Source organism: Lutra lutra, chromosome 7 (assembly GCF_902655055.1).
Source record: "Lutra lutra chromosome 7, mLutLut1.2, whole genome shotgun sequence".
NCBI lineage: Eukaryota > Metazoa > Chordata > Mammalia > Carnivora > Mustelidae > Lutra > Lutra lutra.
This window is the reverse complement of record NC_062284.1, coordinates 29,834,533-29,895,480: the sequence shown is the minus strand read 5'-3', so window position 1 is coordinate 29,895,480 and position 60,948 is coordinate 29,834,533. Positions and strand designations below refer to the sequence as shown.

General features: G+C 50.6%; 3 protein-coding genes across 12 annotated transcripts; 1 reads left to right on the top strand and 2 right to left on the bottom strand.

The window, feature by feature from the left end:
• Positions 1 to 210: 210 nt before the first annotated feature.
• SNUPN (snurportin 1) lies at positions 211 to 41,919 on the bottom strand. 9 transcript variants are annotated; one of them, XM_047738273.1, is made up of 11 exons: positions 24,160 to 24,324; positions 23,724 to 23,794; positions 22,907 to 22,960; positions 20,913 to 21,075; positions 17,709 to 17,856; positions 10,289 to 10,393; positions 9,018 to 9,114; positions 7,296 to 7,393; positions 4,534 to 4,608; positions 2,912 to 2,992; positions 211 to 795 (listed from the first exon to the last, which is right to left on the bottom strand). In XM_047738273.1, the coding sequence occupies exons 4-11, from the start codon at positions 21,068 to 21,070 to the stop codon at positions 475 to 477; spliced, it is 1,083 nt and encodes a 360-aa protein (XP_047594229.1). In that variant the 5' UTR covers positions 21,071 to 21,075; positions 22,907 to 22,960; positions 23,724 to 23,794; positions 24,160 to 24,324; the 3' UTR covers positions 211 to 474. The 9 variants fall into 9 exon arrangements, with proteins under 9 accessions (XP_047594229.1, XP_047594234.1, XP_047594228.1 ...); XM_047738278.1 differs by lacking the exons at positions 23,724 to 23,794; positions 24,160 to 24,324 and adding an exon at positions 24,331 to 24,446; XM_047738272.1 differs by lacking the exon at positions 22,907 to 22,960.
• IMP3 (IMP U3 small nucleolar ribonucleoprotein 3) lies at positions 33,478 to 34,675 on the bottom strand. The gene has a single exon (XM_047738281.1). The coding sequence runs from the start codon at positions 34,569 to 34,571 to the stop codon at positions 34,017 to 34,019; it is 555 nt and encodes a 184-aa protein (XP_047594237.1). The 5' UTR covers positions 34,572 to 34,675; the 3' UTR covers positions 33,478 to 34,016.
• A 308-nt stretch (positions 41,920 to 42,227) lies between the features above and the next one.
• SNX33 (sorting nexin 33) lies at positions 42,228 to 51,551 on the top strand. 2 transcript variants are annotated; one of them, XM_047738269.1, is made up of 2 exons: positions 42,228 to 44,175; positions 49,949 to 51,551. In XM_047738269.1, exons 1-2 carry the CDS (start codon positions 42,708 to 42,710, stop codon positions 50,200 to 50,202), a joined length of 1,722 nt encoding a protein of 573 aa, XP_047594225.1. In that variant the 5' UTR covers positions 42,228 to 42,707; the 3' UTR covers positions 50,203 to 51,551. The 2 variants fall into 2 exon arrangements, with proteins under 2 accessions (XP_047594225.1, XP_047594226.1); XM_047738270.1 differs by lacking the exon at positions 49,949 to 51,551 and adding an exon at positions 44,467 to 49,942.
• The last annotated feature ends 9,397 nt before the right edge of the window (positions 51,552 to 60,948 follow it).

Sequence of the window (60,948 nt, the reverse complement as noted above, 5' to 3'; positions counted from 1 at the left end):
TTCCTGGTAAGACCTTTTAGAAAATGACGTTAGTAACAGCAGCAACTGGAAACTCAGCAGAATGCTTAAGTGCTAAAAACAGTGAAATGGGCCAAGACTTGAACAGTCATGGTTTAGGTACCTGGGGTGGGGCGGGGGAGGGGAGGGAGGGTCAAGGTTGGGGAGGGTCATGACCAGCTAAAGTTTAAGAACCACAAACAACTTCTTTCATAAGAATTACCTATATTTACACTGTGAATATCTGGGATATACTTTTTACAGGAATTACTGCTCAAATCCAAAGACCACCCAATCTGGGAACCTCATTCAGTGGTCTGAGCCAGCATTTCTGATAGGAGATAAGCTATATCCAGCTGGAGTGGCTTTGGAAAGTCCATTCTAAAATGAAATAACCTGATGTTGTCACTATCTTCCTCCCCAGCCTTCTTTTTGGGACGAAGCACCATCCTGTGATTCCACAAGGAGCCACGCTGTTTAGTTCTCCATGAGGCTCTCTGCGGGGTCCAGGCTACGGGAAGGACTCTTCGGCTTGGGGGTGGACAGGTGTTCCAACTCATAGCACCCGTTCTCGGATGCCTTGTGTGCAACATTCTCCTTCATGCCTTCCTGGCTTCTCTTATGCTCAATAATCTGCTGGAGCTGGAGCCCGGCGTATTCCGGCTTGGTGGTCAGCGGGCCGGCTGGCATGGCTATGCCAAGAACATCTGACACCATGTAGGGGCGCAGCCAGCCCACCAGAGGAGTGCTTCCAGGGCTATAGTGGGTCTGCTTGTGGTAGAAGAGGAGTCCATCTACCTACAAAAAGGGGAAGCGAGTGACCAAAATGACTTCTGGGCCCCCCTGTTTCCAGGAGAGCCTAGGCACACAGGGGCAGCTCTAGCGGGCCAACTCCCTTTTCTGGATCACTGCCAGAGGGAGAAGAATCCTTGTTTCTCACCTGTGCACAATTTCTCTAGATGAAGAAATGGCCTAGAAAATTAAATTTTAGAAAATAAAAACATACATAGCACCTTCTTGTTTACAGGCTGCTTGCTACTTTATCCTCCTGCCCACCATTGAGGGTGTTTAAGAAAAGAGGCTAGGGCTAGTTCTGGGGTCCTCCCTAAAAACACAGTATGGGGCGGCTCGGGTGGCAGAGTCGGTTGAGTGCCTGACTCTTGGTTTCAGCTCAGGTGGTAATCTCAGAGTTGTGAGATTGAGCCCCGCATGGGGCTCCACGCTCAGTACGGTGTCAGCTTGAGATTCTCTCTTCCTTTCCCTCCCTTCCCACTTGGGCTCTCAATCTCTCTAAAATAAATAAATCTTAAAAAGAAAATAAAACAGGGGCACCTTCGGCTCAGGTCACAGTCCCAGGGTCCTGGGATGGAGCCTTACTTATATTGGGCTCCCTACTTGGTGGGTAGTCTGCTTCTCCTTCTCCCTCTGCCCCTTCCCTGGCTTGTGCTCTCTTTCTCTCTCTTGCTCACTTTCTTTCTCAAGTATACAAATAAAAATCCTTAAAAAAATTTTTTTTTAAATTTAAAAAATAAGTAAAAATAAATAAAAATAAAAACACAGTATGAAGCTGAAATTCAACTTGAGCCCGGGTCTCCTGTCCCCAGATCCCATGCATTTTTCACCACTCAGGCGTCTCTGTAATGGGGAATGTATTCCACACAGGGAACAAAGCAGGGGAACTGGACAGGCCCCTCCAAGACGCTGGACTGCTGAGCACAGGCGAAACAGGCTGTCAGGAAGCTCTGTTCCCCATGCCGTTGTTGGTTGCCACACCTCCCCCTAAATTGTCTGCGAGCTATGTTCTGGGAAACTCAGTTTTTCTCAACGGGAAGACCTCCTACAGTCCCACATTTTCTTTTCCACGATTCAGTGACTCATCTCTAAAAAGCATTTATTGTCACTGGGGCATACGGATTATAAATAAAGATGGTGTTCTTACCACCTTCTTAATTGACTCCCAGAATTGAAGGCAACTTGGCCTTTGCCATTTCCTCATTTGGGAAGCTGTGATCCTTTTTTTTCTTTTTTTAAGATTTTATTTATTTGTTTGACAGAGAGAGAGATCAGAAGTAGGCAGAGAGGCAGGCAGAGAGAGAGGAGGAAGCACGCTCCCTGCTGAGCAGAGAGCCCGATATGGGGCTCGATCCCAGGATCCTGAGACCATGACCTGAGCCTAAGGCATAGGATTAACCCACTGAAAAAGCAAAACAATATTGGGTTCAAGCAATTTCTTGTGGGTGACTAGGCAGAATTTTAAAGGGTGTGAGGGGCAAAGGAAAGTTTTTGTGCTGAGCCTGGAGACGGTAACTGCAGGTTCTAAGGATGATAAAAGACTGCTCAGGACTGAGGAGATTCTAGGGATGTGAGACCAGTGCTAAACTGGGGAAGTTCTGGACAAACTGGACAGGCTGGTCACCCTGCTGCTCTCAGCCACTGCTCAGTAAGCACCACCACCCCCAGGGACCGACCATCTGTCTTGGGAGGGACGGTAAGAGTTCATGCCCCCTTGGTCTGTCAGTCACAGAAGCCCCCAACTTTACCCACAGCTATGGCAGTCAAACAAGCGACCTGGCTCTCAGGCTCATAGCAGAAAACAGGACCTAGGAGAACAGGACCAAGAAGGACCTAGGAATGGAAGCCTTGCCCCTCCCTGTGCCCCCACCTTTCCATCTGTACAATGAAGGGTGTAGATGAGCTGTCCTCCCAGGGCCCTTCCAGCCCTGGCATTCTGACTTATCTAGTCGGGCAGAGCTGAGGCTCTGAAGGGCAGTGGCACATCTTCCCCAGGAATCAGCTTCCAGCCCTTCTCTGATGCTCTGACACAGCAAAGTCAGAGGATATCCGAAGAGTCTATGTGACCAAGATTCCCTGCGTCCTGCAGTCACATCAGAGCAGTAAGGACAACGGTGGTTACCTCAAAAGGGAAATCCATAGACAGCACCTTACACAGGCTCTCCGGAGTACAAGGGAAATTGTTTAGTCCGACAAATTTAAACTAAAATAAATTAGAGCAAAGAATTAGTATATGTTACAAATAATATTGGTTCCAGCAAGTGAAACTGTATTAAAGAAGAAAAGTTCAGTCTCATCCTTCCCTATCCACCCCCACCCTCTGAATTACTGGGTTGTTAATTCTCAACCTTGCTTCAGCCACAAGAATCACCAAGGGAACTCTTAAAAATCACTCAAGTCCAGGCCCCACCCCAAGATTCTGACTGAATTGGCCTGGGATGAGTCCCAGGCATTTTTTCTTTCTTTCTTTCTTTTTTTTCTTTAAAGCTATCCAGTTGATTCTGACACACAACCAGGATGGAGAACCACTGTCCTGTGCTAGATTTAGGGACCGTATGTTATTCTCGAAGCCATATGACAGTGCTAAGAAGGGCTAGTGCAGCTCCTTTCATATCAGCATGGATTTTTAGCCTGAACAAACAGTGTAACAAAGTGATTAGGACTAAAACTCTAAAGTCAGATTGGCTGGGTTTTACTCCCAACTTTGCATCATTTCATCTGTATATGTCTCTGCCTTCCCATCTATAAAATAGGATAATGAAAGTATCTCCCTCATAGGATCGTTGCACAGGCTCAGTGGGATAATACATGCAGAGTTCTTAGAACATTTCAGACACAGCTGCTCCCATGTTCCCCTTCCTCAATACATGTTCTTCCAGGACCTTCCTGGTAACATCACTGATGCTGAGCTGTCCTGTAATTGGTTATCCAAATGCCTTTAAAAGTGTTGTAAACAATCCAAGCAAATGCCAATCTAAAGGGCTTTGCTAATAAAATGCCCTGAACGTAGCTGTCGCATATTTAATTGCTGAGTGGGTAGCAAAGATACAGGGGCTAGCATCCTGGGCTGTGGGACCTTGGGGAAGGCAGTCCCCTCTCTGAGCTTACATCCTCATCTGTCAAATGAGGCAGCTGACTAGATGAGGTCACTCTCAGCTCAGATACAAGAACAGAAGTTCTCAAAGTGTGGTCCGTGGACTAGCAGCACCAGCAGCACTCCCCAGTGTTAGAAATGCAAATCCTCAGGCTCACCCTGACCTACTGAATCAGAAACTCTGGAGGGGAGGCCTAGGCATCTATGTTTACCCGGCCTCCAGATAGTGGTGACACATGCTACAGTTTGAGAACCACTGTACTAGAGCTCTAAAGAGCATTATTAATAAAAGCAGTTACTAGCATTTTATATCAACCCCTATTTATTGAGTGACTACCATAAGCATCATGTTAGGAGAACATGCACACTTCATATCCCTTGGTTCTTAGAACAACCCTGTAAAGCAGGGTGTTATTAACCCTATTACACAGATGGAGAAACTAAGGCCAAATGAGATTATCAACTTTAGCTAGTAATTGTTAAAGCCAAAACTGGTTCAGATGTGGAAGGCTGGTAAGCCCACATCCCTCCCATTGTGCCATGCTACCTCAACAATAAGATAATTTCATTCATAATGATTATATTTAGATAAGAGAACAATCCAAACCAATCCCCCTAAAGAATCCTACAGTCCTAACACCAGGCCTTACAGGATTGAGCTTGGTTTTCTCTCCCAGTCCTTCTTCTGGTAGCTTTGAATGCATCCAGTAGAATCGGAAATCAGTCTGCCACAGAGAAGGGAAACAGAAAGATGAAATGCTGCTCATTTCAAACTATAACATGAACAAAACTCCCCATTCTAAATAGCCACCTAATTTTTAGAGACCTAAGCCCCTCTATCATTACCCTCTTTGTTCCTTCAAATACTGCCATAAGGTCAGGAATATGTTTATAAAACCTTTGAAGGGGCGCCTGGGTGGCTCAGTGGGTTGGGCCTCTGCCTTCAGCTCAGGCCACGATCTCAGTGTCCTGGGATCGAGTCCCGCATCGGGCTCTCTGCTCAGCAGGGAGCCTGCTTCCCCTTCTCTCTGCCTGCCTCTGCATACTTGTGATTTCTCTCTGTGTCAAATAAGTAAATAAAATTAAAAAAAAAATCTTTGAAGATTTTTTTTCTTAAAACCCAGTAAGTTTTTTTTTTTTAAGGATTTTTATTTTATTTATTTGACAGACAGAGATCACAAGTAGGCGGAGAGGTAGGCAGAGAGAGAGGAGGAAGCAGGCTCCCTGATGAGCAGAGAGCACGATTCGGGGCTTGATCCCAGGACCCTGGGATCATGACCTGAGCCAAAGGCAGAGGCTTTAACCCACTGAGCCACCCATGTGCCCTGCCAGTAAGGTTTTTTAAAAGTAGTCGAGCCAACATATATCACTGAAGGCCTACTGGGTGTCAGGCTCCATGCTAAGGACTTCATGCACATCATTATTAACCCTCAACCACACTCTGAGAGTTGGATTATGATTATCTCCATTCTACAGTTGAGGACTCTGAGGCCTACAGAGATTATATCATTTCCCCACAGAAAATATAAGGTGACCCTGTACTCTAACTCCAAAGCACATTATGTTAATATCTGTTTTATTTTAATTCTGAGGATTAGAAACTACTATGTAGTTGTAACTTCTTATAAACTACTTTATTTTCTGAATTCCTGATATGTATCCTTCTGTAGCTATTAAGTGCCTTTTGTTTCTTGTACATTATTTCGCTTTTAAAAATTAAAAAAAGTCTGAGGTGCCTGGGTGGCTCAGTCATTAAACGTCTGCCTTCAGCTCAGGTCATGATCCCAGCATCCTGGAATCGAGCCCTGCATCAGGTTCCCTGTTTGGCGGGAAGACTGCTTCTCCCACTCCCACTCCCCCTGCTTGTGTTCCCTCTCTTGCTGTGTCTCTCTCTGTTAAATAAATAAAAACTTTAAAAAAAAATTTAAGAAGTCTATTCTATATATTATAGAAATACAGGTAATTTTATCTATTTTTAAGGATTTTATTTGAGAGAGAGAGTGTGTACATGTGGTGTGCACAGAAGGAGGGGGCAGGGCAGAGGGAGAAGCGGGTTCCTTGCTGAGCAGGAAGCCCAACATGAGGCTCGATCCCAGTACCCCAGGATCATGACCTGAGCCTAAGGCAGACCCTTAACCAGCTGAGCCACCCAGGCGCCCCAAAATAAAGGTAACTCTAGTAACCAAATTCACAGGTTGTGAATACATGTTACTAAATATCCTTCAGCAGAATTAAAGGAAAATATGTTTGACGCTGAATTTATGAGGTCTGAGTTTTAGGTGTGTCTCTGCACTAGAGCAAGGTACTTACCATCTGTGGCTCTCAGCTTCCCATGCCTATATGTGAGGAACGACAGCAGCACTCACCTTAGAGTGTTGTTATAAGGGCTTCAGTGAGATAGTGCTCAAACGTGCTTGGCAATGCAAGTCTTAGCTATTATTGTTAGGACAAGGCGTGTTTTCGAATTCTGTGGCACCACCACCTAGCCTTGTACTTTGGGAAACCATGCTCTGGCTCATGGCTATAGAAAGCAGCAGCCTATGGTGACAACCTGTGATTCACACTTGAGCCTGCATGAAGATGGTCCTGAAGCTTGTTAAAATGTGAGCTGACCCCAGAGTCTCAGATTCATAAGGTCTGCCAATTTGCACTTCTAACCACAGTGAGAAGGACTGTGATAAACTAATTGACAGGGAGGACAAAAAAATCACCACTAGAAAACTGAGACAATGATGTGGGAGTGTTGGGAACAGAAATGGAGTGTAAGGGGTTGACCCAGCCTCACTCCAGGGACGCGACTGTCACTCATAGGAATCGCCAATCTCAGAAAAACCTTGGGGGAAGGTGAAACTTGAGGGGACAATATTGGGGGGGGGTTCTCCTCACTTGGAAAATCTCCTTCCAGAACTGGCCCCTCAGAGATTCGAGCTGTTGTATCATACGAAGGAGGCCCTGCTGTTTTCAATGTCAGGATGTGGTTGGTGAGACAGCGGAGCTGGCTGGAGACTCTCCGATGGTGACTTAATTCCACCTTCTCTTCCTTGCGCAGCCTGCACAAGGTGGCATCCCTGTTGCCCACAGTCTTCCCTGCCAACAATCCTCCTCTACTCGGGAGAGAGGGGAGGGGGCGGCTGCAACTTCTATAAAGTCCCAGCCTACCCCTCTGCTCCTTTTCACTCTTTCCTCCCCTCAAGATTGCTGTACTTCCCTTAGTTCCTCCTACTTCTTTTTTTTTTTTTTAAACGAAGCTAATTTAAACACAAAGATACAAGGAACATTAGATAATATTCTTGATATACCACATCCTGTGCACACACAGAAGCTGGTCACGTACCAAACCCACACGCGGAGCCACTTTCCTGGGAGGAGAGGAGAAAAGAGGGGAAGACGCGAGGAGAGGACCCGTTCTTACCTGGCAATCATAAAAAGGGTGTCCCCGCCAGCACATCACATCCAGAACGTAGTAGGTCTGGTTCACCTCACTGTAAATGCAGTCCAGAATGGTGTAGTCTGGGGACACAGAGCAGAAAGTTAGTACTGGGTGCCCATTCCAATCAGACTTCATTAGGGAGAAAGTTCTTCTTTTTTTTTTTTTAAAGATTTTATTTATTTATTTGACAGAGACACAGAGAGAGAGGGAACCCAAGCAGGGCGAGTGGGAGAGGGAGACGCAGGCATCCCGAGGAGCAGGGAGCCCGATGCGGGTCCCGATCCCGGAACTCCAGGATCATGACCTAAGCCAAAGGCAGATGCTCAATGACTGAGCCACCCATGCACCCCAGGGAGAAAGTTCTCCATGGCCCTTTCTTGCTCCTGGTGCCGCTGAAGGGTGATGTGAGCAGGACAGAATGAAAGAGATCAAGGCGACCCTTAAACCAGGTGGGAATTCTAAACTTTTAGATAAACTGGGACATTTACTCATCTTAGGAAAGCTCCAATCCAAAAGCAAGCAATCTTCCATTTAATTTACATGCACTTTTGAGTTCCTATCATAGGTGGTGTGTTCTGTGGGGAATATTAACTCTAAGTAGTCGCTGCCTTTAAGGAACTTACAATCTAGGTAAAGAGATAAGATGAAAAGAACCAAGAGTGGAACTGTACCACACAAACTAAGAGCAACAGGAATTCCAGAAGAGGGAGACTAGAGAAGCAGGAAATTCTTCACAGAAGAGATAACATGGAAGAGATGTAGTTTTCCGGGATCAGAGGATTAAAACAACAGGGCAGAAGGGAGGTAGGAGGGCATTTCAGGCCAGAACACTGACCTGACATGAGGAAAGGCCTCCAGGTGAAATGAACTGGCCAGATGTGGGGAACAAGCAGGCAAGCAAGCTGACCAGAGCTAGGAGTGGGTGTAAGGAGTAGGGGAAAGACACGAGGATGGGTGAGCCAAAAGGCACGTGTGAGGCTCTCTAGAAGCTAACAGGAAAGGCTAGGCTTGGTAACAAGCACATGAAGAACCACCCAGGGAGCCTGAGCCGGCAGGGAAGAGAACAGCGTTTCAGGTCCAGCTCTGCCACTTCGATGAATGGCCGCCCGCAAGTGATTTAACCGCCATGAACTTAGTCTCCTCAGCGGAGCCTGGGTTGGAGAGGCTACGGTTAGAACAATGATAAAGGAGGAAAGGGAATTTGGCAGGAAGCCCCAGAAACAGCTCACTGTACTTTACACTCGGCATTCCAAGGGACCTCCCCCACGCAAAACTGCATGTGTCACCTTGTAATGGGTGTCCACGGGGAAGGTGTGTCAACTTTAATTCAGGGGTTTGTTGCCCAGCAGTCCTCACAGGACTGCATCTGTTCTATAACTGAGGAGGCCTGACCTTGAAGACGGCCTGAATTCAGTGGATACGACTTCCTTGAACTTGAAGGAGATGGCCCAAATCTAGAGCTACAGTTTCAAAGGTATACTTTCAAAGTGAGTCTTTAAAGCAAGTAACCAAGGACCTTCCACTGTCTTTTACTAATTACAAAACTTAATAAATAGGACACCTGGCTGGCTCAGTTGGTAGAACTTGTGACTCTTGAACTTGGGGTCAGGAGTTTGAACCCCTGTTGAGTGTAGAGATTACTTTAAAATATATATTTCTAAACATACAAACAAACTGAATAAATAGATAATTTTATGTAGGTACCTTTTGTTGTTGTTGAGTTTCGCCTGTTGCCCCCTGGCAGAAGGGAAGAAAACCTGTTGACACAGTAACCACTCTTGGTGTAGGCGCTGGTAGAACCCTGTGTGGAAAGTTACCATTCCCATTAGGCGTCAAGGTCTCCTCACCCTCTGCTTCCACAGTCTGCAGGGGTGTCATTGGCCCAAAGACGGCTCTCAACTTAGCCCTCCTGCAGGAAAGTGTTTCAAAACCCATGCCAGACCCAGTGGCTGCAAGAGATAGGGAACTCGAAGCACAGGTGAACTTCTCGGGCCCCCTCCCTCCTCGGGAGCTTTGTACCCTCACTTTGCTGTTGCTCATTAAACCTTGCTTTGCTGCCCACTACTCTGTCTGGTCTACCTCTTCATTCTTCAAAGAGGTGTGACCAAGAACCACAGGCACTGACGGAGAAAAAAGTCCTAAAACATTTATGGGGGCTCGTCTGGGATCTGCACCATTGTTAAGGACAACTAACAGATAAAGGTCATCAAACTCTGAAAAGTGGTTCAGATGGAGGCTCACATGGAGGTCAAACCAGACATTTACAGAGGACCTCTTGATAGATCCGGACAAGAGGAATCCTGACAGCCGCCCCATCCAACACCCTGACCAGCAGGAAGTAGCTTTGAATGGTCGCCACCCTTCTTTTTTTTTTTTTTTTTTAAAGATTTTATTTATTTATTTGACAGACGGAGATCACAAGTAGGCAGAGAAACAGGCAAAGAGAGAGGAGGAAGCAGGCTCCCTGCTGAGCAGAGAGCCCGATGCAGGGCTCGATGCGGGGCTCGATGTGGGGGCTCGATGCGGGGGCTCGATCCCAGGACCCTGGGATCATGACCTGAGCCCAAGGCAGAGGCTTTAACCCACTGAGCCACCCAGGTGCCCCAAGGAAACCACTCTTGAAAGGATCTTACACCACCCTGGAAGGAGCTCTCCACCCTTTCCCATGTTTGGATGACCGGCGCAGGGAGGGTTAATCAGATGAAAACAGCCCGCTAACAAGCCTATAAAAACCCTTGGACTGGGGCGCCTGGGTGGCTCAGTGGGTTAAAACCCTTGGACTTAGAAACCCCAGTGGCAACCCTCTCGGGCCGCCTTCCTCCTTGGGAGCTTTGTGTTCTCACTTTGCTATGCTCAATAAACCTTGCTTTGATGCTCACCAAAAAAAAAAAAAAAAAAAAAAGGAACACAAAGTGCAAAGAATCCCTCCCGCCATAGACCAGGCATGCTGGGATAGGGAAGAGGCAGCGACTCACCCTGGAGGCCACAATCAGGGCTCTTTTTCCAACAGGGCACACGACCACAATCCATTCCTGCCCCAAATCCGAAGGGACGTCAATTAACCACTCAGACAGCATCAACTAGGAACACAAAAAAAGGCATTAAAAATCATCAGGGGGGGCACCTGGGTGGCTCAGTGGGTTAAGCCTCTGCCTTCAGCTTAGGTCATGATCTCAGGGTCCTGGGATTGAGCTCTGCATCGGGCTCTATGCTCAGTGGGGAGCCTGTTTCCCCCTCTCTCTGCCTGCCTCTCTCCCTACATGTGATCTCTGTTTGTCAAATAAATAAATAAAATTTAAAAAAAAATTATCAGTGATGGGGTACCTGGCTGGCTCAGTCAGTAGAGTCTGTGACTCTTGATCTCGGGGTTGTGAATTTGAGCGACATGCTGGGTAGAGAGGTTACTTAGAAAAATTAAACACTAGGGGCGCTTGGGTGGCTCAGTGGGTTAATGCCTCTGCCTTTGGCTCTGGCCATGATCCTGGGGTCCTGGGATCAAGCCCTGCATTGGGCTCTCTGCTCAGCAGGGAGCCTGCTTCCCTTCCTCTCTCTCTGCCTGCGTCTCTGCCTACTTGTGACCTCTGTCTGTCAAATAAATAAATAAAATCTTTTAAAAAATTTAAAAAAAATTAAACACTAAAAGAAGAAAATCAACAGAGGTGTGCTGCTGCAATGTTTGCAATGACAAAGAATTCACACCCTATATGTATAGTGAAAATACACACAAGGCTGACTGTAGACCTCTGCCCCACTTGCTCTTAGTTGACTTGTCTGAGCTGATGGGATAGAGGCCACTCACTGTGAGCTTCAACTTCTCCCCTTATCTTCATTTCCTGCATCTATACCCATTCTTTCTACGTTGCCTCCTATGTCTGGGTGATGGGACCTTCTTCCTCCCCTTACTTTGTCTGTCCACCTGCCGTTCTCATAACTATTCTGTTCCAGAGGCTACACCTCAGAGATGAATGAGGTCCCTGACCTTGAGATGCTCTTAATCTAGATCATCATTTCCGAAACTGGTGACCCCAAATACTGTACAAAGAATGTTGGGAAATCTGCCTTAAGGAAGGGGGAGATGAAGAATGAAATCTTGCTATTTGCAATGACATGGATGGAGCTAGAGTGTATAATGCTAAGTGAAATAAGTCAGAGAAAGACAAATACCATATGATCTCACTCATATGTAGAATTAAAAAAAAAGAGAGAACATATGGGAAGGGGGAAAAGAAGAAAAGGAGAGAGGGAAACAAGCCAGAAGTGACTTTTTTTTTTTTAAGATTTTATTTATTTGACAGAGAGAGAGACAGCCAAAGAGGGAACACAAGCAGGGGGAGTAGAAGAGGGAGAAGCAGGTACCCCGCAGAGCAGGGAGCCAGATGCAGGGTTTAATTCCAGGACCCTGGGATCATGACCTGAGCTGAAGGCAGACACTTAGCAACTGAGCCGCCCAGGTGCCCCATCCATAATTGACTCTTAATGACAGAGAACAAACTGAGGGATGACGGAGGGAGGTGGGTGGGGGATGGGCTAGATGGGTGATGGGTATTAGGGAGGGCACCTGTGATGAGCACTGGGTGCTACATGGAAGTGACGAATCACTGAATTCTACTCCAGAAACCAAAATTGCACTGTGTGCTAACAAAATTTAAATTAAAAAAAAAAGGGGGGATGGTGAGGGTGTTGAAATGAATTTTGCAAAGATTAACTCATGGCTCACAATTCCTCCCATCTCCACAGAAACCAGCCATCACTGAATCGCCCCCACGGAATCTTTCATCTCTCCTTCCCCTTGGCCCACAAATTGCTCACGTCCTAATCTTCAAAAACAAAACAAAAATGAAAACCTTTTGTCACTCTGTGTTTCTGTTAAACTATCCCACTTTGTCCTTCTTAAAACAACTTCATATTTCTAGATGCTGCCCTCCCCCGCACCCTGACATCCTTAGTCCAGACCTGCTACCCCGAAGCCCTGCCAGAGGCCGTCAGTGACCTGCTTGCTGCCAAGTGTCTCTCTTCCCTTCCCTCCCCCTTACCCACCCCCTTCCACTCCTCATGTGACGCTGCCGGTCACCACATCCTCATTCTCCTTGACACATGTTCCCTTGGCCATGTGAGCCAGTGCTATTCTTTTTTTTCCCTCCAAACACTCCTCCACACACTCCCCCAAAACACGCAGAGAATCTTCAGGAGGCTGTTTTAGGTTCCCCTTTTCTTTTCTCTTAGATGTTATCTGCTTGGGGCTGGTTGTATCTACTTCTGCATCCTCACCTGCTACTTCTGAGAGGACACCCCCAATTCTCCTTCTATTTCTCTCTCTCTCTCTCTTTCTTTTCTTAAGTACTCTACACCCAACATGGGGCACAAACTCACGACCCCGAGGTCAAGAGTTGCACGCTCCACCGACTGAGCCAGCCAGGTACCCCAATTCTCCCGCTTTTTCATCTCCTGAATGCTTTCCTTTCCTCCAGACCTGTATTTCCAGCCATCCACATGGTATTTCTTTCTCTGCTTGCTCTCTCTATACCTTAACTCAGAGTCCCCAAAACAGGATTCATGGCCTTCAGTCGCCCAAGTACTTCCCATCCCTGAAACTCCCCACCTTCTCCTTCTGTACCCTGTAGCCCTGTTAATGGTAATACCATTCTTTGTTACCAAATCTCATTTTTAAAAAAGATTTTATTTACTTATTTGTCAGAGAGAGAGAGAGAGAGTGCAAGAGCACGCACAAGCAGGGGGAACCATAGGCAGAGGGAGAAGAAGGCTCCCGGCTGAGCAAGGAGCCAGATGTGGGACTTGATCCCAGGACCATGGGATCATGACCTGAGCCGAAGACAGACGCTTAACTGACTGAGCCACCCAGGCATTCCTCTGTTACTGAATCTTAAACTAAACATAGTCAATGTGTCCTTAAAGAATGGTAGTGATACAACACCAAAAGCACAGGTGACAAAACAAGGGATAGATAAATAAGACTACATCAAAATTTAAAACTTTAGTGTCGCTGCTGATACCATCAAGAAAGTAAAGAGACAACCCACAGAATGGGAGAAAATATTGCAAATTATCTACCTGATAAGAGACTTGTATCTAGAATATATAAAGAACTCTTAACACTTAATAATAAAAGACAACCCAATTAAAAGATGGGCATAGGTAGTTGGGGTGCCTGGGTGGCTCAGTGGGTTAAAGCCTCTGCCTTTGGCTCGGGTCATGATCTCAGGGTCCTGGGATCGAGCCCCACATTGGGCTGTCTGCTCAGCAAGGGGCCTGCTTCCCTTCCTCTCTCTCTGCCTGCCTCTCTGCCTACTTGTGATCTCTCTCTCTGTCAAATAAATAAATAAATAAAATCTTAAAAAAAAAAAGAAAAAGATGCGCATAGAGGGGCGCCTTGAGTGGCTCACTTGGTCATGCGTCTGACTCTTGATTTTGGCTCAGGTTATGATCTCAGGGTCATTAGACTGAGCCCAGTAAGGAGTCTGTTTAAGATTCTCTCTCTCTCCCCCTCTGACCCTCCTCTCTCTTTCTTTCTCTTCCCCTGTCCCCCTCACTTAAGAAAACAAAAAAGGGCATAGACATTTCTCCAAAGAAGATATACGAATGGTTAATAAACACATGAAAATATGCTCAATATCATTAGTCCATAAGGAAATGGAAATCAAAACCATGAGACACACAGGGCACCTGGGTGGCTCAGCTGTTGGGCATCTGCCTTTGGCTCAGGTCATGATCCCAGGGTCCTGGGCTCGAGCCCTGCTTCCGGCTCCCTGCTTCTCCCTCTCCCACTCACCCTGCTTGTGTCCCCTCTCTTGCTGTGTCTTTCTGTGTCAAATAAATAAATAAAATCTTGAAAAAACAAACAAACCATGAGACACCACTTCATACCCTCCAGGATGGCTATACTCAAAGGAATGGGCAACAAGAAGCATTGGCAGAGATGTGGAGATGCTGGAGCCCTGATCCACTGTTGGCGGGGATGTAAAACACTCTAGTTGCTCTGCAAAACAGTCTGGCAGCTCCTCAAAATGTTAAACATAGAATGACCATACGCCCTAGGAATTCCATTCCCAGGTATATACCCAAGAGAAATGAAAACATATCCATGCAAAAACTTGTTCGTGACTATCCACGGCAGCATTATTATTCACAACAGCCAGAAAGTGGGAGCAACTCAAATGCCACCAACTGATGGGTAGACCAGCCAAATGCGGGGGATCCGGACAACAGAACATTATCTGGGAATAAAAAGAAATGAAGTTCTCACACACGTTCCAACACAGATGAACTTGAAAAACCTTATGCTAAATGAAAGAAACCAGACACAAAGAGCACATCTCATATGATTCTATTTATAGGAAATGTCCAGAAGAGGTGAATCCAGAGAGACAGAAAGTAGATGACTGAGTGCTAAGGGCTGGGGGAAAGGATGAATGGGAGTTGACTGCTGATGGTATGAGGGTCCTTTTGGGGTGATGAAATTGTTCTGGAATTAGAGAGTGGCAATGGTTGCACAGTTCTGTGATGACACCAAAATACACTGAATTGTACCCTGTAAATGTGTGAATTGTATGGTATGTTAATTTATCTCGACACGGCTGTCGAAAAAAATGGTAGCTAACATTTATGGGGCATTTATTACGGGCTCTGGGCTAGGTATTTAGGGTATACTATTTGTTCCAATCCTTCTAACAATCCTGTGAAATAGTACTGTAACTATCCCCACTCTACAGATAAGAAACCAAGACTTAGAGCCATTAAGTGACTTGCTCAAGGTCAACAAAGAGCCTAACTTTGAGGTCAGGGGGACGTGACTTTAAAGCTTAAATACTTAACCACGTATCACACTGCCTCTTCTATCCGATCCACTGTTAAACTCTATCCATTCATCCTGGCGACACTTCTCACACTCATGACCTCATTTCCTTCACACCTTCACTGCCCTCAGCACCAGCAGCAGATGGTTTAGCAAAGCTAAGCAACCTACTCCAGCCTCTCTCTTCTAGGCCCTCCTCTACACAGACATGCGTGTCATACAAAGTCCCAACTCTGTCCCTGGCTCAAAAATTCTCAGAGGTTCCCCATAATTTAAAACACAGTCTACACTCCCGCAGATGTTTCTGCTGTATTCCTTCCCACAGCGCTGTGCTGCTCCATCTTCACTGGCCTGCACTGCTCTCTGCACACAGTATACTCCTCCCACCTCGGGGCTCTTGCTCAGCCTCTTCTTGCTGCCTGGAAGGCCCTGGCATGCTCTGCACCTCTGCCTTTCAATGTCTTACCTCCTCTTGGTGTGCCTGGGGGGCTCAGTGGGTTAAGTGGCTGTCTTTGGCTCAGGTTATGATCCCGGGGTCCTGGGATGAGCCCTGCCCCTGTGTCGGGCTTCCCTGCTCAGTGGGGAGTCTGCTTTTCCCTCTGCCTCTCCCCCTGCTCATGTATACACTCTCTCCCTCTCTCAAATAAATAAATAAAATCTTTAAAAAAGAAAAAAGCTAGGGGCGCCTGGGTGGCTCAGTGGGTTGAGCCGCTGCCTTCGGCTCGGGTCGTGGTCTCGGAGTCCTGGGATCGAGCCCCGCATCGGGCTCTCTGCTCAGCAGGGAGCCTGCTTCCTCCTCTCTCTCTGTCTGCCTCTCTGCCTGCTTGTGATCTCTCTGTCAAATAAATAAATGAAATCTTTAAAAAAAAAAAGAAAAAAAAAAAAAAAAGAAAAAAGAAAAAAGCTGGGGCACCTGGGTGGCTCAGTGGGTTAAGCCTCTGCCTTCGTTTGGCTCAGGTCATGGTCTTGGGGTCCTGGGATTGAGCCCCACATTGGGCTCTCTGCTCAGCAGGGAGCCTGCCTCCCCCCTCTCCCTCTGCCTGCCTCTCTGACTCTTTGTCATCTCTCTCTCTGTCAAATAAATAAATAAAATCTTTAAAAAAAAAAAAAAGGAAAAAGCTACCTCCTCTTTCAATAACCTTTTTTTTTTTTTTAAAGATTTTATTTATTTATTTGAAACAGAGAGAGAGATCACAAGTATGCAGAGAGGCAGGCATAGAGAGAGAGAAGAGAAAGCAGGCTCCCCGCTGAGCAGAGAGCCCGATGCGGGCCTCGATCCCAGGACCCTGAGATCATGACCTGAGCCGAAGGCAGAGGCTTAACCCACTGAGCCACCCAGGCGCCCTCAATAACCTTTTCCTGATTTCATAACCTTGCTTCCTTCCTTGCTGTTAGCTAATCTCACTTTCTTACGGCAAAAACCATAATCTCCACTTATTCCAGTACAGGACCCTTGTCCATCTTCCCACACATAGTCTAGCTTAATACAGAGCAGGGCCTTCAACAATGCTTGCTGAACAGAACGGAACTGTACTTTATCATAGAAGATGTTACTGTGCTGTATCGGGGACACAGAAAGAAGATGGGAGCGGGTGTACCCAGAAACCATATTCTTTTTTTTTTTTTTTTAAGATTTTATTTATTTATTCGGCAGGGGTGGTGGAAGAGAACAAGCAGGGGGAGCGGCAGGCATAAGGAGAGGGAGAAGCAGGCTCCCTCCTGGGCAGAGAGCCAGATGCAGGGCTCGATCCCAGGAACCTGGGACCATAAGGTGAGCGGAAGGCAGACACTTAACTGACTGAACCACCCAGGCACCCCCAGAAACCATATCTTAAGGTGGGACAGGATTTTGAGCCGACAAGATATAGGTATAGAGAGAAGAATATAATAGCAAGGTAGAGCCCTGACTCCACATGGACTCATCCCCTGCCTTCTGGAATACCTGGGCACCATGGGGTACTGAACGGTCTCCATGCCTGCTTCCCCTGTGGCTCCACAAACCACACTGGTTTCTTTCTGCAACCAACAGGCCACTTAGTCAAGTTTGTTATTGTCATCTATTGTTTCATGGCCTCAACCTCATGTAGGCCAACTGGCAGGCCTGGCGTGGCTGGCCAGGTGCCCCATATTCAAGGGCAGCTGTCCTCCCCACCTTCCACCATCTGAATGTGAAGATCCAAGACTGACATGTTAGTCTACTGCTCAGGAAAGACCCATAACCTAGGAGGTGGGGTGGGCACAGTGCTAGCCTGGTCAGGCCCGATCTAGAGCTGCCCTACAATGACCACTAAGAAATGTTAAGTGCATGGACTCTGTTAGTGTAGCAATAGCCCAGTGGCTTTCTGCAGTGGCATTGGGTAAATGTTCTCAAACCCAGCACCCCAGCCTCCCTCTGTGACAAGCGCCTTCCCCGACCCCATTACCACATGGCACCGGAGCCATTTCTTCTCTTAGTCCATATACCTGATGCACATAACCAGCCTCTTTGCAGTCCCCTATTCCTTCTTCCTGTCTCCTCCTCTCTTTATGGCAACATTTGCTTCGGTGGGGCTGGACCTGGGCCTCACCTTCCCTGGACTACTCACTTGATTAGCATAGCGTTTTGGTAACTTCTTGCCAGTGTCAATGTCCATCTCTTCATCATCTTTCTTATCTTCCTCTTCCTCACTCTCCATCCCTGTCCAGTCATCTTCAGCCAGTCTTCTGGCATGATTCACGTAATCTAGCCGCTTACTGGAGAAAAGAAGGCACAAGGACAGGCCTTTTATGTCTCCTTGGAAGACCCCATACAATGTGACAATTTTAGTTTAACTCAAGGGTTTTAAGTTCAGGAGCAGCCTGGGGATTCTAGTGGAAGAGATGGTAGAATTTCCTTTGTAATGCTAAACTAGCCCCCTCTGAGTGCACTCAGCCTTCCTCAGAGTATCCTAAAAACAGAGTAACATGTTGAAAGGAATTTTCAAGATTCACTAGCTGGAAAGGCTGACCCTGCTCCTGCACACACCATTCCAGATTCTCATCTCTACTCCCCCCTTAGAGCTGACACTTTCCTGCCTGGCAGGCATCTTATCCAAAGGCTCCCGGTAATTAAAGAGAGGAGTCACTGAGATGTGAGGAGTTTCCAAGGTATACAGCTTTCTTTCTTTCTTTTTTACTTATTTATTTTAAAAAAATATTTTATTTATTTATTTGACAGAAAGAGAGAGTGAGCGAGTACATAAACAGGGGGAGCAGCAGATGGAGAGAAGTAGGCTCTCTGTTGATCAGGGAGTCCAACATGGGGCTTGATCCCAGGTCCCTGGGATCATGACCTGAGCTGAAGGCAGATGCTTAACCAACTGAGCCACCCAGGTGCCCCTCTTTCTTTATTTTTCAAAGATGTATTTATTTATTTGAGAGAGAAAGAGAGAGAGAGAGAGAGAATGTGTGTGCATGTGGGGGGAGCAGAGGGAGAGAGACTCGCAAGCAGACTCCCCACTGAGCATGGAGCCCAACCCTGAGATCTTGACTCATAACCTGAGCCAAAATCAAGAATGGGAGCTTACCGGATTAAGCCACCGAAGTGCCCCTAATTTATATGGCTTTCTAAGGAGCTGCCAGGCCTTCTTTCAGCTCCTTTTTTTTTTTTTTTTTTAAAGATTTTATTTATTTGGGGCACCTGGGTGGCTTAGTGGGTTAAAGCCTCTGCCTTCAGCTCAGGTCATGATCCCAAGGTCCTAGGATCAAGCCCCGCATCGGGCTCTCTGCTCAGCAGGGAGCCTGCTTTCTCCTCTCTCTCTCTGCCTGCTTCTCTGACTACTTGTGATCTCTGTCAAATAAATAAATAAAATCTTAAAAAAAAAAAAAAAAAAAGAGTCTGCCTTTGGCTGAGGTCATGATCCCAGGGTCCTGGGATTGAGCCCCACATTGGTCTCTCTGCTCAGCAGGGAGCCTGGTTCTCCCTCTCCCTCTCTCAAATAAAAAAAAATTTTAAAAATATTTGAGAGAGAGAGAGAAGGAACGAGACGGGGAGGGGCTGAGGGAGCCGCAGACTCCCAGTGGAGCAGGGAGCCTGATGTGGGACTTGATCCAAGGCCCCTGGGATCATGACCTGAGCCAAAGGCAGACACTTAACCAACGAAGCCACCCAGGTGTGCCCTTCCTCCAGTTCTTATCTGACTTTCATAACAGGCCTCTTAGTTTATGATTTAATATTTTTTTATTAAAGATTTTATTTATTTAGGGGTGCCTAAAAAGACAGAGAGTGCACAATAGGGGGAGGGGCAGAAGGAGAGGGACAAGCAGACTTTCTGCCGAGCAGGATGGTACTGATACAGAATCTCTGAAAAAAAAAACGCCGTTAAATAAAATGTGCAGAACTGTGTATTGTATGCTGCCTCTGTTTTAAAAAAATGGCATATACACGTACAACCACACACTTGCTCATATCTGCACAGAATATCTTTGGAAAGATACAAAAGAAACTAATAATATGGGAGAGGAACTGAATGGCCAGAGGACAGAATTGGGAGGGAGACTTTTATTTTCTTAATTTTTTTTTGTTGAGTACAGTTGACGCATAAGGTTACATTAGTTTCCAGTGTACATACAATGATGCAACTTCTCTCTGTTATCTCTGGTGCTCACCACAAGTGTAGCTACCATCTATCACCATACATTATTAAATATCATTGACTGTATTCCCTACACTGTGCCTTTTATTTCCAAGACTCATTCATTCTGTAACTGGAGGCCTGCCTCTCCCACCGCCTTTGCCCATTGTGCCCATCCTTCTACCCCCTCCCCTCTGGCAGCCACAGATTTGTTCTCTGTGTTTACAGTCTGATTCTACTTTTTGTTTGTTTATTTAATTGTTTTATTTTTCAGAGTCCACATATGAGCGAAATCATATTCAGTCTGACTTATTTCACTTAGCATCATACTGGGATGGAGACTTTTCACCATATACTCGTACAAATTTTGAATTTTGAATCGGAATACATACAATCAATGTGTTACCTATTCCAAAATAATTAATTATAATATTTAAACAACAGAGGTGAGGGTGGGGAGTGGGGGAGGTGATCTGAGAATGTAATCTACAAGCAACCCAGAGGCCACAGGGAACCATTTCTGCTAAATACAGCTAATGACGCAGCACTGGGCAGAATGCAGATCATAGAGAAACTGTGCAGCTGTTAATAGTTCCTTCGAATCCTCAATTCCTTATGACCAAGAGGCTCATGTTGTACACAGGAAAAATGGACAGGGCCTGCCTTCAGAGCAGCCCAGCCTCAAACTCTCCTATCCTGCTCTCTTTGCCTGCTTGCTCATCTTGGCACTGAGAATTCAGTGTATGGAAGACATTTCCTCAGATTCCCTGTGGAATTATTTGTACTGAACTCTCAAGGGCTCCACAGAAACATTTGGGCTGAAGGCAGACAGGAAGACCACACCAATGCCAGGATTCAGAGTGCAGAAGCCACACGGGGAATGTGGGGAGTGGAAGTCTGGGCGTGGCTTTCACAAGTCCCTAAATCGCAAAGCTCGGTACTGCTGCCAGGAAAAAAAGAAAAATTTAACCAAATAAGTGAGCTTTTGCTTTCAAATTTCAGTATCTGCCGATGTTTCCATCTTTTCCTAAGCTTTCAGTGTACATGTCTACCTCTGCCAGGATTTTTGCCTCCCAACTTCATGGGCAAGATGTATGTACAAAGGGGCTACTTTGAAAAAACCAGACCTAGAGCTTCCTGGTTGGCTCCCAGCTCCTAACCTGAAGAAAGAGGCCAAAGAGTTAAAGCATCCCTTACGATTTCTGCAGTTCCAACAACCGACGGCGCCGTTCATTCTGCTCTAAGGAACTGTGCTTGGACTTGTACTGGGACAGGCGGGGGTGTGGGGCAGCTGTGCTGTTCAGATCTTGAGACACAGAAAAGCTACTAGCCAGGGCTTGACTCAGCTCTTCCATCTTCCCTACAAAGAAAAACATAAGAAAATGGTTCATTGATTTCATATCACCTCCTGTGTACAGGCAGTTATGATGTAACATGATGGCTGTATTCCTAAACAAAACTCACTTAATCCAAAATCACAACTGTTTCTATGGAGAAAAAGGAAGTTAAAGGGTAAATGAGTTATATAGGAGCAATAGCATTATTTCCTGCAGATACTTCAATAACAATCATCTTGATAGCTCTCAGTGAACATGTATATATCTACAGGGCACCTGGGCTGCTCAGTTTGCTCCAGGATCGAGTCCCTGAGTAAGGCTCCCACCCTTTGGGGAGCCTGCTTCTCCCTCTAACATGCCTCCTTCTTTTTTTAAAGATTTTATTTATTTATTTGAGAGAGAGACAGTGAGAGAGAGCATGAACTAAGAGAAGGTCAGAGGGAGAAGCAGACTCCCCATGGAGCTGGGAGCCTGATGTGGGACTCGATCCCGGAACTCCGGGATCATGACCTAAGCCAAAGGCAGTCGTCCAACCAACTGAGCCACCCAGGCGTCCCAACATGCCTCCTTCTCATGCTGTCTCTCTCTCACTCACTCTCTGTCTCAAATAAATAAAAATCGGGGCGCCTGGGTGGCTCAGTGGGTTAAGCCGCTGCCTTCGGCTCAGGTCATGATCTCAGAGTCCTGGGATCGAGCCCCGAATCGGGCTCTCTGCTCAGCAGGGAGCCTGCTTCCTCCTCTCTCTCTGCCTGCCTCTCTGCCTGCTTGTGATCTCTCTGTCAAATAAATAAATAAAATCTTTAAAAATAAATAAATAAATAAATAAATAAATAAAAATCTTTGAAAAAAGATATATATTTACATATCGAGCACTAAGCAAGCTCACCCTGTGATTGAATCTAGCTTTTGCTTTGTCATTCATTACCAGCAGCCCTGTCACTAATTCCGTCTTACCATCATTACTATCTAGTGATATGATCAAGTGTCTAATTTTTTCCTGAATAGTTCTAAATAGCCATTACTCAAAAACTAATATAAGTTATTTTTAATGCATATATTTTATCTTGTAAAAGATTTTATTTATTTATTTGACAGAGAGAGAGAGAACACAAGTAGGGGGAGCAGCAGGCAGAGGGAGAGGGTGAAGCGGGCTTCCTGCTCAGCAGGGAGCCCCATATGGGGCTCGATCCCAGGACCCTGGGATCATGACCTGAGCTGAAGGCAGACTCTCAACCAAATGAGCCACCCAGATGCCTGCATTTTATTTTTTAAAGTACTATGCCTAATGTGGGGCTTGAATTCACAACCCTAAGATCAAGAATCACATGCTCCACCAACTGGCCGGCCAAGTGACCCCTCTAATATAACTTTCTTTTTTTTTTTTTTTTTTTTTAAAGATTTTATTTATTTATTTGACAGAGAGACATCACAAGTAGACGGAGAGGCAGGCAGAGAGAGAGAGAGAGAGGGAAGCAGGCTTCCCGCTGAGCAGAGAGCCCAATGCGGGACTCGATCCCAGGACCCTGAGATCATGACCTGAGCCGAAGGCAGCGGCTTAACCCACTGAGCCACCCAGGCGCCCCTAATATAACTTTCTGATGCAAATTTTATCCATAATTGTTTGACTCTCTAATAAAAGCCAACTTACAGTAAGAAAATTTAGCCAGCCCTGGGGCCCCTAGAGCAAGATAAGGGGAGCCCAAAACCCAAACCTGGCAGTTATTTTCTCATTTTATAGTTTGTTTTGTTTGTTTGGGGGGGGGGCAAAAGGAGGTTTCAGGGCTACCCATGTAGGGCTCACTTGGAAGAGAGAGGTTGCCTACCAATTAACACCAAGGAGTGTGAAAGGCTGACCTGTGGTACATTTGGGAGATGGAGTAGATTGGAGACAGAGTACCCAGGTGTGCCCTAAAGAATGAGAATGGAGAGAAAAAGACAAATTCACACTTCACTCACTCTCTGTGAATGAAGGTACAGGAGCTTGACTATGGGTTAAAGGTATGCCTCTGAGTGTAAGAAACAGGAATATTCAGGAGAAATCTGGCAAAGCCAGGTGGGTCTAACCCTTCAGGTTAGGTCTAGTATAAACCAGAGGGCACCTCCAGTGCTTAAACTGCACCCCAGGCCAGGTCCCACTGCTCTGAGCACCAAAACCAACAGGTTCATTCCAGAGCCTCCATAGTTAAAAACAATTCTATGGGCCTCTACTTGGCAATGAATTACTTTCCATTGCACATTTGAAGATCAGATTTTTCCCCTAATTTGCAGCATCTTTTTTTTTTAAACTTGAAAGAAACTTTAAAAAGATTTGTGGTTCAAACCCATGACATAAAGTTTACCATCTTAACCATTTTTAAGTTACAGTTCAGTAGTTGTTGTGCAACCGATTTCCAGAACTCTTCTCATCTTGCAAAACTGAACCTCTATACCCATTCAATATAAAAGGAACTTTTTTGTTTTTAAACTTAAGATTGACATATTACAGGTATGGATTTGAGGCGAATCTTAACATATGTGTAATGCAACCAGGGTGGCCATTTGTGGTTGAGGCTGGGTGACTAGAACTTGGATCCATATGGTATGCTATTTTCCGTGTTTTATTGACTTTTATAGAAGTCTAAACACTTCCATAATACAATCTTTTAAAAAATTAATTATGTCTTCGGCTTACCAAAGTGATGCCCACATCTAAAATACACTTACTAGGTCGTATCTCGCTTTATCTCGGTGTGGCCTCCCGTTCTGACAAGAATCACAAAATCATTAAACATGCCTTGGATACTGGGGCGGTCGTCTGTACCTTTATGGCTGTTCTTGGCTGGCTCCTACTCTTTCAACCCATTCCCCGGATGGTCCTGCCTCCAGGAGTTCTGACCTCATCCTGGGCGGTCTCGTCCAGACCCACGCAAGTCCCCTGCCGCCTCCTCCTCCCCTCCCACTCCTCAGTCCGAGATTGAGGCCTCCTCTGAGGCTTTCGCCAGGCTTCAGCCCCCAGGCCTCTACCTGAGCCACTCGGTTGTCCTCCACGCCACAGCCCCGCATTACCTTTCTCTAGGGACGAGGTCCCATAGGCTACGCATGATTCGCCCCTCCCCCACAAAAACTACCTGAGCGGTCCTGGCCCGAAAGTCTGGAACAGAAAAGGAGCAGCGCGCCCAAGACAAGCCCGGGCCTGGCTCTACCTCTCCACGGGACACCTCGGAAGGCCGGGGGTGCTAGCAAGGAACCGAGAAGCAATTCGGCAGCCGGAGGGGCCCAGGCTCGAACCCAGGATTCACCCCTCGGAGGTGACAGTTCCAGGAGCCGCGGCCGCGCTGCCGGGGGCCGACCAATCAGCTGTCCAGAGAGAGCCGGGCCCGCCCCCTGGGCCGCAGCAGCGCCGCCTGGCCCACCAGCCACGCGCCCGGAGTTTCCGGTTCCGCCCACCGCCGTGTATGCTGGTAGTGCAGCCGCAGTCCGCTAGCTCGCGGGCAGTGATTTCCGCCTTCAGTGGCTGGCCTGTTCTCGGTCGGCCGCAGCGGGGGTCCACAGGCTCTAGTGGTGCACTGTCCGGAACCGTTCCTTCGAGGTGGCTTGGCCGGGCCGAGGCTTCACTCCTGAGCTCAAGCTCCTCGGGGCTCCTCCTTTTGTCAGTTGGAGGAACCCCGATTCAAAGCCCTCCGGCCCCGGGTCCTGAAGCTTGCCCCAGATGCACCCAGGCTTTAGGCGTACACCAGCAGTCCGCGCTCTCTCCTGTGCTTGTGCTTTTTTGTACGGGCACTGCCAGTTGCCTGAATGACACCCTCTCTCCGTCGACTCCTCACACCCCCAAGTCTCAGTGAGACATTGCCGCCGCATTCGCTCTGGCTGCACGGGCCACATACCTCCATTCCAGCCCATCTGCTCCGTTTGCGAGTCTTTCTTACTCGGCTGTGGGCTTGGTACCTGGCTTGGGGACCTGGCTTGATTCCTGCTTAGCGGAGACTGCGTGCAGCACAAAACAAGGCACGCAGTAGATCTTGGTAAAGAAATGACTGAATGACTGCAAGGGGTGGAGAGGAAGCTGCCGAGATATAGTTAGGAGAGCTAATCAAATTAGAGTGCAGCTTCCTGGAGGGAGGGGACTGGTGAGATGCAAACTAAAAATATGACAGCCATTTATTGAATGCTGGACACTGCTTCACCTGCATTATCTCCTTTAATCTTCATACAACTCAAGGAAGTAAACTGAAGCTCAGAGAGGTTAAGTACTTGTCCAAAGCCACACAGCTTTCAAGCCAAACATTTGAATTTGTGAATGTTTGACTTATGGAGAAATTGGGTATTAGTATACTACAGAAAATACACAAAGCTGGCACATTTTGAGTCAAAGGAATGCCAAGATGTATACTTGCTGCATATTTTAAATACCTAACACCATCCATTTGGACTGAAAAGAATAGGAGATCCGACTGGCACAGAGGGTAAAGGGTACTTAGGGCCCTGGAAGGTCCAATTTTTTGGACCTTAGAATTTATGTAGCTGAGTTGTCTTTCAGTAGTTGGGCTGAGCAAAGCTGTGCACTAGGTTATTTATTTGGTGTATTCTCAAATAATAGCTCATGTTTGTCTGGCTTATAAGATGGACAAAGAAAAGCCCAGGGCCAGACTTCACTAGGGAACTTTAACATCAGGATGTTAAGTATTCTGTGTCCCGGATCCACCATTCTCTACTCATGACCATGGAGTTTATACCAAGTTGTCGGAACTGCACAGAAAAGAACAGAGGCCCTACACATTAAAGCAAAATAGACTGCGATTGACAAAGAGGTCCCCCAAATTCATGCACTGAGGTCCAGGGAAAAGGCTCATTCATACTCAGCTGAATAACTTCTCATATCACTGAACAAACTAAATGGCACTTGGCCCAGGGACTCATTTGGAGTTAGTCTATGTTCCAGAAGGGCCTGCTCTGCCTGGAACAGTGAGAGGTCCCCCAACTATCACCAAAGGCACCCCCCCTTCACAATACCGGCCACAGACGCATACACCTGTGTTTAATGTCTTTAAGTCAATTTGCTATTTTAAAAAACCTAAATAAGTTTATTTAAGAGAGGAACACCATAGCATTACCTTAAATCACTTCCCACTTTAACAAAGTATCTATAAAATATATACACAGTGAAAATAATATAATGGTATAATCTAGGTAAATACCGGTATGTGCAGGAAACTGTGAAACTGAGGACTTTGTAAGAATCCGAGATCAGCAAGTGTTGGAGAAGTGATAAGGAGTAACACTAACAGAATTTTCCTCTTGTACAATGAGGAAAATTCAAAGATAATGGAAGAGGGAAGTTCCCCTTTCTCCATGGTGATGTTATTTCAGGTGGAATCTGTGCACCCACTAAAATCACCCAGTAAGTGCCCACAAGTGGGAGAATCCCTCCCTAAAAAAGAGGACCTCAAGAGCAGGAAGGTGGCCAGCCATTTCCAAAAGAAGCTCTCAGGAGGACTCCCGAATGTCACTGTGTCATCAGTCAATTAACAGGTATGTGTTTAATATCTACTGTAGGTTAGGTACTGAGCCAAGCACAGGAAATATCAAAATGACCAAGACTGCCCCAGTCTCTACCCTCCAGGACCTTACAGCCCAAGAGAAAACCAAGAGCTACAGGTTATAGCTGGGGGGCAGACCAATGTTAAGGAGCTCAGGTGGCTGGGTTGAGAGGGAGTGGCATGGGGCTGCTGGGCCAGTATTCAGGGAACTCTTCTTAGGAGATGACATTTGAGTCAAGACCCAAATGATGAAAAGGAGCCATTGGTGAAGACAGGGAGACTGAATGCATTTCCAGAGAGGTTTGTGTGAGGGGGTAGACAGGAGGCACAGGAGGAAGGGGAGGCAGCGAGGTCACAGAGGCAGGTGGGATGCCTGTAACTCCTGTAGCCGGGAGTTTGGATTTTACCTGCATTCCAGATGGAGGTTTTTAAAGTTATGAGATAACTTTGAGCTTGAAAGAGCTCACCCTGGCTACTCAGTGGAGAACCGAAATCCTCGTGGTGATCAGGAGGCCAATGAGTAGGGCTTGCACTAAAGTTGTGGCAGGAAGGGCTGCCTTTGAGATATATGCAGAAAAAAAAAACAACTAGAACAACTGAGAAGTCTTACTGTTCTCAAAGAGGGGAGGAGGTAGCAAGAATTATACAGTGTTCAAGTCTAGCCCCATAGCCAAGACCTTCCCCTTGGGGTTACTGGAACTGAAAGAGAATTGAAAAAGGAACAGCTCCCCCCCCCCCCCCCGTGTAATTTGATATGCTTTAAGCCTAGGCCCTGTACCATCTAAGCCATCTTGAGGACCAGTGCTTCTCATCGCCCACTTGGAGACCCTGTAAGAGAGGGATTCTCCAGCCAGTTGTGGCAGGAGGGAGACTCTGACGTGAGAGGGTGGCAATATTATGTACTAATAGGTGTCACATGAGCCAGGATGCAGAAGCCGCAGGCACAGGAGACCCTAAAGCTCAGAGGGGACAAAGCTCTTCTTCCCCATGCTCACAAATGTCCCTAGGGCCCAGCTCTGGGTGAAAGGAAGCATGTCAGAGTGGTTCAGGTCTTTTGCTCTGGAGCTAGATGGCCTGGGTCCAAATCCAGACTCACCTACCAGCTGGCTCTATGGCCCATGTGTTATTTCATTTCACCTACCTATGCCTCAGTTTCCTCCCCCCATAAAATGTGGCTAATAATAGCACCTACCTCGCAAGGTGGTTAGAGTTAAGTGACATAATTCAGGTAAGGTGATTAGGATAGTACCTGGCACGGAGTAAATCCTCAAAAATCTTGTTTTATTAATATGTAACTTCTTGTTATAAGATAACCTTTCCCTTACTGATTTACTTAATCATAAGTATGTCAACTAGTTAGGCGAGCCCAAAATAGTCTCTTCCCTGTAGACAGAAGTGCTCACCCAGGTCATGAACAGTCAGAAAGTGATGGGCCATGATTTTAATCCAGGCCCTAGTGAGTACAAAGTTCCTTATCTTTAGCCCAGGAGACGTTGCCTGCTCTGTATTTCAAGGGGGTCTCATTTTGCTCCTGATTTTCAGCTGGTGAGCTGAATGGGTGACTTGGTTCCATCCCCATGTTGCCCTCCCACCCCCCAGGCTGGGAATAGTCCCAGCCCTGGATAGTGGGGGAAAGATATCTCCTAGAAACTTCCCTGGGGCCAAACGCGGGGGGGGGGGGGGGGGATTCTCAGATTTGTCCTGAAGCTAGCACAGCCTTCACCTTGAGTCAGACTGGGGATTATTGGGCCAGGCAAATCACCTCTAATTTCTTCTCTGCCTCTTTTTAAATGTTAACTGCACTCTTTCATGTTCTCGCCTCCAAATCAAAAACCTTCCAAGCAGAAACTAGGGGCCACCTGGTTCAGCCTCCTCCTATTAGTGAGAGGAAAGGGAGAGAGGTCCAGTGCGGGAGGGTATGTATGCCCCAAATCATACATACATCAGCAGAGCCAGGCCCCTGCTTCTCTTGCTTTCTGCCCAGGCTTGCCTGCAGCCCCTACAGCCTCTGCCCTGCTCAGTTGTTGGGAGATGATCTCACATTGTCGCAGTGCTGGCTTTATGCCATGCATTGGACTAGGCACAAGGCTCGTGCTTCTTAAAATGTGACCAGCACACCTCAGGCCCACTCAGACTTGAGTCAGAAACTTGGAGGGGATGGGCTACCTTGCCATAATAATAATAATAATAATTATTATTTCTTTTTTTTTTTAAAGATTTTATTTATTTATTTGATAGATAGAGATCACAAGCAGGCAGAGAGGCAGGCAGAGAGAGAGAGGAGGAAGCAGGCTCCCTGCTGAGCAGAGAGCCTGATGTGGGGCTCGATCCCAGGACCCTGAGATCATGACCTGGGCCGAAGGCAGAGGCTTTAACCCACTGAGCCACCCAGGCGCCCCTAATAATTATTTCTTAAAGATTTATTTGAGTGTGTGCATGTGCACGCATGTGCACACATGCGTGAGGCTGGGGAGGGGTAGAGGGAGAGAGAGACGGAGAGAATCCCAGACTCCCCACTGAGTGCAGAGCTCCATTCAGGGCTCCATTTCACAACCCTGAGATCATGACCTGAGGCGAGACCAAGAGTCTGACACTCAACTGACAGCACCACCCAGGCGCCCCTACCTATAATTTTTTTTTTTTTAAAGATTCCATTTATTTATTTGACAGACAGATCACAAGTAGGCAGAGAGGCAGGCAGAGAGAAAGGAAGGGAAGCAGGCTCCCCGCTGAGCAGAGAGCCCGATGCGGGGCTCGATCCCAGGACCCTGGGATCATGACCTGAGCCGAAGGCAGCGGCTTTAACCCACTGAGCCACCCAGGCGCCCCCTTACCTATAATTTTTAATGGCTGTATTTCATCATAAGGCTATCCAATAATTTAACCAGTCCACTTGGGACACATTTTTTATTTTTTCCTATTATTCTGTATTAGAAATACTGTGATGAAGATCCCTGTAGTTAATTTTCTGCAAAGACCCATGATTATGCTAAATTCTTGAAAGTGACATTTCTAGATCAGAGGGTATAATGTATTTTTTTAAACATTTAATTTATTTGAGAGAGAGAGGGAGATCATAGAAGGAGAGTGAGAGGGAGAAGTAGACTCCTGCTGAACAGAGAGTCTGACACAGGGCTTGATCCCAGGACCCTGAGATTATGACCCTTATCAGCCGAAGGAAGACGCTTAACCCACTGAGCCACCCAGGTGCCCTGTATTTTTTTTTTTTTTTTAAGAGTTTATTTACTTGAGAGAAAGCATGAGCAGGAGGGGCAGAGGGACAAGAAGACTCTGCTGAGCAGAGAGCCGGATGCAGGCCTCCATCCCTGGATGCTGGGATCATGACCTGAGCCAAAGGCAGACGCTTAATGACTGAGCCATCCAGGTGCCCTGTTTTTAAAGTTCTTGATACACATTGTAAAATTGCTCTGAGAGGGGCGCCTGGGTGGCTCAGTGGGTTAAAGCCTCTGCCTTCGGCTCAGGTCATGATCCCAGAGTCCTGGGATCGAGCCCCGCATCGGGCTCTCTGCTCTGCAGGGAGCCTGCTTCCTCCCCTCTCTTTCTCTGCCTGCTTCTCTGCCTACTTGTGATCTCTCTCTCTCTCTCTATCAAATAAATAAAATCTTTATAAAAAAAAATTGCTCTGAGAGGTAGTATCAATTTTCCCTCCTGCCACATTTTTTTTTAATTTAATTTTGTTTATTTTTATTTATTTGACAGAGAGAGAGATCACAAGTAGGCAGAGGGAGGGGGAAAGCAGACCCCCTACTGAGCAGAGATCCAGATTCGGGGAGGGGTGGGGTGAGGTGGGGGGGTGGGGGGTGGGAGGTAGGGGGTGGTGATGCGGGGGATGTAGGGTTCCACCCCAGGACCCAAAGACCATGACCTGGGCCGAAGGCAGAGGCTTAACCCACTGAGCCACCCAGGTGCCCCATCTCCTGCCACATTTCTTCATCCATTAGGCTTTTTTTTTTTTTTAAGATTTTATTTATTTACTTGACACACACACACACAGAGATCACAAGTAGGCAGAGGCAGGCAGAGAGGAGCAAGCAGGCTCCCTGTCCTGCAGAGAGCCCAATGCGGGTCTCGATCCCAGGATCCTGAGATCATGACCTGAGCTGAAGGCAGAGGCTTTAACCCACTGAGCCACCCAGGCGCCCCATCCATTAGGCTTTTTGGTTGTAACATGTCTAGCTCCCTGACTTTCTTTTGTGGCCTGGGGAAGGAGGGGAAGCAGGAGCTAAGCTTTAAGGTTTTAACACATTCCCGGAGCTCCTCTAAGCACTTTGTAGGAATTAAACCATTTAATCCTCTCCATAATTTTTAATGTCAGTACACCCCCATTTTTTTCACTTTTTAAAAATTGTGGGGACACCTGTCCAGTTCAGTCAGTAGGGCATGCGACTCTTGATCTCAGGGTTGTGAGTTTAAGCCCCATGCTGGGTATAGAGATTACTTAAGTCACTAAATAAAACTTAAAAAAATTTGTGGTGGGGTGCCTGGATGGCTCAGTCGTTAAGCATCTGCCTTTGGCTCCGGCCTTGATCCCAGGGTCTTAGAATCAAGCCCCGCGTCGAGCTCCCTGCTCCATGGAGAGCCTGCTTCTCCCTCTCCCACTCTCCCTGCTGTGTTCCCTTTCTCGCTGTGTCTCAGTCTGTCAAATGAATAAAATCTTTAAAAAAAATTTGTGGTAAAAAAATTAAAAAACGGTGGTGCCATTTCAGCCATTTTTAAGTACACAACTCAGTGGTGTTAATTACATTCACAGCATTGTACAACCATCACCACAATCTATTTTCGAATTTTTTTCATCACCCCAACTGGAAATTCTGTACCTGTTGAGCAGTAGTTCCCCATTCTTTTCCCCTACCCTGTATTACCACATATTTGTAATATAGCAAATGGAGGCACAGAGGAGGCTAAGAAAAATCATCAATGTTACACAGCTAGTTAAGCCTAGAAGCCCCAATTCAGACCAGGTAATCTGGTTCGAGAACTTGCCTTCTGAATCTTGCCTAGGTTTTGTTTTTGTTTTTTAAGTTTTTACGTTTTTTTTAAGTTTTTTTTTTTAACTTATTTGAGAGAGACACAGAGAGAGCGCATGAATTGGGGGGAGAAGGAGAGGGGGGGCAGACTCCCTGCTGAGTAGGGAGCCAGATGTGGGACTCGATCCCAGGACCCTGGGATCATGAACTGAGCTGAAGGTAGATGCTTAACTGACTGAGCTACCCCAGTTTTTAAGTTTTCAGATAACTTTTGCTAAGTTATTCTTTCATATCTTCCTCCCAAAGAAGGACTTTTCTAAAGACTCTTGTATTTTACTCCCAAGACCCTAAACCCAGTTTCCTTTAAGAGAACTTGGAAGTTGTATCAGTTTGGGCTATAGAAGCAGGCTCCAACTACTCCAAAGGGTCAATCTACCTGCCTTGGCCTGTGGGATCTGGGTAGGAGCCAGAGGTGGCTTTTAGAGCATCAGCTTCCCCATGAGATCCCCAATCCTGGGACCCCTGAGGACATTCCTCAAATGGGCAGAGACTGTGCCCAGCCACCTGAGCTAAGTAGGATTCTCTTTCCTTCTACTTCTAAAGCAATGGCCCTGAAAAGAACATGGCCTTTAGAATCACATAAGCCTGGACCTGAACCCCAACCTTGGACAAAGTTCTTGTTTCAATTATTTCCCACACTTTAAAGACAGGGATAAGACCACCTATACCGGGGCGCCTGGGTGGCTCAGTGGGTTAAGCCGCTGCCTTCGGCTCAGGTCATGATCTCAGGGTCCTGGGATCGAGCCCCGCATCGGGCTCTCTGCTCAGCGGGGAGCCTGCTTCCTCCTCTCTCTCTGCCTGCCTCTCTGCCTACTTGTGATTTCTCTCTGTCAGATAAATAAATAAAATCTTAAAAAAAAAAAAAAAAAAAAAGACCACCTATACCTTTGCAGGGTTGTTGGGAAGATCAAAGGACAGCCTAACACAGGTCTCAGTGAGAGTTAAGTCTTTGAGCCCAAAGCCTGCTCCTTGCTCAAAACTTTATATAGCATCTTGTCGGGGACCAATCACATTGGTTGATGCTGCTTCTCTGCTGGCTTGGAAACTCAAATTCGGGGATTCTCTCTATACCCCTACATTATCTCAGGGACTGGCTGTGCCAACACTGACAGTCTCTTAAAGTGAGCATGATGCCAGCTCCGCCACTTATTGGCTATTCAAACTTGGGCAGTTTGACCCATCTCTGCCTCAGTTCCCTTATCTGAAAAGCAGAGGATAACTGGATTCCCCACTTCTTAGTTTAGCACTGCTGGGAGGATTAAACAGATTAATTCACGTGATGCACTTACAACTGTGCCTGACACAGGTAGAGGCATTTGCTATTACCTTCCACAGCATCCCCTTCCCTTGTTTCTCTACCAAATACTGCCTTTCACCTTGGGTAATGGAGAAGGCACATGTAAAAGCCAATCCATTGGTCTTGGCACCCTTCCTTTTCTCCTTGTGTTAAGTTTTGGGTAAAAAGAGGTAGTCTTCCTATTCTCCAATTTCCTACCACGAACATGTTTCCAGGAACCTCCCTGGGCTGCTTCTAACCGCTAGATGGCCAAGCTACAGGGTGATTATTTCCTTAGGCAAGCAAACAGCAAACACTTCACCCTCTAATATGGTACTTCCTGGGGCTGGAATATCAACAGGAAGTCCTGTGGGGAAGAGCTCTGCCAAAACACTCATTCTGAGGAAGGGATTGGTAAACTGACAAATTTGCCCAGCCCTGTACAACATCCTGCAACCTCCACATGCCCCCCTGTGGCAGGCCTCACCCACAGGCAGGTCGCTGCCGACCTTACTCTTTTCTGCTGGGTTCTTGAGCCTGGGAGCCCAGATGTGAACCTAAAAGAGAAAACCAGACAGACAAAAATTTGCACATACAAAGCAGCTGGACCATTTATTGGCATTTGGAAGTCTTCCTTTAGGCAAGGAAGGGCACCCACAATACTACAGTAACACCCATTTTATGAAAACTTGAGACCAAATTCTCCATCGTCTGTACATAGCTTAATCACAAAACCAGAGCAAGTATTCTAATTAAATAGACTGAACCAAACTGTCCTGCTACAAGATAATACAGGGAAAGCTGAGGGGAAGGGATGGAGACCAAAGTTCCTTCACACTACAATGTTTCAGGCACACAATCCAACAACTCCACAGTGCAGCACCAAACTCCTTCCCAGTGACTCTTAAATCAGTCATTTAATTATCAACAGTCCAAGGACTAACAAAAGTTCATGGAAAACGGCCGTACCCTTTGGCTCTGTGCGTGGCCTGCAGCTGAGGGGCTAAGTTCTTAAGAACCAAAGCCTGGCTGACACACTCTCAGGGAGAGCGCCCTCACAGAATCTCAAACTTCAGTTCTCAGCTGTCCCATCTATGAGATACAGCCCTGGCCGGGACGACCCGCTAGGCCTCCAGATCGAAATCATCGCGCTCCTCATTGTACTCCAGCACGTGCCGCCTGATCTTGGACGAGTCAACCCAGGTGACAAAGTCCTCCATGCTGCGCGTGACAAGGAAGGCGGGGTCGGTGACCACGTCGGGGCCCACGCGCACGTGGCCCTGCTCCACGAAGGCCACGGCAGCCTGGAGGTGCTGCGCCATACGCAGCTTCAGGAGCACGGTGGGCAGTCGGCGGCGGCAGAAGGACGAGGCCGTGACGAAGTCGCAGAGCTCGAGTGAGCCGCGAGTGGGCACCAGGCCGAGAGCATACAACTTGTCCAGCAGGGCGGCGGAGGCACGCACGCGAAACGGGTCGCGCTCGGGTAGGTCGCGCAGGCGCCGCGCCAGCTCGCGCACAGCCCGGCTCAGCTGGTTGTAGCGCGTGTAGTCCTCCCGCCGCTGCAGCCGATAACGCCGCAACACGCGCAGCTCGTGCAGGTTGTGGTCAGTGACCTCCCAATTCAGGAAGTCCACCTGCTTCAGCAGCTTCTGCTCGTGGAACTTTAGCTTCCGCACCATGATGGCGGCTCCCGGTGCCGCAAAACGCCAGGCTAAAAACGCGTACGGGTCGCCCGGCGACTTCCGCCTCCGAGAGCGAAGACCGGGCCTGGGGCCCTTGGCCACTGAGAGAAAGGCTCAAGGCCACGCCCTCGATTTCCATTGGTCAGAGTGAGCCACGCCTCACATCTCTGTATCGAATTTCTATTTCTGTGGGCAGAAGGGACCTGGAAGAAGTCGCTAAGAGAGGCCGGAGGTGGGGCGGCGGGCGGGGAGGCGTCGCGAGGAGGTGTTTTTCTTTTCGTTTTTTGTTAAAAAATTTCGCGAGGTCTTAAGTTACCAAAAATGTATCCTCTAGTGCGGTAGTCGTTTCCTCTCGTTCAGACTTACACCTTTTAGGGACTTTTCAGGTGAGTCTGCCCAGAGAAGCTGAGGACAGTGCTGGGGGAAGACGGGTGACCGCCGTGCTTGTTGGATGGAGTTTACCGTGCTAACTCTCGTCGGGTCCCTCCCACCTAGTGGGGATCTTTCCGAAGCCGGCCTTTCGGGGGCTGACCGGTAGTCCACGGGGCTCGCTACCGCCGGGCCCTTCACCAGGCCGGCTAGCGGTTCCTCCCTGTCTGGCGGGGCTGGACGCCAGCGAACCTATAAAATACTGATTCCCCGGCTGCTTCCTTACATGCATAGAATCGAGATCTATACGGGAGCCTCCTGGAAATCTGTATTGTTAGCAGGATTGCCACGTGGTTCCTAAAACAGAGCAAGTCTGAGAAATTTGGACATTAAGTATGAAACCTAACTCCTTAGTTGAACTCATACAAATTAGCCCGACTGGGTGGGTGGACTTCTGGTCACCCAGTACTGAGTTTAAGAAATTTAACGCTGTTATGGCTAGTTACGTCTGTAAGTTATATGGACTCACCACTTTATTTGCCCAGGCCTTTGACGCCACCTAGCTTCTTCGGTGATCATTTTGTCTTATTTTTGTATGGTTTTCATCGTCCTCTTAAGTATATAATACTTGATATGGAAAAAATATATGTAATATATGGAAGTTACAAAATATAATGAATACTTACGAACCAGACAGCCAGTTTAAGAAAATGTCGCTAGGACCATTTCATCTACCTGTTCCAGTCATTCCTCTAGCCAGAGCTAATGGTATCTATTCTTCTGAGTTTTGTGTTTATTTTTTCTTTTTGCTTAAAAAGTAAAAAACAGTTGGGGCGCCTGGGTGGCTCAGTGGGTTGGGCCGCTGCCTTCGGCTCAGGTCATGATCTCAGGGTCCTGGGATCGAGTCCCGCATCGGGCTCTCTGCTCGGTGGGGAGCCTGCTTCCCTCTCTCTCTCTCTGCCTGCCTCTCTGTCTACTTGTGATCTCTCTCTGTCAAATCAATAAATAAAATCTTAAAAAAAAAAAGTAAAAAACAGTTTTATCATTACACATGCATCTCTAAATACATTGAGAACCTTTTTATTCAAAGTGGAGTCAGTGGACCAGCAAAGAGCTTGTTGGAAATACAGTATGTTAGGCCCATTCCTGACCTACAGAACCAGAATCTGCATTTAACAAGGTCCCCAGGTAATTTGTATACACACTGATTTTGCAGATGTGGTTAAATGAAAGATTTTGAGATGGTGAGAATATTCTCAATTATCTGGGTGGGTCCCATGTTATTCAAAGGGTCTTTATAAATGAAAGAGGTGGGCAGAAGAGTCAGGAGATAGGATGATGAAAGCAGAAGTCTGAGTGATGTGATAGTGGGCTTTGAAGATGAAAGGGATCCAAAAGCAGGGGACTGTGAGCAGCCTCTAGAAGCTGGAAAGGCAAGGAAATGATTTTTTCCTTAGAGCTCCAGAAGAAAAATAGCCCTGATGACACTTTAATTTTAGCCCAGTGAGATCCAGTTTGGATTTCTGTGAAAGAATAAAACTGGGTTGCTTTAAGCCACCAAGTTTGTGGTAATTGTAGTAGCTGCAATAGAAAACTAATACAGTTTGCTTTTTTTTTCTAATTGATTTGAAGATGTTCTTTATGTATTATGAATATTAAGCCTTAACCAGTTATATATGGAACAAATATCTTCTCCCACTTTGTACTGCATCCTCACCCTTCATGTTCCTCCAACCTCACCTCCATCCTCAGCCCTTGCTCAGCATGTCTGCAGTAGGACTCTTGGTTAACTTCCTGCTCCCCAGACAATAAACATAGTAAAAACTAAACTATATGTGTTAAGTGACAAGCATTATGAAATAAAACTGGGGTTTTGGGGGTGAGGAAGGGCTATAATTTTAAATAGGGCATGTCAGGGGAGGTCTTATATATATATTTTTTTAAGAGTTTATTTATTTATTTGTTCGAGAGAGAGAGAGAGAGAGCGCATGAGCACAGGCAGACAGAGTGGTAGGCAGAGGCAGAGGGAGAAGCAGGCTCCCCGACGAGCAAGGAGCCCGATGTGGGACTCGATCCCAGGACGCTGGGATCATGACCTGAGCCGAAGGCAGCTGCCTAACCAACTGAGCCACCCAGGCGTCCCCAGGGGAGGTCTTATTGAGAAGGTGATATTTTATAGGGATTTAGCCATATGGATATCTGGGGGAGGAGTATTTCAGAAAGAGGACACAGTCTGCAAATGCTTTAAGACAGGAATGCACCTGGCATGTCAGAAGAGGAGTAACCGCCATTCTCATTGGAGCAGTGGGCTATGAGGGGAAGAAAGAGGGTTCAGATGACAGAGGCTCATAGGCCTTTGAGTAAGTAAGGATTTGGTTTTTACATTTGTGAGATGCTGCATGGTTTAAGCAGAGGATTGACACCTAACTCATGTTTTAAATGGCTCACTCTGATTGCCATGTTGAGAATAGACTGTCAGGAGGCAAGGATGGAAACTGATCATTAGGAAGCTGTTGCAGTGATCTGGGTGAGAAAGACATTGGCTGGAATCAGGAGAGCAGTAGTGAAAATATGATGTAACAGGAGTCCCAGGATGATGAGAAGAGTCCAGGATGGCTCCAGTTTTTGGCCTGAGCAAGTGGAAGAAACTACTCATCACTTGAGATGGAAAGGCTGCCAAATAGAACAGGTCTGGCGTGCAGTGCCCAGTATTTCTTGGGATGTGTTGGGATGGAGGTGTCTATTAGACATCCCGGGGAGATGTCAAGGAGAAAGACATTTGAGTCTGGAGAAAGGCCTAGGCTGGAGATTAAAAAAATTGAAATGTTATTGGCAGAAAGATGATGTATCAAGCTATCATCCTGGGAGGTCATCAAAGGAGAGAATAGGTTAGAAAAGTTAAGAGGAGCACTTTCTGTAGTCACTCTAGGATTAAGAATTATTGGAGAGAGGATGATGAACCAGTGAGGTAGAAGGGAAACCAGGAGAGTATGGTCTCCCTGATGCAAGTGAAAAGTGTACAGAGGGGGAAAGAGTGATCAGCCCAGTGAAATGCTGAGAGGTTGAGCAAGAGGGGAGCTGAGAATAACCATTAGGTCATTGATGACTTTGCCCTTGACAAGAATAGTTTCAGTGGAGTGTGACTGTGAAAGACTGGCTAGAGGGGTTTAAGAAGAGAAAGGAAAGAAATTGCAGGCAGCTAGTATAGATGGCTATTTTGAGAAATTTTGCTCATGTATGCAGAGAAATGGGGCAGTAGCTGGTGGGGGAAGTAGAGTGGAGAATCTATTTTTTAAAGATGTGGGTTGACTCTTTTCCTCAATACCCACAGCTTGTTGGATGCCATTCCAGTCCATTCTACTTGCATAAAGTCCCAGATTTATTTCTCCCTAGCCCGGTACCTTTGCACTATCTCAGGTTCTTGTCCTCTCGTGTGCATTGTTACAGTGTAGTCCCATGTACCCTGGCTGCCACCAGTGGGGTCAGCCTGGAAACCACTGGCTGCAGTTCTCCTTGCTGACTCCTTTGCTAAAGGAAGAGAGTTGGGTGCTTGGATGGGGAATGGATGCTGTTTGCTGAGCATGAGTCAGGGCCCCAGCAGGAAAGAGAACACACTCCAAATAGAACGATGTGAGGAGGGGCAGCTGGCTGCCTTTGGCTCCGTTCATGATCCCAGGGTTGGGCTCCCTGCTCAGCGGAGGGCCTGCTTCTCCCTCTCCCTCTGCTGCTCCCCCAGCTTGAGCTCTTTCCCTCTGTCAAATGAATACATTAAAAAATCTTTTTAAAAAAGAATAATGTGAGGAGAATTAAATAAAAGGACTTTGTCTCAAGGGAATGGGCAGGGTGTAGGGAAACCACAAAGGTTAGTGCAGTTCCCAGGGACTAGCACCCGGGCCAGGGTGGGTGGGGGGAGCGGTGTTATCCCTAGACTTCAAGAGGGTCATTGAAAGGGAGGGAATGGAAGATACCAGTACGGGATGGAAATCTCTATGAGACTCAAGAGAATTTTTCCCAAGAACCTGGACATAAGGGTGGCTCCTGAGAGTTAGAAAAACCCTACCCAGAACAGATGTGGGAGCAAGTCTGAGATTCTTGGTCTGTGAATGTGTGACTGAGGTGTTTGGGAACCAACTCAAAGGCTATCAGGGTGGTGGCTGGACTAGGATCCTGGTTGGGTAAGCAGAAATCCTACTGATTGTATTAACGGAGCTAATAAAGGTAAAACGTTTACAGCATTGTGTGGCACTGATGAAGAAGTTGCTGTTGTTAGGCTCAGCTTGGAGAGAGGCTATGGGAACTGAAGGGAGATCACAAAGAAGGGGTATCCCAAAAGTAGCTGGGGGAAACATACTCCAGCTCTGGTTGTAGCAAGAGTAGGATGACCCGAATCCTTAGAATCAAGGCTTAGATTCAAGAATCTAAGGCTGCCCCTATTGTGGGGGTCAAGATCTCAAGATTTCTTGGCTAAAAGACTTGTCACACCATCTCTTCCTATCACGGGGTTTTCTGGTTCTGAGCTAACCTTCTGGTAACTGGGTTTCCTAAGGAGCAGCTCAGACTGCCATGCTCTGTTGATGCAAAAATTCAGGCCTGCCTGACCAGTTGTATTTCTCTTTGCAGTTTAATACCTGGGCTGCTCACTACACTTAACACCGTGAGCAATTGGTAATATATGTAATTGTCAAATCACTATGTTGTACACCTGAAACTAATGCATTTTAGTTTCATGTATTATATGTCAACTACAGTGACAAATAAAAATTAAAAAAAAAAAAAAAAAAGAAACCTGGCCTTCAGGGGTTTGTACATAGCCTTTATTCAGGTCATATGCCAGCCCTGCATAGGGAATCAGATCTACTCACTGTACCAATGAACTTGGGTTTTGGGGCCAGAGACCTGCACCTATAACCCTCAAAACAGCCAAAGGTGGGGCGCCTGGGTGGCTCAGTGGGTTAAAGCCTCTGCCTTCAACTCGGGTCATGATCTCAGGGTCCTGGGATCGAGCCCTGCATCGGGCTCTCTGCTCAGCAGAGAGCCTGCTTCCCCTCACCCCTGCCTGCCTCTCTGCCTACTTGTGATCTCTGTCTGTCAAATAAAGAAAATCTTTTAAAAAACCAAAAAAACCAAACCAAAACAACAACAAAAAAAACAGCCAAAGGTGCCCAACTTTAGCAGCTCTACCTTGTACCAATTAATCTGCAACAAGTAGGAAGAGTCAGAATGAGGAGGAAGGACGTTCTGGCTGGAAGGGGGTAGGCAAGGCTCCAGGGCATAGCCAGGAAGAGGAGTAGGGGCTAAAGCCTTGGTCTCACCTTAAGCACCTCCTCCTCCAGGAAGCCTTCCTTGATCCTTGCTCCAGCCATGGGACAAGTGCCCTCCCATGCACATTTCATGCCCCTGGTGACACTGGGTAGGGAGTTACCGGTCTTCTTCTGACATATCTGAGCTTCAGGAAGGTAAAGACAATGTCTTATTTATCTTTGTAGCCTAGGGGGCCTGATACAGAATGATTACTAAATTGATGCTTCCTTGATTGCATGACTGAATGAGTGAGACAGACACAGGATAGATGAATTAAAGACAAGACTGCGGACTGTAAACCCAAGAAGGCACAATACCTATTGCCTGTTGTGATGTAATCCCCAGCCCCCAGCAGAGTGCCCGACAGTCAGCGACCAAAGTGTCCCAGATGGGCTGACCGAGTGTCAGATCCCCCCCTGCCTCTTCGCCCAAGCCTTTGTAGATCACCCCTCTCTCCTTGCTGCTGACTGCAGATGAACATCTAGTCCCCGTGGCCGCACAAAGCATCACGGAACCGGTCGTGCCTAAGCTTGTTCCCGGTTGCTACATACGTAGGGTTAGGTCTTTCCCTCTGAAGGAAGTCTCCCAGGGCAGGGGGCGCTTCTGGCCCTGTCTGGCTAAAGTACCAGGACCTGCTGTATCCCAGGGCTCTAAGGATTCTTCCCAGAGGGCGCTGCTGGCACTGGGGCCGCCCTGGGGCCCCCTCCGGAGAACAATCCCCAGGCTGCGCCATGGCCCAGTTTCATCCTGTCTGTCCAGGGAAGTGGTGAAAGTGCAGGGGAATGGGAGGGGGGCGTCGGCGGCTCTCCCGGCACACTTCTTCAATCCCCTCCCCCGGGTCTTGGCTCTGGCATCCTCCTCGCAAGCCCTCACTCTGCAAACTTTAGGAGTTTTCCGTCACTTGCGTCATGGGAAAGGCAGGAGGGTGACAGAACCCAAGAGGCGAGGAGAGGCGGCGGCGGCGGCGGCGCTCAAGCTCCTCGGGTGAGAGGTGTCTCCCCGCGGGGCGGACTGGCAGGGGGTTCCTGGAATCCCGGCCCCGTCCTTCAGCCCCAGATCCAGCGAGCGAGGGAGGGCGAGCGCCAGAAGGAAAGCCGCGAGGAGTAGGCGGGGGGGGGGGGGGGGGGGGGGACGGCTGCTGCGCTCCAGGCCGCGAGAGGGCGGAGCCGGGCCGTGCCTGCCCAGCCAGGACGCACGGGAAGTGCGGTGGAGTTTGCCCAATTCCCCAGCCAGCTTTTCCTCCCTCCCTCCCTCCCTTTCCCCACCCCTCACCTCCCCCTCGGCTATTCCCTCCTTTCTCCGGACGCCGCCTCCCGGAATCCCTTTTTTCTGTTGTTTTGGAGCTAGGTTCTAGCTGGCGGCGGCGCAGAGGGGCTGCGAGTGCTGAACGAGGAGGCGGGCCGGGGGCATAGCCCGGCGCCCGACGGCCGGACACCGCGGGGCCGAGCGGAGGACCGAGCGCCAGCCGGCCGAGCGCGCCATCTGCTCGCCGGAGCGCACTCTCCAAACTCCTGTTGAGTGTGTGCGTGCACGCCAGGGCTGGGGGTCTGTAGGGCCTGCGCGCCGGGACCGGGGACCGCGGGGCTTACCTTTGGACGGGATCCTTGGACTCAGATCAGGGTCAGCTTCAGGCTCAGAAACTGCGGAGGCGCTAGGCAAACAAAAGAGGCCACTCAGTTAGTGGCCAGAAGTCGCCAGAGCGCCTCGTCGCGCCCCCTCCTTCCCTAGGGTGGGGGCTGGCCGCTCCGGTGGCGGGGAGAAGGCTCCTGAGCCGGCTGAGGGCTGGGGGCCGGGGGGCCAGAGGCCGGGCCAGAGCCGGCTGGGCCGCCAGGGTCGACGGAGTTGGCGGCCTGTTGTGTAAGCCTCAGTCCTTGTTTTCCCCCCCCGGCCTGGCTCGTTGTGAAGCCGGACACATCCACCCTTGGACTGGATTCAAGAGGCTGCTGCTTTTCTCCATGCCCTTCTTGGATTTTCTGGATTTTTGAAAACCCAGTGGCCCAGGAGGAGGAGGAAGGAGGAAGGAGCAGATCTGTAGAGAAATGTGAGAGCAGCCTGGAGGAGCTGAGAGCCAGAGCTGCCTCGGTTTCTGAAACGGTGGTTTTTGAGTGATTCTCTTCTGTTTTAGAACATTGTTACAGTGGAAAGTGTCAAACAAATTCTTGCCCTCTTAAAGCTGATTTCTCCAGTTCACTTGACTTTTCTTCTGGGAGGGGAAGAAAGGAGAGACTACATGGACATGATCTATCCCTGCTCACAGGAGTGTGCCGGAGACCTAATAATAATAGGCAGTTAATGGGCCTCGGACATTGCTTTGAGTAGTGGGAGGCTGGACAGCATCTGTGGGTAGTAAACCCCAGTTTAGGGGCCAAGAGACTGAGTTGCTGTGACAGGCCTTGAGCTGCTAGTGCATTCCCAGTTCTGGGCAGGACGCTGTCCTCGTCTCTCTCTACCATTGGCCCAGCCATGGCACTGAAAGGGCGAGCCCTCTATGACTTCCGCAGCGAGAACAAGGAGGAGATCAGCATCCATCAGGATGAGGACCTGGTCATCTTCAGTGAGACCTCGCTGGATGGCTGGCTGCAGGGCCAGAACAGCCGCGGGGAGACAGGGCTCTTCCCTGCCTCTTACGTGGAGATCATCCGGTCCGGTGCCAGCCCCAACCATGGCGACTACTCCAGCAGCCCAGGCTCTCTGGGCACCCAGGTGAGCTTGTACGACAGCTCCGGTGTGGCCAGTCCTTCCAGGAGTGGTGGGGTCAGTGGCTTCCTCTCACACCAGGGCAGCTTTGAGGAGGATGATGACGATGACTGGGATGACTGGGACGATGGAAGCACCGTGGTAGAGGAGCCTCGGGCTGGTGGGCTGGGCACCAACGGGCACCCCCCTCTCAACCTCTCCTATCCTGGTGCCTACCCCAGCCAGCACATGGCCTTTCGGCCCAAGCCAGCCCTGGAGCGGCAGGACAGCCTGGCGTCTGCCAAGCGTGGCAGCGTGGTGGGACGCAACCTCAACCGTTTCTCGTGTTTCGTGCGCTCTGGAGTGGAGGCCTTTATCTTGGGTGATGTGCCCATGATGGCCAAGATCGCCGAGACGTACTCCATTGAAATGGGCCCTCGTGGGCCCCAGTGGAAGGCCAACCCCCACCCGTTTGCCTGTTCCGTGGAGGACCCCACCAAACAGACCAAGTTCAAGGGCATCAAAAGCTACATCTCCTACAAGCTCACACCAACCCACGCCGGCTCGCCAGTCTACCGGCGCTACAAACACTTTGACTGGCTCTATAACCGCCTGTTGCACAAGTTCACTGTCATCTCGGTGCCCCACCTGCCGGAGAAGCAGGCCACAGGCCGCTTCGAGGAGGACTTTATTGAGAAGCGGAAGCGTCGACTCATTCTCTGGATGGACCACATGACCAGCCACCCCGTGCTGTCCCAGTATGAGGGCTTCCAGCATTTCCTCAGCTGCCTGGATGACAAGCAGTGGAAGATGGGCAAGCGCCGGGCCGAGAAGGATGAAATGGTGGGTGCCAGCTTCCTGCTCACCTTCCAGATCCCCACAGAGCACCAGGACCTGCAGGACGTGGAGGACCGTGTGGATACCTTCAAGGCCTTCAGCAAGAAGATGGACGACAGCGTCCTGCAGCTCAGCACCGTGGCTTCGGAACTGGTGCGCAAGCATGTGGGGGGCTTCCGCAAGGAGTTCCAGAAGCTGGGTAGTGCTTTCCAGGCCATCAGCCATGCCTTCCAGATGGACCCCCCATTTAGCTCTGAGGCCCTCAACAGCGCCATTTCTCACACGGGCCGCACCTATGAAGCTGTCGGTGAGATGTTTGCCGAGCAGCCCAAAAACGACCTCTTCCAGATGCTTGACACGCTCTCCCTCTACCAGGGCCTGCTCTCAAACTTCCCCGATATCATTCACCTGCAGAAAGGTAAGAGCCAGAGTGGGCAGGAGACCCTTTCTGAGTCTGCGCTCTGCGGAGCACTGGAAATCTGAGGATAGCCTAGGGGAATAGGAGCAGCCGGTCTAGTCTTTCTGTCTCATTCATTCATTCCTCATTGTGTTGAGCACCTGCCATGGGGCAGGTGCTGGTCTATGTGTGGGATGTTACTGTAGACAGCTCTGGTCGCTGACTTCGTGGAGCTCGCTGTTTACCTTTCATTGTCCATTCGCTTGCTCATGCATTCCATTTTTTCTGTTTCTGTCTCATTTGATCATCTAGCCATTCTGTGCTGAGCCCGTTGAGGTATCAGGCTGAGTCTGGGAACATGGAGATGACTGGGGCCCAGGCCTTGCCCTTGAGGAGCCCAGAGGCTTGTGGGGGACAGGGACACAGATAACAAGAGCACAGAGTGTGGCCTGTCTTCCCACTCCTCTCAAGCTCTACTTCCTGCCCTCGTGTTTTGGAGCCTGTTCGTCCCACTGCATACCCTATCTGTGAGCTCCCTGTCCATGTGCGGGAGGCCCCCTGTCCCCATTTTGCAGATGAAGAAGCTGATGTCCGCAGAAGGCTGTCTGCACAGGGAGTCCGTGGTTCAGCTGAGACTGTCCCTTCCTCCTGCGCCTCCCTAAGGACACAACCATGTTGGCCAGTTCCCAAGCCCAGCTGTGTTTTCAGTTCTCATGGCCCCCCTCCGTGGGGGAGGGACAGGATGAGCCCCTGTTACTGTTGGGCCGTCAAGGAACTGCCAGGGAAGTGACTCATTCCAGGTCACCTAGGGGCACCCGGGCTGGTCCAGGGGAGGAACAGGGGTTCGGGGCACTACCCACATGGCCCATTCAACTCCCCCTTCCTGAAACCTGGCTTCTCTTGCCTGCGCAGTGAATGAGGGGCTGAACTGGCAGGTGGCTGAGTCCTGGGACAACAGGCCGGGCAGATGTCAAGAGAGGTGTGGTTCTCCCTGGGGCTGCTTGGTAACTCCGGAAGATCGTCTGCAGGGCGTGGGGCTGGTTCCCGGGCCCCTAGGCCCTGAGGTCAGGACTGGCTTGGTGCGGAGTTTTCCTCTGGGTGGGGCCCGGAGGCAGACCTCTGGACTGAGCCAGGGGGACAGCAAACACCACCCTCTGCCTCTGTATCCAGGAGAGCCCGAAGTACACCAGCCCTGTTCTACTTTACCAGGAGATCGCCTTCGAGAACTTCTCCATCTCCCAGGTTCCTTTCTCCCCTCACTTTCTCATCCTCCTTCCTTTCCCTGCCCTTTTTTCTCACCTTCACCTTCCTGTCCTCCTCTTTCCACCTTCCTTCAGCTTCAGGAAACATGAGCCCTGAGTTCTAGTTTTGGCTGTGTTCCCAGTTTGCTGGGTATTCCTGGGAAGTGCCTTCCCCTCTCTGGGCCTTAGTTTCCTCATCTAGAAAACAAGGGAGGGTCGACCCAGTGAACTCTCAGGAGGGGAGCCTCCTGGGGAGGATCTGGTGGAGAACAGGGTCATGCCTTAGAGCTGACTCTGAGCTCTGGGGCAGGCATACGGCAGAGGCGGCTGGCTGACCGGGGCCTGTGGGGCAGGTGTCTCCCTGGCCGGAAGTAGAAGCACGTTCACTGCTGCACTCAGGCCTGGGAAAGCTGGTTCAACCAGCTCCTTGGATCGCGTGTGTCTGTGTGGGCAGTGGGGGGGGAAGCAGGGGCACAGTGAGTAAACAGCCACCCTGGGCCAGAGCTGGGGAAGGAGGGTGGCCTTTTCCCCAGCCAGGGCTCCCAGGGTTGCACTGAAGCAGGAAGCAGTGATGCCAGGCCAGCCTTTCAGAGGAGCAGGGACGCAGAGCTAAGAGAGGCCATTTCCAAGTGTCTCCTTGAGGTCTTTCTGAGAGTGAGGGCCCAGCAGTCATCTGGGTTCATGCATTCAACCTTAGGCAGAGGTGAACCCACCCTCCCTCACCCTGAGGACCCCTCCCCAGTGGACCAACTCATTTTGGCTTACTTTTCCTCCTTCTGGGCTGTAGCTGGGCCAGTTAGGGAGGAGGGCTTGGGATCTGGCTGAGACAGAATTGAGCAGGTTTGGAGGACCACGGCCTGATGGGGGGAGAAGGAATTCCATGCTGGCCTTGTGGGTGGGACCCTTTTTTAGAGAGAGGAGCAGGAAAGTTGGGCCTCAGATCTCCAGAATTCTGTCTAGTCCATCAGGACATCTGAAAGATGGCAAGCGTATGGCAGAGGCCATGGAAGGAAGGAGATAGGAGGCTTAGGTGGGGTCAGGAGGCCAGGATCTGGACAAATATTGCCTCTGAGATGACCGTGAGGGTGTTTTTCCTCCCTCAGTGTCCCCCTTGGTAAAACGGATCATGGAGTCTACTTGGCACTGAGATGAAGGCCACCACTCTAAATGTCTGCCCAGTGGCCCAGCAGTCCAGGGGTCTCCTAAGAGAAGAGGAACCATATAATTAACCATTGAAACCTGGGCAGTCTTGGGGTAAAAGGGGCCCCAGTCATAGTTACGCTGGGACAAGGGGAAATAGTGCCTATCCAGGGCCTCTCCCTGTGAGCCAGCAGGGCAGAGAAGTTACTGTGGTCCCCTGTATTTTCCCGATGAGGTGCAGTGAGGTGGGGATGATACGCAGAGCAGAAATTGGGGCCCAGGGGTGTCTGAGTACACCACCCAGGCTGGTTCCCCTGTGCCAGACAGATGGGGTGAAGGAGAACCCCAAGGGATGGGTGCACAGGTAGATGAGGCAGAGGGGAAGGACGAGGGAGGATGGGTGCTTAGCACCCTGCTAACTCAGTTGGCATGCTTGGTGGGCTGGAAGCAGACCCAGGAACTCACAGTGTGTGGCAGCGGCCATGGGACTCCTAGGCTGGCCGTGGCAGCATGTCCACAGCAGGACCAAGTGCTTGTCTGGGGGGATGGGCAGGTCCGACCTCTGTGTTCCAGGCTATCATCTAACCCTCCCTCTCCCTCCCCTCCTAGACTTCCATAAACAAAGAGAAGCCTCTTGCTACCAGCCACCAGCAGCTGGTTCTTGCTATGACTGAAAAAGCAGTCTGCACACGGATGCACGGAGCATCTTAAGCTCTTGCTCTGTTGGGTGCTAGCCTAAGTACTTTGTACAGATGAGTTCTGTTAAACCCTAACTACACTCTAGGGTGGGGACAGTTATGATCCCATTTTTTAGATATAGAAACTCAAAATCACTGTACTGCCAAGAGCAGTAGTCAGTGGCATCCGACCTAGTCCAGCCTGTTCCACTGGACAGCTGGGAGACCTCTGGCCCAGTGGCTTTCTGGAAGTGACACAGCTGGGACGGGGGCTCAGACCTCCTGTCCCTGACGTGGGTTGGGGGTGATTACCTCGGAGAGGTGGGGACAGGATAGATTTAGGTGGGAGCTTCGGGAGTGTGTCTGGGACCCCACCTCCTTTCCTAGTTCCTGGGATCCAGCCTACAGGACACCTGCCAGGGCAGGAGGCTTCCCTGGGTCCTGAGCTCTGGGGTTGAGTCCTACATGGAATATAGCAGAGCTGCCCGATGGGCCTGAGCCCCGACTCCCAGCCTGTCTCTGGGGTATGTTAGGGTTGGTCGGTCTCAGCCCCAGATCTGAGTCACAGGGTGGAGAGGTGACAGAGAGCAGGGTGGGACCTCCGCCTGTCCCCTCCCCTCCACAGCTTTTGTCCCCTGTTGCTAGCCCCTGCCTGGGTGTGGATACCTAGCAATTGCATTAGATTCATTTCTATTACTTGGGCCTCTGTCTCCCCATCAACAAAAGGAAACTTTCTCTCCTCCAAGGTCAGAAAAGCCCTCTGGAATCTGGGTCCACCCTCGCTGCACCCAGATTTTTTTAAGGCAGCTGGAATCTAAGGTAGTTAGTGTGTCCTTTTCAAGTAGGTTCCTTATCTGTTATCTGGGGGCCTCACGCAGATGGGGTGACCTGGGTGACCTGGGTGACCTGGCATGGGGTCTCTGCAGTAGATGTCCACCCCCCCAGCCGTGGGGGGCACCTCTGCACCCCCACATATGGGGCACGAAGGAGGCTGGGAGGCCCTAGGGAAGTCCTCCCCGGTAGGGCCTCAGTTTCCTCTGTGCTGCTGGCCTCTAGGACCTCTTTAGCTCCGAAGTCTCTTATTGAGTCCTTGTGCTGGGCCTTGGGATGGTCCCTCTTGTGCTGCCCAGACTTGGGCAGTTGGGATGGAACAGGAGGTGGGAGGTGGCTCAGGGAGGGTGGCAGAAGGAGCAAGTGGGTTGGGAGCTGGTGACGGCGGAGTTCTTTCGAGTGGAGTGTGAGCGACCCTGGAGATCCTCCAAACTCGTGTCTGCCCACCCCAGATGTCCCTGTTAGCCATGCACTTGCCAGCTCCTATGGGTGCCTCTGTAGTTGTTTCCAGTATGTGGAGCCCTGGGCCTGCCACAGAGTAAATGACCGAAAGAAGGATCTCGAATGCATTAGACAACTTGAGCAAGAGTCAGAGGCCCCCAGCGGGCTGTTGGCGTGATTGGATGCTTCTCAAGTGCTCGGGGCTGTGTTGTCCTGTGTGCCGGGCCTTCCTGTACCTGTACCCTGCTTTGCACAGTGCAGTCCCTACAGCCCTGCAAGGAGTGCACGCCAGGCCCCGGAAGACGTCCTCCTTCCCCCGGCAACTGGCCCCACAGCCTTCAGTGCACAGTCAGTCAAGTGCCTGTTAATGCAGATCTGAAATTCATTCGCCAACTGCTTGCTGATTTATTCAGATTCTTCTAAATTGGGTCCCCTGCTCAGGTTTGTCCCCCATCTGCCATCTGTCACCTGGTTAGTGTAAAGCCTCCTCTGGTCCCTCTAGGCTGGTGTGAGGAGGGGCAGGGCCTGTGTGTGGGGAGACACACACAAAAGAAAATTCCAGGTGGCTTTGAGGTGCTGTTTTTAGAATCAGTCATGTGATGGGGGTCGGGAGCGCCCTGGAGAGGGGTCAGGAGGTGTGGGAGGCATCCGACCTGGGGGCACTGTGGGAGGCTCTGGCAGGGAGATGCTGCCCGAGTCTGATCAGGGGCCTTAAATTATGCAGAAAGATCTTGTGGGCAGAAAGGTGGTGGTAGGAAAGAGCAGGGTGAGTTTGATGAACACGGGGTCAGCGTGGAATGGGTGCAGGGGCTAACTCCTGGAGCGCCTCCCGGCTGGGCAGACAGCCAGCAACCTTCGTCTGCGGGTAGAGGGGCGTCCCTCTTGGCTGTTCGTCAGGTGCTGTGGAGAACCTCTTAGACACTGGGCCTGAGGTGGGAGCCCCTTTGTTGCTGCTCATGGAGGGACCAGTCGAATCCGCTCATCAGACGTGTACCCAGCTCTCCTGGGGGCCAGGCCTGGTCCTGGGTGCTGGAGACACTGAGCTCACAGAGCAGAGGGAGGCAGGCAGAGCAAGCACAGGGTGGTAAGAGCCGGGGCTGATGGAAGCCCCAGGAACACGGGGAGGTACCTCATGCCGTGGGGGGCTGCTGGGAAGGCTTTCTGGAGGAGGTGACGTCCGAGCCGATTAGGAGCCAGTGTGAGAGACGATGCTGGTGTTGGGTAAGGACGGCCCTGTCCTGGAACTTGATAGAGCCAGCAGGGCTGTGATGGGCTGGGTGCCACAGGCCGCTGGCAGTGCCCCAGGTCTGGAGGGAAGATGTCCCGATGGTGAGGGTTTGGAGGAGGTCCTGGGGGAGACACCCAGGTGGCTGTCCCTGAGGGGGCTCCCGGAGGGTATAGGGAGCAAAGCGGGCAGACCAGAGCCCTAACTTCCCTTGTCCTCCTCCACTGTGCCCGTGCCAGGCGCCTTCGCCAAGGTGAAGGAGAGCCAACGCATGAGTGACGAGGGCCGCATGGCTCAGGATGAGGCCGATGGGATTCGCAGGCGCTGCCGCGTGGTGGGCTTTGCCTTGCAGGCCGAAATGAACCACTTCCACCAGCGCCGCGAGCTCGACTTCAAGCACATGATGCAGAACTACCTTCGCCAGCAGATCCTCTTCTACCAGCGGGTGGGCCAGCAGCTGGAGAAGACGCTGCGCATGTACGACAGCCTCTGACCATGTGTCCCCAGCCCCCGCCCTGCGCCTTGGCCTGGTTGCCGCCGTGTGCTCTGCTCACTAGACCCACCTGCTCCAGTAGTGGCTGGGAGGGCTGTGGGGGCTTTGGACGAGTCCTGGGTCCCCCTGTGGAAGTCCCCCAGCTCTTAGAGGTAAGGGGCACAGCAGGGGTGAATCGGGGTCAGGAACCTTCCAGGCAGAGGCCTGGGCTGTGGGTCAGCGCTTGAGGCTGGGCCCTGGCCTTAGCCTCCCCTAGAACCTGCAGTGCTCACTCACCTGGCCACCACCCCCATGCTCGTTCAGCAGGCACGGGGTGGCCCTGCTGCGGCCCCCATGTCAGATGCCGGCTGAGTACCAGGGCTGCGACATGCCTGCCCTCAGGGAGTCCCCAGGCAAGCTGGGGTCAGACACAGAAACAGACAAGGGCAACACAGAGTGACTGATGGTAAATAAGGGCTTCCTGAAAGCTTAAAGAAAGAACCACTCATTCTGCTGGTCAGGGAAGGCTCCATAGAGTAAGTGACATTTGAGTAGTGTTTTGGAGAATGACAAGGATCTGGCAGACAGTAGATGGGGCCAAGGGTGGAGGGGACATTCAGAAGAGAAGAATAGCATGGGCAAAGGTGTGAAGACATGAAGACACCCCTTCTTCTCTCCCTGACTTTTCCCCAGTAAGTTTGGTGCCCCTTGGTGGGGATTTTGGCCTTTGTGACAGAGGGAAGGGCTCTTCCTCCCATGTCGCTGTCCCTGCCTCACTTTGTTCCCTTAGGAGGAGCTGCAGGCCAACTCCCTCCTGACTCCCCTCCACCTCCTGAGCCTCCATTAGCCCTTGGTTAGGGGACCATGCAGCATCTTTTCCCTGGGCTCAAGGTGCTAAGACAAGCCATTGACCCCAGGACCTTGGTGGCACCTTCCTGGAGAGGACACCCAAAAGTTACCAGATATTTGAGTTCACCAGCAACAGCTCTCCACATTCTGAGCAGGCGCAGGCCCCAATGAATCCCAGAATCCTTCGTATTGCACAGAGGGAAGGCCAAGGGGAAAAAGACAGGGGCCGGCTTGCCCACTGCTCCAGAAGTCCTGGGCCCATGCGCCTATGGCCAGCCTCACTGTGATTTCAGCCCCGGCTCCCTCCCCAGCCAGGTTGTGCTGTCTCCCACCCATGTTTACATCCTCAAGGGGGCTATTCCCTTCTCCCAGGCCAGGGTGTGGGCCATCAGGATTGGGGGAACTGACAGGTGCCACTGCTGGCCTCCCCAGGAGGTCATGGCCACTTCTGGCTCCTGCTGCTTGAATCTTTTTTTCTTTCTTGTTTTCTTGATAAACCTTTTGCAATTAAGACAACAAAAGCATGGCTTGTTTGTTTGTTTGTTTGGATCCCAAAGGGATTGAGGGTGGGGGAAGGATGAAACCCCAAGTGTCCCTGGGAGCTATTAGACTGTGAGGTCTTAGTGGGCACAAAACCTGTAAAGCTTGTGGTGAGGGCTGTGCCGACAGCAGGTGCTAGCTGGGGAGCTAGAGGTGGCTGTGGACCCCAACTGGACACCATCCTTCTCAGACCTCATGCTCCTCATCTCTCAAATGGGTGGAGTCCTGCTGACGGTTTTTCTGCGCTGCTCAGTGATCAGTGATGGCAGGAGTGTGAGAGGAGGCCAGGCTCCAGGACAGTCTAATGGACAGGGGGTTCCCCAGGGAGGCCCTGGTCCAGGAGAGGTGGGAGGTGGGGGGGGGCCACTCGGGAACTGTGTCCTTCCCTAAGCATTCCAGGGCACCCAGTCCTGTGGTGGCTTCCATGTTGGATGCTGAGGAGAACTGCCCTTCCCTTGCCCTGGCCAGTCCCTCAGCGATGTCCCAGTTAGGATGAGCAAGAATCAGTTTCCACGTGGGAAGGAGGGGTGCTAGAAAACCCCGGGTTTCTTTCAGGGCGAGACATAGGGCTGGCGGGGCTGGGCCCCAGGGGAGGCTATGACCAGGCCAGGGGCCCAGGGAGCTCACAGCAGTGAGAGGGGTGAGGAATGGCGGGTGCAGTAGGAAAGGGGCAGCAAAGCCTCCCTGTTCAGGGCAGAGCACCCTCAGAGAAACTTTTGGAATGGGCCCTTGGCCCTGGGTCAAAATTAGGTCAGATTTGGGACTTTCTGTGGAATTTTCCCCTCCCTCCATTTTCCAACCCACCCAAGGGCCTTCCCGCTTTGACCTCTAGGCAGCCTTCTGTAGACAGAACTCTGGGCACAGTCGGGGAGGCTCCTTACTGAGGTCAGTCTGGGTTGGAGTGGTGGAAACGCCTTTCTTAACCCACAGTGCCTGGAAAGTCCCCTGTTCATGCTTCCTGCCCTGGGAAGAGTTTTACCCTCTTGTGTCCCTTCCTTGGGGTGGGGGGCACCTTGCACGCCTCCCGTTGTCAGGGTGAGGAAGGCGGTCTGATGCTTGACTCAGGAGGGGTGTGCCCCTGGGAGAAGAGTCCAGAAGTGAAGTCCTGGGACAAGCCAGGTCTACTGTGGGCATCCTGAGCTATCTAGGCTGGGGCAGGCTTCTGTATAATGGGGAGGGAGGATGTCACAGACATTCCCTCAGGTTTCTTTCTGTCTCTCTGTGGGTTGGGGTATTGGGGGGGGGTAGTTTGAGATCAGTCTGGGCTGACCGGAGCCCCTTTCAGGGCGGACCTGGGGGACCAGTTGGGGGAGGTGTGAGAGCATCCTGGTGGTGGCAGGGCCCACTGGAAGCCTCAGTCACTAGCTAGGCAGATGTTCCAGACTGAGCTGGGCCCAGCTGCCTCCAGTTCCCTCCCTCACTTTGCTCCAAGGGGGTGGGAAACAAGGCCCCTCTTTCTGCCCTGGGCAGCTATCAGGACCTGGGGGTGGGGTGATCCGAATCTCTGATCCCCAGTCTTGGTCCAGGCCATGAAAGGAGTTGGCTTTGTGGCCACATGTGGGGGTTGGGGATGGAGGCAGTGCTCAGATCCTGCATCTGTTGCCTCCCCGACACGCTGGGGCGGGGGGGGGGGGGTGTGAACTACCGTGCCATGGCTCTGCCACAGCTGTGCCACCATTGGAGGGGAGGCAGGTAGACGGGGGCTCCAGGGCCAGCTCAGAACCTCTCCTCCACCTGTGGCACGGCCATGCTGTGATCCCCACGTCCACGTAGTCCCAGCTGGAGCCACCCAGCCCCAAGCAGGCAGAGCCACATGCGGCCACACACCCTGCCCACAGGGACATAGGCCACACCTGTGTGCACATCTGCACACAAATGCACAGTCCCATGCTCGCACAGGGGCATTCCCAGCCATGGCACTGCCCACCGTCACACGTTCATGGCCACAGCTGCACATGCGTCATCTCTTCAGAGCACCGGTCCCATCGTGTCCTCACTCATAGCTGTCCCACTGTCCTACGCGCACAGAGCCACACACACTCAAACACGGCTACAAGTCACATGTGCTCATAGCAAAGGTGTCACCTGTGTCGCTGCTTCTAGACTGCCCCCGTGCTCCCTCCTGGGGGAGCCAGTGGCATCACTCGTCTTCTGACATTGGCCTGTCCAGGTGGGGAACTCGAGGTCTAGTGGAGGGTGGTGGCTGGCGGTGTTACCCAGTGGGGCTGGAGGAGGTTCAGGGGCTTGAACCCAGCTCTGGGTAGCTCTGTGGCCAGTCCCCAAGGCCAGCCCCTCCTGCCTCAGTAAGGCCCTTGCTGAACCCACCCAGTGAAGCTCCAGGCAACTCCTATCTGTCCAGCCAGAGCTGAGGCTGCAGCATCCACATGAACCAGAGCCGGGACGCGGTGGGCAGGGCCCAGGCCTGTGCGGAAGGAACATTCCTGCACCGTCTCCTCCCCAAGCATGCGAGGACTGGGCCCGCCCTGCCTGCCTGCCCGCTGACTCAGGCCTCCCGGAGCCAAGCCGGCGGGTCCCCAACCCCCGCCGCCCCACAACCTGCTTCCCTTCCAGTTCAGCTCCAGTATGGCTCCGTGGGCTGGGGTAGGAGACGAGGATCCCGGGCCAAAACCACGGAGAGAAATGAAAACTCACCTCCCCCAGACGGAGCTCTGCTTGCGAAACCCAGTCCCAGGGTTCAGGATAGTTTAATGCAAACCTTTTTTCCTTTGGTTTGGTTTGGTTAGTCAAATCCCGGTGCAGTCCAGGCTGTTGAAAAAGCAAGTCTCACAGAGCTGTGGCCTCCCCGGTCCTCATATAACAGCCCTGGTAGTCAGCGTTGTTCCATTGCACAGATGAAGGGACTGAGGCTTGGCTACAGCGAAGATGGGCCTGGCCTGTGATCACACAGTGAGACGAAGGAGGAGCTAGACTCAAACCCAGCTTCCTGACGTCTTTCCTCAAAGTCTTGATTGACTCACTTAGGTCTGAAGGAAAAGGGGCTGGCAGAGCTCTGCTCCAGAGGTAAAAGAACAGGAGGCTGGCAGACCCAGCTGCTGAAATGGGAAGGAGCTGGAGGGATGAAGAGGCTGACCACAACACGGCACAGTGGCCATGGCCTTGACCCAGGATTTCTCCTTACACATGAACCTGTGTGAGGAACAGCGCCTCGTTTCTCTGCAACTGGCCTGAATTTCTTTGTCACGTTCTCCTTCCCTCACATGGTAGAAAAGGAATCTCAAATCGATTTGGGAGCCCCTCCTTTCTAACAGGATGTATATACGTTTTGGGGATGGCCCATTTGAAGATGGTGGGCAGGCCTGTGGCACTTTGAATTTTAGAGGCTGAATCCCACACCCTGTCACACGCATGAAAATTTGCCTGCTTTCCACATTAAAGGTCACTCATATACACCTGTTTCAGTTGGGTTCAGTTTATTACTTGGCAGTGCCTTGTCTCACAGATATTTACTTAAAATTTGTTAATTTTGATTTTGTCTTTTTCTTTTCTTTTTGTGTCCTGCTACTTTTCCCCTCCCTGAATACGTTGTGAGTTCTTGCAGACTCTTGGACCATGGCGCTGGGCCTGGGGTACCCACCACGGTCCTAGGTTAGCATTGGATCCTCTGGTCATCTTCTCCCCTCTCCCCGCCCTGTGTCTTCCCACCACCTGCTCCTTTGATCCCCATCCCAAGGCCTCTGTTGGTCTGGCCTTTGGTCTCTTTTGAGCACTTGGGGTTCCCTTGATTGTCCGTATACCTGTGGACCTCAAGCAACCTCAGGGGTTGCCAAAGTCCCTTCTGGGGCCTGGTGTCCCCTTTGGGGCTCATGGTCAACATTCCACAGCTCCCAGCACATACTCAAGCACAAGAAGCTCTGGAGAGCCTATGTAAGCCTTTGTCCTCTGGGGTCTGGCTGCCACCTTGGGGCTCTACCTAGGAAGGGGCCAAGTCCCCTGCTGCTCCTGGATCTCCCCACCTCTGGGGCTTCTACCCTTCTCCAGCGCAGGCAGTACCGTGGCAGACGCTGGATGGCCAGTATTTCCAAACCACTATCTGCCTTCGAGAGATGATCAACGTCATTTTACAGACGGGGAAAGGGGGCCTAGCGAGGGGGTGCTAGAGCAGGCCAGCTGGTGTGAGATGGTACCCAGGCCTGGGTCACCCGCGCTGGGAGGCAAACCTTTGGTGCTTGCGGTAGAGGAGTTGGCCTCATGGAGGCACCTGGGCCTCTTCTGGGCTGACCTGGTCCCCCTGGCTGCTATTTTGGCAGGAGTGTAATGGGCGGGGGTGGCCCTACTGCCCCCAGAGAGCCACAAGCCCCCTGTGTCCTTTCCCTCCACCCGCCTGGAGGCAGGGCCCCGGTATTGGCTGCAGTCGCTGAGCCCTAGTGCGAATCCTACACTACACAGACTTGTTCGAGGGGGGTTTTTAGTTGGTTCATGCTTCCATTTCTCTATTTATAACAGGCCTTCCAGATGGCTGTTAGGAGGATTACATGATTGCATGAGCAAGACACATCAGCTGGACGGTGCCTTCCCATAGCCAGTGTTCAGGAGGGAGTAGCTGGGACAGCCAGCCTTCGAGCAGACCCTTTAGAGCAGCCCTGGAGAGAGAGGCTGGTTCATTAGTGAGAGAACCGCTTGAGTGAGCCGTCTGAGGCCACACAATAGGTAGATGGCAGGGCTGGGCCTGGGACTAGGTGCCCCGTGTCACCACCATGTCTTCACAGGGAGCACTCCTTGGGGTTTCCTGCCTGTCATGGTACTCGTCAGCCCCGGGCAGGAGGTGTCCCCTGCGCCATTTTTGGCTGTCACACACACCATCACACACAGGAACATGGGGCCCAAGGGTTAAGAGAGTGGCCTCATGTCAGACCTTCCCTGGGTAGACAGGAGACCTCAGGCAAGGTGACTCCTTAGTCTGGGTTTTCCTCAGCGGATGTTGGCAGTTGTCACAGTCACGCCAGGGCACGCACTCACGAGTGTGAGCATGTCCCTGCTTCGGGGCACTGTGTCTTCAGAGCTGCCCAGGCGGGCATGGTGGGGGGCGGCCCAAAGGCACAGCGACTCACACTGTATGGCTGCTGTGTAGCCCTGGTGCCGGGCATCGGGCTCAGTGCCTCCCCTGAGTTACCTCTTGTCTGCAACTGCACGGGAGGTGAGAATGAGTGCCAGTGCGTCCCAGCCAACAGAGGCTATGGGCCACGGGGTCATGGGCACAAGGTCGCGCTGCTGGTCCATGTATCCCATTAAGGCTGAGGTCCCCCCGGGCACAGAGCTGTGCCCTTCTGAGGTGGACAGGCTGGGCAGGCTGGGGGTAGCTGTCCTGCTGTGGAGTGAGCACATGTGTGCCAGGGATCGAGGGGTGTGGGGAAGTGGGTGGCGAGTGGCAGGTAGTGGCTGGGGGTGGCTGCATGCCTTGAGTTAGCAGGAGCAAGGGCAGCGGGTTTGGCCCCCAGAGAGTGCCGAGCAAATATCTGTTGACTGATAATTTTCTGTAGGGTCTCAGGCTGGAGTGTGGAAGCAGAATCTGGCCATGGGAGAGTGGGCTGGGCAGATAAAGGCAGGACAGGGGTCAGGGGCCAGACTCAGGTGTCTGGGAAGGAAGTGAGTCAGGAAACTCCTTGCCTGAGGAGCCAGTCTGGGGGTGAGAGTGAGGCTTGGTAAGGAGATGCTAGGGCAGGGTTCTTGGGAGTGCTGAGGCCGAGCTGGAGAGGGTGGGGGACCCTGGCCCTGGGGCTTCTGGGTGGGGGAGGGTGGGCAGGCGGTGAGGGGGTTCATGGGGGGGGTGGGGTGTGTGCCTGTGCCTGGCAGCCTGGAGCGTGTGCGTCTGTCCGTGTGGTCGCTGAGAGCCTGTCCATGGGTGCACCCGTGCTCGTTTGAGGGTCTCTGTGCTAGCACTCTATGCCTGTGGCCATTCGGCCACACGTGCTTTTCCCTGTGCTCCCCATCCTAGAAGATGCAACAACTCTCACCCTGAAGCCAGGCCTAGATGTGCAGGCAGGCTTAGTACCTCTCTTTCTGTCACACTCCAAATCCATCCACGAGCAAAGCCTTGGGGAACTCCTCAGAAGAGATCCCAACTCTGACCTATGTCACCATCTCACTGCCTGGCCCAAGCCACCACCTGTGTAGACAGCTGGAGTAGGCTCGGAGCTGTTCTGCTTTCTCAACCATTCCCTGATGGTCCAACAGGTGTTGGAGTGATCTCTTAAGACTGTACTCTAGGGGCGTCTGGGGGGCTGAGTTGGTTAAGTGGTTAAGGGTCTGCCTTCGGCTCAGGTCGTGATCTCAGGGTCCTGGGATCCGGCCCCACGTGGGGCTCCCTGCTCAGGGGGGAGCCTGTTTCTCCCTCTGCCCCTCCTCCCAACTCATGCATGCACGTACTCTCTCTCAAATAAATAAAGTCTTAAAAAAAAAAAAAAGACTATTCTAAATCCAAACATATCTGACCCCGCTTTCAACCTCTAGGGCTTCCTGCCATTCTGACTCCAGCTTCCAAGCTGCTGCCACAGCCCACAAGGCCCCTTTCTGATGGTGCCTTGGACCTCTGTCCCTTTGGTCACAGAATTCCAGACCCACTATACTCTTGGCTGTTCCTCATAAGCCCAGCATGCTTGCACCTCAGGGCCTTTGCATTTGCTGGCCCCCTCTGTTTGGAATGTTCTTCCTCTCAGATGTTTGTGTGGTTTGAACTTCAGTTAATTCAAGTCATTGCTTAAAATGTTACCTCCTTGGAGAAGCTAAAGAGTCTTCCTAGTCCTAGTCCTCTGTTCCCTTGCCCTGCCTTACTGTTCTTCATTTTATTTATTATCAACTGCCAACAGTATACATGTATGTCTCAAACATATACAGAAATGGAGAAACTAATGTAATCTCTCCCCACATGCCCATATGTGAGCTTCAGCAATGATCAACACTAGGCCAGTACTTTACTCCCCCACATCCCTAGCTTCCTGCGAACTCCAGACATCACACATTCTCATCTGCAAATAAATACTTCTAGGCAAAATTTAGATTTTAACTATGTCTGTTGGTTAGAAGGCAGCCCTGGGGGGAGCTGGTGTTCGTCTTGCTCACGGCTGCAACAGCCCCCCTCACCCCCGCGTTGCTCACAGCCCCAGGACTTGGGATGTCTGCAGGTCTGTGTCTCAGATCTTCGGGAGGGGAGGTGTGTGAGGTGTGGTTTGCACAGGTCATCTGCTGTCAGGAAATGCCTCTGCACCTGCCTGTGTGCACTGCCACGTGGGGCAGTCCTGTGAATGTGTGTGTGTGTGCAAGTGGGAGTGTGCGTGTGCGCGTGCTTGCGTGCGTGTGTGCGTGCTTGCGTGCGTGCTTGCGTGCATGTGTGCGTGCCTGTGCTTGCGTGCGTATGTGCGTGTGTGTGTGTGTGCGTGTGTTGCTGCAGCAGCTGGTGGCTGAAAGCGTACTTCCTCCCTGACATCACCACCCACACCCCCCAGGATCCAGGGACTTGTTCTGGGGAGTGTTTCCCCCTTTCTCAGCAAGGCATGGCTTGGGAAAGGGTGGAAAGGATGTATGCACTGTTTCCCTGCTCATTCCGCTGGAGGGCTGGGTATGAGGCCAGGGTGGCCCGGAGAGCCACTCTTTGTCCTCTGGGGAGTAGGAGGCTATGCCATCCCAGGGGGCAGAGCAGGCCACCTCCTCCCTTCCTGGCACTGAAGCCCAGCCTGGTTTGGCTGGCACGAGCTGGGTGGGGGGCCGGCCACTATGTAGGAGGGATGGTGGTATTCCAACCTGGTTGACTCCTAAGGCTCCCAATGAGCTCACTCAAACTGGGGGGGCGTCTGGATGCAGAGTTCTGGCCCAGGGGCTCAGCAGTCCCCTGCTCCCCATCCCACCACAGTTCTCTATCTTAAAGGGTTGGCCCTGGCAGGAGGGCAGTGGGGAAGGACAAGCTTCCAGCCCATCACAGCTTGACTCCGGACGGGCGGCTACTCCCTATCAGACTGCGAATTCCGAGGGAGCTTCTCTCAGCCTGATCCCCAGAGCCCCTGTTGGCTCTGGGGACAGTCTTCTGGTCCCTCTGGCTCCACGTCATCTGGCCCCTGCCCTCGTACTCCCTGTCCTTCAGGCATAGTCCAGGCTCCCCTCTCTTGGAATCCCCTGTGTTCTGGCCCTCCCTGGGCCCACCCTCCCTCCCACCCCGCCTTCCTCCACCAGCTGGGCAGGTTCAAGTGTGACTCCTCCCTCTTGGGTCCCGGGGGTCAAGCTTCCTCTGAGCTCTTCTGGGGCGGAGTAGGGTGGGGCGGAGGAATGGAGGTCAGTGTGGCTGCCAGCTTCTAGCCAAAACTTGAACCTGTCTGCACACCTCACTCTTCCCGCCAAAGCCGAGCAAAGGGGAGCACCTGAATGTCCCTCTTTTCCAAATGGGGAATTTCCAGATGCTCCAGGACTGAGCATTTTTTAGCATGTAATCTGTGCCAGGCACCGAGATGGCTGTCATAAATCATAGTAATAACAATAATGTCAATCTGAACATTTCTTAAGCTTCTACAATATGTCAGACCCATATGCTAGCCGATCTAATAATAACCACCATTATAACAGCACTGATAATAATAGTCAACATTTACTGAGCATTTACTATGTGCCTGGTGCTGTTCTAAGGGCTTTGCCACAACACTTTGAAAAGCAGCCTTGGTTGAAAGGTTCTAATGCAGGCAAGGGGGTGGGGCCCCAGGCCAATCATGTAACATTCATGGCCATAGGAACTGGGAACTGGGCAGAAATGAAGACAGAAGGCGAGGCTGTAGGCACAAGCAGGTAGCAAGCTCTCCCAGGCTGGCTCCGTACTTGCTAGGGTCGAACATCCCATTCACAGGTGCGTGGACTTGTACAAGTTCATTGGGCAGACACAATTACCATCTCTGCCCTCCCTCCTGTGGTTCACCGCATCTATCCCCAGACTGAGCTTCTTAGGCAGGGCAGCTCATGGGGCAGAGGGGCTGAAGTCTCAGGGCCTGGAACCTTCTTGGATCCATGGGTCCTGCCCTAGTTGCCTCACAGGGCAACCTGTTAGCAGGGCTGACTCAGGAGGAGCCCTTCTGCCCTGACTCACAGATTTCCAGGAGCTCTCGGCCTCCTCCAGCCTCACCCACCTGCCTGCTTGCTCAACCAATAGCCCTGTAGAAAAGGCTCCACCTTCCCCAACAAGACCCGACAGGGTTCTCCCTGCTGCTGTCTGGCTCTTGGAGGTCTCTGCCCTGGCCCGCGTGTCTGGCATCACTGGCTCACACTTATCCCAATGCCTCTCTAGATGCCAGGAGTCCCTCTGCTGAAAGGTGCATCTTTGGCATCTGGAAGGGTTTTGAGCCTCCAGGAGGTAGGCTGGGACTCTTGAGACCTCCAACCGAATGC

What these genes read in the sequence shown, in the direction of transcription:
- SNUPN (XM_047738279.1), bottom strand. Translation starts at nt 21,070, where the DNA reads ATGGAAGAGCTGAGTCAAGCCCTGGCTAGTAGCTTTTCTGTGTCTCAA. An exon ending in TTGTTGGAACTGCAGAAATC is followed by an intron (nt 17,857 to 20,912) that starts GTAAGGGATGCT and finishes TCTTTTCTCCAG; the next exon opens with TAAGCGGCTAGATTACGTGA. An exon ending in CAAAACGCTATGCTAATCAA is followed by an intron (nt 10,394 to 17,708) that starts GTGAGTAGTCCA and finishes TTGTGTTCCTAG; the next exon opens with TTGATGCTGTCTGAGTGGTT.
- IMP3 (XM_047738281.1), bottom strand. Translation starts at nt 34,571, where the DNA reads ATGGTGCGGAAGCTAAAGTTCCACGAGCAGAAGCTGCTGAAGCAGGTG.
- SNX33 (XM_047738269.1), top strand. Translation starts at nt 42,708, where the DNA reads ATGGCACTGAAAGGGCGAGCCCTCTATGACTTCCGCAGCGAGAACAAG. An exon ending in TATCATTCACCTGCAGAAAG is followed by an intron (nt 44,176 to 49,948) that starts GTAAGAGCCAGA and finishes TGCCCGTGCCAG; the next exon opens with GCGCCTTCGCCAAGGTGAAG.